This window comes from Oryctolagus cuniculus, chromosome 1 (assembly GCF_964237555.1).
Source record: "Oryctolagus cuniculus chromosome 1, mOryCun1.1, whole genome shotgun sequence".
In the NCBI taxonomy this organism is placed as follows: Eukaryota; Metazoa; Chordata; class Mammalia; order Lagomorpha; family Leporidae; genus Oryctolagus; species Oryctolagus cuniculus.
In genome coordinates, this window is record NC_091432.1 from 216,481,862 (window position 1) to 216,552,457 (window position 70,596).

The 70,596-nt window shown below is 46.7% G+C and overlaps 2 protein-coding genes, 1 long non-coding RNA gene and 1 pseudogene across 10 annotated transcripts; 2 read left to right on the plus strand and 2 right to left on the minus strand.

Moving 5' to 3' along the window:
• The first annotated feature begins 3,454 nt into the window (after nt 1-3,454).
• Nucleotides 3,455-12,022, plus strand: LOC127490345 (uncharacterized). Its single transcript, XR_007918302.2, has 2 exons — nt 3,455-3,617; nt 8,149-12,022. It is a non-coding gene; the product is annotated as an uncharacterized lncRNA (long non-coding RNA).
• Nucleotides 12,023-24,739: 12,717 nt separating this feature from the next.
• LOC138842959 (major urinary protein 4-like) lies at nt 24,740-30,033 on the minus strand. The gene is made up of 7 exons (XM_070063395.1): nt 29,857-30,033; nt 28,742-28,878; nt 27,926-27,999; nt 27,144-27,254; nt 26,692-26,793; nt 26,471-26,516; nt 24,740-24,992 (listed from the first exon to the last, which is right to left on the minus strand). Exons 1-6 carry the CDS (start codon nt 29,941-29,943, stop codon nt 26,479-26,481), a joined length of 549 nt encoding a protein of 182 aa, XP_069919496.1. The 5' UTR covers nt 29,944-30,033; the 3' UTR covers nt 24,740-24,992; nt 26,471-26,478.
• Nucleotides 30,034-53,270: 23,237 nt separating this feature from the next.
• Nucleotides 53,271-66,860, minus strand: ZFP37 (ZFP37 zinc finger protein). Of its 8 annotated transcripts, XM_070066286.1 has the most exons (7): nt 65,314-66,433; nt 61,183-61,304; nt 60,732-60,817; nt 60,580-60,622; nt 60,369-60,495; nt 59,938-60,072; nt 53,271-55,675 (listed from the first exon to the last, which is right to left on the minus strand). In XM_070066286.1, exons 5-7 carry the CDS (start codon nt 60,466-60,468, stop codon nt 54,123-54,125), a joined length of 1,788 nt encoding a protein of 595 aa, XP_069922387.1. In that variant the 5' UTR covers nt 60,469-60,495; nt 60,580-60,622; nt 60,732-60,817; nt 61,183-61,304; nt 65,314-66,433; the 3' UTR covers nt 53,271-54,122. The 8 variants fall into 8 exon arrangements, with proteins under 8 accessions (XP_069922387.1, XP_051698979.2, XP_051698973.2 ...); XM_051843019.2 differs by lacking the exon at nt 61,183-61,304; XM_051843013.2 differs by lacking the exons at nt 60,732-60,817; nt 61,183-61,304 and adding an exon at nt 63,335-63,461.
• LOC138847471 (large ribosomal subunit protein eL33-like) lies at nt 55,873-58,687 on the plus strand (annotated as a pseudogene).
• Nucleotides 66,861-70,596: the final 3,736 nt, after the last annotated feature.

The window sequence follows — 70,596 nt, forward strand, 5'->3', positions numbered from 1 at the left end:
GTCGGTGCCCACTCTGTCATTCTGTTGGCAGTCCCCCTCAGGGATCCGGTCCATCTGACAGATCTCTACACATCTCTTCTCCCCCCCCAGAGAGACCGTCATCAATTGCTGCTATGAAGCCGAACTAGCCTTAGAACAGAGTCTGCATCTGGGAAATAGGTACACCCTCGCCCAAGGCAGAGCTCGGATTCACAGGAATCCTGCCCAAGAGGGTGGCCTGCTGGCGGGGGAGCTTCTGGAATGTGCCACAGGAAGATGCCGGCGGGGGTGCAGAGGATGGAGCCCTGTCTACAGCGTGGAGGTGGCAGTCAGAGGAAGCTTCCAGGGAACCCACACGAGAAGGGGTCGGCGTTCAACCCCCTCCAAGCAGAGAGAGCTCAAAGTGGCCAGATGGGCGCATCAGCCCCGTGGGAACGCGTTTGCTCCTCTCTGTTCTCTCTCTCTGCACGCGTTCCCAGAGAGACCAAAGCTGCTCGCAGGAATCGGAGGGAGGAGCAATGAGAAAAAGAGAAGCCTGCAGTTTGCCTGTGGTGACCTTTAGCTCAGCGAGAAGGGCGAAGCCTTCCTCTTGACCGTGACCATGAACTGCTAACAGTCTCTGGTGGGTGTTCTGATGGGACAGTCCACACTAAGCTGTGACTGGAGGTAACCCCTGGCACAGACAGGTGTGTTTCATGAAAGGATCGACTCTGGATGAGGACAGGATGTACAGACAGGAGAGAGGCAGAGATTTGTTCCTGGCACGCTGATCTCGCCTTCTCTGGCCCGCGGCGACCCCTGTGGCATCGGTGCCTTTGAGGTCTCGGCCCAGTGGGCGCAGCGTGATCAGCCAGGGGCGGCCGCGGAGCCTTGTCTGTTTCCGGCTTGGACGATGTCCAGAGAGAACCGACTTTACCTGGGAGACTGTGGACTTAAGGCACAATGTTGGTATTTGTTAACATTTGTGCTTCCCTCACACACGCTCGTACACAAATTCCTCTGCATTTTCTTGCATCTAGATGTTGTCTAGCTGGGTAAAATGGTATATAATTCAGCCTCTCGTGGTTTATTGCTATTTATCCCAAGTTCTGTTAAATATAAGGGCTCACTTCCCAACCAAGTAATTGTGAAGAACCATTTCTGGATTTATACTTTAAATTCATCTAAAGGCCTTTTTATTTAAAAACCTGATCTGAGGATCACCAGAAAAGTTGCTCATGCTTGGTGCTTCTACCTGAAACTTAGTTCTCTTTCTCATTTGCTTCTCCCTAAGCAAAACGTTTAGGGATTCCGGAATTTGGTAAATGAAGGCCTGGGACAGTTTAATGTAGCTGTTAAATTAATTCATAACATTACAATCTAGTAGTGAAAAATCCTCTTAAAGCGATTATTATTTTTAAAAATGTTATGTATTTGAAAGGCAGAGAGAGAGAGAGAGAGAGAGAGCCCCCATCTGCTGGTTCACTCCCCAGATGCCCACAACAGCTGGGGTCAGGACTGAATTCAGGGGCAGGGAACACCGTCTTGGTCCCCCGTGAGAGTGGCAGGAACCGGATGACCTAAGCCATCACCCCATCACCATGGTCTCCAAAGGTCTACATTGGCGAGAAGGTCGGAGTTGATGCCAGGTGTCTTGTTGCGGGACATGGACTATTTGACCCCTAAGCTAAATGCCAATACTGTTTAGTAGTGTGATAATACCTACCGTGAGATCTAACCTCCTAGCAAACTTCATACTTATAATACATTGTCGTTTATGATAGGTAGAATCGAGGTGGGTACAATGACGCACTATGGTTACAGGTGCGATGGCTACAGGTACAGGAGACGACAGGTAAGCCCCAGAGATCTGAGCTCATCCTTTCTTTCTTTCTTTTTTTTTTTAACATTTATTTATTTATTTGAAATTCAGAGTTACACAGAGAGAGGAGAGGCAGAGAGAGAGAAAGAGAGAGAGAGGTCTTCCATCCGATGGTTCACTCCCCACTCCCCAATTGGCTGCAATGGCCAGAGCTGTGCTGGCCCAAAGCCAGGAGCCAGGAGCTTCTTCCGGGTCTCCCATGTGGGTACAGGGGCCCAACGACCTGGGCCATCCTCCACCACCCTCCCAGGCCACAGCAGAGAGCTGGACTGGAAGTGGAGCAGCTGGGTCTCGAACCAGCACCCACCAATATGACTTATTTTAACCAGAATTTGACTTTCTGTGAATTTTGGTGTTTGTTGCCCACCACCCACCCAAACTGAATGGCCTAGAATTGTTAGGTAGGAAGTCAGAAACAGCCTATGTGAGTGTGAGAAGGGCCTGAAGACCAGCACCCACTGCAGAAGCTCCGGAAGCCCAGCATTTTGCACTTCAAAGTCCTGCTCAGACCCTGACAACCTCCCAGGTGGTCCCAGCCCCCTCCCCCCCAAGGAGAGCTCCCAGAATTCTCTCCTCAGGACCAAAGGGGTTACCTGACCTGATAACAGGGGGTAATAAAACCTTCTCAGACACCCTAAGGGGAAGTCCCTCTGCTCAGCAAATCTGGGGAGGAATTTGCTAATTTCCACCCAACAAACCCTTCTGCCAGGACTCTCCACCCTCTGTCCTGGAGGAGAGGGGGAGGTGGGTAAACAGACTCCCTTAAAAGCCTAGGGAGTGCGCTCAGTCCTCTGCCTCTCTGCCGAGCTGTCTGCCTGTAACTTTGCTCTCTCTCTGTCCCTTCCATTCTGAACCCCACGGCTGCCACAGCCTTTCCTCCAGTGACAGAATCAATAGTGACAGAAGCAATGTTGATATTCAATCTCTCTAATAATTAAATAAATGAAACTTTAAAAAAGTATTCATTTATTTGAAAGGCAGTTCGAGAGAGAGAGAGAACTCTTCTACCCACTGGTTTATTCCCTGAATAGCTAGGGCTAGGCCAGACTGAAGCCAGGAGCCAGGAACTCCATCTTGGTCTCCCATAAGGGTGGCAGGGGCTCAAGCAAGTGGGCCATCATCATTGTCTTCCCAGGTACATCTGCAGGGAGCTCAGATACTTAATTCCCTGCTCCACAACCCTGGCCCCAAGAAATAAACAAGTAACCATGAGAAAATCAGTCCGGCAAAGAATAAAATGATGGCTAGTAACTCATAGTAACTCCTGCAGGCCCCTGAATGAGAGGCCCCGGGGCTCCGGGATGCCCAGGTTCTAAAAAGCAAGTGCACCAGTCTCCCCCTTAGCGGGACAGGCTGCAACCTCACCATCCCAGACAGCTCCCGCAGACTGCCATCCCCTCCACGATCCGCATCTATGAGGCTTCTCAGGTCTGCAGAAAATCCCAGAAACATCTCAGGAAAATCCTTTTTGCCAGAAAGAGGCTTGGGCAATGCGACTCTTGGCTCTCGCCTGGCAATTCCCAGGCTCTGCGGCGGGCGGAGCTTGCAATGCGTGCATTAGGCCACCAGAGGGCGGCAGGCCTCAGGCTGGCGCGCACGAGCGAGGTACAGGGCTCTGGGCCTCAGCGCACCCAGGTGCGCAGCTCGGCAAGGGAGACAGCAACCCGAGCCAGGAGGGTTCCGGAGACCCCGACCAGGGGCTTCTGGAGGGGCGCCGCGGCGGATCTAAAGGGGCCATTCCGGGATCCCCCCGTGGCGCCCGAACAGGGACCTGAAGGTAAGCCCCCTATTTCGGGGAGGGTAGGACTCTACAAGGGTGCTGCAGACCCCCGCTAGTGAATTGTGGTTAAGAAGGTGGATCGTGTAATCAGAACTTAGGGGAGAAGTTACGGGTCATATTGAGTCTAAAGAGAGAGAGGATTCTTTATAGACATGGTGAAGCCTGTGTTAAATAAGAAGGGGACGAGGACATCTAATCAACAGTTATCTACATTTCTTCGCTTTGTACAAACCTGTTGCCCTTGGTTTCCTGAACAGAGAACTCTAGGTTTGGAAACTTGGAACAAGGTGGGGAGAGAGATGAGACTGTGTTACTCCTTACGTGGGCCTGAGAACGTACCGATAAATGCTTTCTCTCTGTGGAATTTGTTGAGGGGTAGGCTCGATCCTGGTCATGAGACAGTTTTGACTAAACAGTTGGAAACTCAACGACATAGATGATCCTCCTGTCCCCTCTGTCCCCTCTGAGGAAGCCCCTCTATTCCAATCCAAAGAGTCAACTCACGTTTACAAAATACACACACGGCCCGGGGGGGGGGGGGGGGGGGGGGGAGGAGCTTACTCCTGAGGAGGGGGATGATTGGAGGAAGGGGCTTTTGGAAACCATCAGGACCAGGGATTTTTTCCAGCTCAGGTCAAAGGATCCAAAAAACAAGCCTGATCGCTCAAAACGCCGCCTGCCTCCCACAATGGGATTTAGGGGAGCTACCGAGGGAATCGAGTTAAGGGATGAAGGGTTAAAAAGTTAGAAGCCGCTTCCCCCCAACCTCCTCTGGTGAACTTTCCTGACCTCGTTAGACTTGCTCTGCATAGCCATTCTCTGTAAAGTTAATTAGTCAGTAAATTACCCCAATGTGAGCGTAACCTTAGTTTCACCTAAGTAAGATAGAAGAAGTCACCGTCACCGTATATCTCTTTGCCTCCTGGAACTCTGACCCCACCATGTGTCCCTTATCGCCATTCAGCTGCATTCCTAGGTACCATCAAGGCAGTTCCTGCAATCTTGTGTGGCCCTCCCTTTTGGCAATAGGAGGCTTTTTGATACTCCCTGTATAGGCCATATGGTTCTTTGAGGTCTAATCAGGCCCTTACTCGGTATCCTATACTCCCTGTATTCATAAATCAACTGATTGTAAAATCACTTAACTTGTATCAATTGTTTACTCTATACCACTGTCTGCTCTATGCAATGATTGATTTTCTTTGTTTAAACGTGTATAAAAACCCCAACCCAAGACTATTCGAGGCCGCTCGCCTGTACTGGGACGGGGGCCCCGACATGTCGGAACATCAATAAACTTTACCCTTTGTTAATTACATGAGAGAAGGTCTCTTGGAGCGTTTTTGGGGTGGCAAGAGCAATTCAACTCTAATTCGACTGTAACAGGGAGAGACCTTAGCTTGTTTCCCTGTAGTTGATGATGAAGAATGGGGGGCTCTCCCTCAGTGGGCGCCCTACTGCATATAAAGTTTTAAAAGAATCGGGAGCCCCTGTTAAGGACTGTGGACCAGCATCACCATGCTCTTCAGCTGGGTGAGGCGTTATCTAACAAGTAGCTGACTCCTTGTGTCTGGTTCTGGACAGCCCCGCTCCTGTTTGCTGGGGGAGGCTTTTTACTATGGAAGGTGAATATGAAGATACAGCTAAAGGAAAAGTCTCCCAAAATAGAAAAACGAATAGGAAAGTAACCATGTCGATGGTGATGGGAGAGGGGGATTGGGTACGAGCTAGTGACCCGCTTCATTTAGGAGCAGAAGGTTTGACCCAGTGTTCTGAAATTGCAGTTAATGCCTGGAGACAACTTCCTTGGCCAGAAGTAAACACTGCAGGTTCAGGATGTTATACAGGGTCCCGAAGAACCTTTTGAGGAGTTTCTCTCTAGGTTAGTTGAGGGTGTGGGTTGAGCAATTCCCGTGGAGGAAGCGGCAGAATGGGTGGTTAAGCAGTTAGCATATGAAAATGCTAATCCTGTGAGTTATTCCGCTCAGTAAGACAGGAAGCCTGAATGACTTTGTTAAGATTTATGCTAATGTTACACCTCCTATCTGCAAGGAATAGCTATAGCCACTGCCCTTAAAGGGCAGAGAAAAGAAGTTCAGTGGCCTACACACACCACTCCCTCTACTCCCGTAGGATTAGGTTCTGCTACCAATGCAGCTAAAAGCTCTCAGATGTTAATGGGGTCAGATGGGGCTCTCAGATGTTAATGGGGTCAGATGGGGCCGGCGCCGCGGCTCACTAGGCTAATCCTCCGCCTTGCGGCGCCGGCACACCGGGTTCTAGTCCCGGTCGGGGCGCTGGATTCTGTCCCGGTTGCCCCTCTTCCAGGCCAGCTCTCTGCTGTGGCCCGGGAGTGCAGTGGAGGATGGCCCAAGTGCTTGGGCCCTGCACCCCATGGGAGACCAGGAGAAGTACCTGGCTCCTGCCATCGGATCAGCGCGGTGCGCCGCCGCAGCATGCCGGCCGCGGCGGCCATTGGAGGGTGAACCAACGGCAAAGGAAGACCTTTCTGTCTGTCTCTCTCTCTAACTGTCCACTCTGCCTGTCAAAAAAAAAAAAAAAAGGGGGGGTCCGATGGCCAAAGATCGGAAACCTTTTGTCCCTATGTGATTCCTGCCCTACCATTTACTTTAGGGGGTAGGGATATCATGTCTCAAATGGGACTGCTCTTATATAGTCCAGATGAGAAAGTCACGGCACAGATGTTACAAATAAATTTCAATCCTCATAAGGGTTTAGGAAAACAGCAAGAGAGGAGGCTGTTGCCAGTCCAGTAAAGGGAAATTCTGACAAAACAGGTTTAGGTTGCAGATCGGATTTACCCTAGGAGCCATTGTTGCGACAACAGCTGACCCCCATTATATGAACAAGAGAGGAGCCTGTATGGGTAGAACAATGGCCATTAACTTTGGGGGAAAAAATACAGGCAATTAATCAAGTAGTTCAAGATCAGTTGTCCTTAGGACATATTGAATTGTCTAATAGTCCTTGGAACACCCCTATATTTGTAAGCAAAAAGAAATCAGGAAAATGGAGATTTCTACAGGATCTTAGAGCTATTAATGCTACTATGGAAGATATGGGGGCTTTACAGCCAGGGCAGCCTCTCCTGTTGCCATTCCAAAGGATTTTCATATTATTATCATAGATTTACAGGATTGCTTTTTTACTATTCCCTTAGCACCACAAGATCCAAAACATTTTGCTTTTAGTGTTCCAACTATGAATTTAAAACAAGCCTTTCAGAGATTTCAATGGAGAGTGCTCCCCCAGGGAATGAAAAATAGCTCCACCTTGTGTCAGAAGTTTGCAGTGCAGCCTGTAAGAGACAGGTATCCTAAAACATACATTATTCGCTATATGGATGATATCCTACTAGCTCACCCAGACTTACATCTGTTATTACAAGTATTAAATGACTTGATGGTTTCATTGCAAAATTATGGTCTGGTGGTAGCCCCCTAAAACATTCAAACTCATCTTCCATTTAATTTTTTTACCTAGGAGGAATATTACATACTCAAACCGTATCTCATCAACACTTGCAATTAAGAATGGACTCCCTTAATACTCTTAATGATTTCCAAAAATTACTGGGTGATATTAACTGGATTCGACCTTTACTTAAAATTACTACACATGAATTAAAACCTCTTTTTGATACCTTGAGGGGAGACCTTAGCCCAACTTCAGAAAGGACGTTTACCTCTGAAGCAAGACAGGCCCTTATTAAAATAGAAATTGCTATTAATAAAGAGCAATTAGTATGGATAGATTACACTTTAGAGTGGAGTTTTATTATTATTGCTATTTCTTATACGCCCACTGGCGTGCTATTGCAAGAAGGACCTTTAGAATGGATTCATTTACCTGTTACAACTAGAAAGGTTGTTTGTCCGTATCCATCATTAGTGGCTTCTTTAATAATAAAAGGAAGATGTAGAAGTAGAGAATTGTTTGGGAGAGAAATGCATACACTTATTATTCCTTATTCTAAGGAACAACTACAAAATTTGTTGGAAAATAGTGATGATTGGCAAATAGCAATCCAATGTTTTACTGGTATAATAAAATATCATCTCCCTCCACATCCTCTATTACATTTTCTAACCTTACATCCAGTAATTTTTTCCTAAATTAACCATGATAGGACCCTTGCCTCCTCCAGCTACTATGGTTTCACAGATGGGTCTTCTAAAGGAAAAGTTGTTGTTATTGATGATCAAACTCATATAGAACAAATTGCTGGAACTTCCTCTCAACCAGCTGAAATATAAGCAATTATAATTGTCTTTAATCTACTTTACGATTGTTCCTTTAATTTGTATACTGATTCATCATACGTGGTCAAATTATTTCCTCACACTGAAACTGCCCACATCCCTTCTAGTAAACCTGCTATGTGCTCCCTTGCCTTGCAAACTGTTACTAGCCAACCCACTCTTTCCTTTCTCACGGGGGGTATTAGAGGCCATCCGGCTTGCCAGGAGCCCTTGGCTGATTCACTGACCAAAAATGTTGTTTTCAGCTCTTCAGGAAGTGGGAGCTAGTCATAGCTTTCATCATCAAAACGCACCTGCCTTGAGAAAACCATCTCAAATTCCCCGGGAGACGGCGAGGGCTATTGTGCGCAGTTGCCCAGCCTGTCCAGCACATATGCCAACTTGACCTATAGGAGTGAATCCCCGAGGACTAAGGCCCAGCGATCTTTGGCAGATGGATGTCACTCACGTGCCCTCTCTTGGTAGACTCCGTGTGTGCACCTTTGTGTTGCTGCATACTCTCATGTTATTAGAGCCAGCTAGGACGGGAGAGGCATGTAAGGATATTATACAACATTTATTTTACTGTTTTGCTTATCTAGGTATGCCTAAAACCTTAAAAACAGACAATGCCCCGGCTTTTACTTCCGCTTCCTTTAAAAACTTTTGTGCAACTTTTCACATCACTCATTCTACAGGCATTCCTTTTAATCCTCAAGGCAAGCTACAGCTGGGAGAGCTCATCAAAGATTAAAATCTCAAATCCGTAAGCTACAGCAAAGAGATTTAAATATAGTTCACCTCATCAGCTACTTAATCATACTTTGTTATTAATCATCTTAGTAATGATGCCAAAGATATTTCACCCATGCTTTGCCATCGGGAACCAGAAACAATTCATACTAGGCCCCTAGTCGTGTGGAAGGGTGTATTAACCGGGAAATGGAGAGGTCCAGATGTTTTATTGACAGATGGGAGAGGCGACGCTTGTGTTTCCCCCAGAACACAGATGCACCTGTGTGGATCCCTGAACGTGTTATTTGATCTTATGGCCCAAACACCACCGCTGTCCTTCACCACCCCCGGACATGACCACGACCGAGGACTGAGGATGACCCTGCTCAATCCTTAACACCGCCTTCTCCATGCGTGCCTGAGCCTTCCGTCGATCAACCTGTCCATCCACTTAACAGCTGGTGGCTTGCTCCACCACCCCGATGAAGAGCACATTCTACTAGACAAGCAACCCCCCCCCCCCCACAGTGGGGACAACTAAAGGCTTTATCTCATTCTGCTCACGCTCTTGTACGAGAGCAGGCATTGCCACTTACCCCAGACAATCTCTTTATTGCAATGCTTGTTAGCATCTCTCTACAGGTAACAACAGTAAATGGAGAAGGAATATATTGGACTTCCGTGCCTGATCCTCCTTTGTTTCATCCTACTGTATGGGGCTCTAGTGATGTAAAGATTTTTACAAACAATACAAAATTGCTGGGGGCTGGGGAAGATAATGGTTTTTTTTTTTTAATTTATTTATTTGAGAGGTAGAGTTACAGGCAATGAGAGGGAGAGACAGAGAGACAGGTCTTCCGTCTGTTGGTTCACTCCCCAGATGGCCACAATGGCCGGAGCTGCGCCAATTAGGAGCCAGGAGCCAGGAGCGTCCTCCCGGCCTCCCATGTGGGTGCAGGGGCCCAAGGACTTGGGTCATCTTCTACTGCTTTCCCAGGCCACAGCAGAGAGCTGGATTGGAAGAGGAGCAGCTGGGACTAGAACTGGAGCCTATATGGGATGCTGGCGCCGCAGGCGGAGGATTAACCTACTGCCCCACAGCACTGGCCCAGATAATGGCCTTTTCCTAAGAAAACAAAGCCCTCACCTTTCATACACTGGTCACGCTGACGGTACCCTGTTGTGTTTTAGTACCAAAAGTGAATTCCTTCAGGCTGCTTTGAAATTAGCTGTCGCACTCTGTTGGCTGACTTCCCACATCCTAACCCACATAAACACAATTTGTGGTCTCTTTCCTTTCTTGTTGTTGGAAAGCCTGACTTTGTAGAGAAATTAAGTTCTCATGTCCCTCCTTTAAATTTAGCTAGTAAGTGCCAGAGACTATTGTCTGGGGAAGAACATGTTTGGGACCTAATTGATAAAAAGGTAGGATTTCCTGCTGGGAGTGATGTGTTTTCTATCATCAAAGTTATGTTTATTATCCAAAGAATTCCTAATTCATACCTCGCAAACAGGTAGAGTGACTATTACCCCTGATAAAGGACATAGCTTCTTTGTTTCCTGTGAGGGTTGTATGAAAACTAGTTGCATAGATTCGACTCTAGGAGCTGCTACTGTCCTTATCACTCATCAACCCGCTTATGTCACGCTTCCTGTTGATTTGAATGTACCATGATCCGGGTTTAAATGCTCTTCACTCTACATCCACTTCTCTCTGGAGACCTAAGCTGCCTTGATTGTAAGCATAATAACGTTAATAGGAATTTTAGCTTCTGTAGCTACTTCTGCTATAGCCTTAACCCAGTAAATTAAAACTGCCCAACGTGTAAACGATCTTTCGCATAATTTGTCAATAGCATTGATTCTGCAGGAACAGACAGATGGAAAGTTAGCGGCTCGCATCAGTGTTCTAGAGGAGGCTGTTCTGTTCATTGGTAACCAGATGTGAAATCTCAAAACCAGGCTTACAGCTCATTGTCGTGCTAATTATAAATGGATTTGTGTGACACCTTATAAATACGATAATGAAGCTCATCCGTAAAAAAAGGTTCAAAAACACTTATAGGACTTTGGAATAATACTGCCGTTGGCCTCGGTATTCAAGACCTAAAGACACGAATAAAAGATACTAGTTTAACTGTGGTTCCTCAGGGACTGCCGCTGAAATCGTGAGGCAGTTCACTTCTCGCGTTTCTCCTGATGTACATTCCCAATCTGTATTTCCTTTGTTAATAAATGTGGGAATAAGCTTGCTAATAGCTTTATCTCTTCTTTTGATATTACCAGTCATCTTCAGATTGCTAGGAAGAGGCATCAAGGAGACTCACCTGGAATTAATGGCTTTAAAATTAAAAAATAACAAAGGGGGAGATGAGGAGGCCAAGGGAACTTTGGCTGTCTGAGGAGGTCACTGCAGGAGGTCTGTCTCCAGGGGAAGTGAGAGCCACAAGCTGCAGGCCTCTCGCTGGTTTTAGATGTATTGATAATTACATTCTATACCAGAAAGCCAGCGTTTCCTGGTGGTCTCGCTGACGATCCCTATCTTCTTAGAAATCTAAAAGAACAACCTCTGCTCAAAATGACCTCACAGACGGTGGAGCTGTTTGATGGGTGAAAGCCTCCTGGAGTAATTCAACCCCTTCTGATGCTGTTATCTATAATAAAGGCCTAGAGGGAATTCTAAGCTGTCAGGTGTATGGTGTGCAGTTAGACCTGATGTAGGTTAGGGATAAGAGGGTCTTTGGGAAGGGTCTTCAGTCTCCTGCTATAATCCACTTGAGAGTGTGTCTTGCCATGGGTGAACAACTTGTAAATAAGTGTTAATAATTTAAGTGGCTGAGAAAAACACAAACAGTGGTAAATGCCTTAGTGCGTGCGGCCTGGTGGAAAGAACATAAAGGAGTTACTGAAATCAGTGAGCGAGTCTTAAATGAGTTACTAAAACTAAATAATAGTGAAGGGTTATGGAAAGGACATGTGTGATGAATGGGTTTGTTTGAGCAGGGTGTTATGGTTAATAGTAAAGTTAAACCAAAAGGTGAATGTTCCAATCTTTGTAATCAATTGTTATAAAACTAGAAGTAGATGTTCCGATTCTTTGCAAAATAACCACTATGTTTTTTTTGTAATTGATTATTCTATAATTCAGTGCCATTTTGAGTCTCTGTTCTATTGTATTTTAAATATCAAGTAAATCTTTAAAATCAAAGAAATTGTTACACAGCTATGGAAGTCGGGGTTAGGGAGGGGTTACACATAGTACAAGGTCAATGGTTTAAAGTGGATGGAAAATAGACTTTGTTATTGTAAGGAAGAATCATTAACTCTGTAAGGATCATTAATGAATGGACATTTGCAAAATTTATGAGAACAGTAGAGAATGTATAAAATGAACAGCAGATGTAACTTAGGATATAAAAATAAAGTCGGGTGCTCTCTCATCAGAGCCATGCCATCAGCCTTGCTGTAAGGGTGTCTCATTTCTTCCTGCGCCGACGCCTCCCACACCTTCAGGAATCCCTGAACCTCCCGTACCCCACCCCCGTCCCCCCATCCCACCTGCCACCCACTCGCACTGACAAGCTCCCGGGAAGGGAAGAAAAGAAGGGGAAATCGAGGAAAAGAAGTGGGGGGAGGGGACAAGGGGAAGGAAGAGGGCAGGGAAGGCGAGAAGTTGAGGCATGGGAGACGCCTCCCCCAGTGGCTAAAAGCAAGGTCACGGCCCTAAGCCTGGCCTGGCATCTAGCGTCCAGCGAGGCGGTGCTGCTCCCCCAGGCCCCCCCCCCCCCCCAGCGCTTTGTGACCTCAGCTGCGCTCCTGGGAATCCCTCGGGAGCTTTCGGAAATCCTCCCGCCCCGAGTGCGAGTCACGGGGTCAGGTCCAGCTTCCGCCGGCCTCAGAGGATCTTCGGTGGACGACACACAGATCACAGTGCAAAAGAGATTCTCCCAGTGCACTGGGAGAAGTCTCTGATGGGAGGTGGTGTGTGGATATAAATTCTCTAATTCGAGTTGAAGTCTCCAAAGTGTGGAACAGCCCAGCATTTGCAGGTAGAGAGCTCCTTTATGTATTTCATGAAGTTAGCATTGCCCTTAAAATAAAAATACAACAAGAGTTACCCGAGAAGGGCACACTATGGTGAATCTAAATTACGAAGACAGATGTAAAAATCACACTTAGGTTATTAGCAAATGGATTCCGGAAGTACATGGCAAGAATAATAGAAAATACTTCAGTGATTGCTGTGTGCCAGGCCAAGTTCTAAGTATGCTGCGATATCAACTGATTCAATCTTTGCAACAGTCCATGGGTTAGGTATTCTCATTATTGCCATTTTACAGATGGGGAAGACACATGGATCCTGTGCAGGCACTAGGCGTAGTGGTTAGAATACCCTGCCGGTATCAGGGTGCCTGGCTCTGAGTCCTGGCTCCGCTCCCAAGTCCAGCTTCCTGCTAATGAGCACCCCGGTACGTGATGACTCAAATACTTGGGTCCTTGTTACCCTGTGGGAGACCTGGAGTGAGTTCTGGACTCCTGGCTGTGTCCTGGCATACCCAGGCTCTTGTGGGTATTTGGGGGCGTGAGCCAGCAGGTGGACAGTCTCTCTCTGTCTGTATCTGTCTCTCTGTAGAGGAAATACAGCCTCAACCAGAGATTAGGAAAAGCAGACCCCTCCTCCCAGCACAGACCTTGAAAAGTGGCTCTTGCAATTAACTAGGGAAGCAGCTGCCCACTGTGATCTTGTCTACAGAGGGAAGAAGTCCTGAGTTCTGCTTCTGTAAACTCTAGTCATAAATTTGGCCTAATAAATCTGCCCCTGGTATCTCTCTTACAAACATACTGGATGTACCGACCATTGGCAGTGTGGTCCTAAGTCACATAGGCTGCAATTTAAACCCACCAGTGCTGTAACAGCTAAGATCTGATGCTGATGAACCTATAAATATTGTAAAAAACTTGGGATTGTCAGCTCAGCCCGCTGGCCTAATAAACGTTTGATGCTCCACTGTCTCTGGTGCCTGTTTGAATGGAGGGAGTTTTCCCACCCCAGGTTTCTGTAACATCTCTACATCTCAAATATATAACAAAAAGTAAATTAAAAAATATTTACAAAGGAAACATATGAGTCATTGCAGGGCTCCTTGGGTTGTGTCCGAATTTCCCAATCAGCGCACAGGGCACAGTCGCAGATGCAAAAGCAGAGGTTTATTTGTTACCAGCCGGCTGGGACCCCCTACCCGCACACAGTCCTTTAGCAGTGCACAGGCAAAAGGCCCTCTCGTTTGCATAAGAGAGGTTTTTATAGCCTCACACTTACAAGGGTGCAGGTCATCTAGGTTACCTTCCTATTCTCTATACGGCAAGGTATTGGGACCTAACATGTCCATTGGTTCATTTAAACATAAAGACTATATATGTTATGTAGTGGGAAGGAGATGGCACGGGGAGGCACTGGCAGGAAGCATCGGGCCATAAATCCCAGGGGAGCTGGTGGGGGGCAGGAGGTCATAAATTCCGGGGGAGCATAGCAGGCAAGCAAGCAGCCAGAGGACAGAAGACTCCAACTCCGACAGAGCTGAGATGAAAGGCCACAGGGGAGGGGCGTGGGACCCAGCAAGCTGGCTTGGTGGGGGTGGGGGTGGGGGACAGTTTTCTGCCCATCTTTTCCTGCCCCCAGCAGAATGTGAAGTACTGGCATAGCTGTCAGCGTGGGGAAGTGGCTCAGCACTTGGGTGTCATTGTCATTCCTTGGTTTGTGTGCACCAGGATCTCAGATCCGCCTGCTGCGGGAGTCTGTAAATTGAGGATCTGCTTGGTGGAAAGGGAACGGGAAAGCCTGCGTGATGCCGCCCCCCCACCCCACCCCAAGCTCCCAGTACACCCAGTCCCAGTTTTTCTGAGCCCTGAGATTCTGCTCTGCCACTAGGATCTGCTTAGAGACCTCTGATGCCCTTGGCCTCGCTGCTCTTACATTGGAGAGAGGCTGGGTATCAGCAAGAGATACACAAAGGGTGGGCACAGAGGGGCTGTGTGAGAGATCTCTGGCCACAGGCATTTCAGCCACAGGGAACAGCAAGGCCAAGGGCCTGGAGGCAGGAGGACAGCTGGGGGAGTGACCAGCTCAGGTCTCGCGGAAACTTGGGCACTGGAGGCTGGAGGGTCAGGTGTGGAAGATGAAGCTGGGGAATGACCCTGGACGCTGCTGGCTCTGGTCACCAGCCCAGCCCTCGCCCTCCACTTCCCTCTCCTTCAGGTGAGCCCGTAGTTGTCTATTAGTCTCCAAATCCAAACCAGATCCATCACAAAGCTTTTTTGAAACCAGTGGAGCAGTGTTTCTGAAATGCTAATTTGTAAGCACAACAGCTGGGCTCTGGATGGACCTGTCTCCAGGAACACAGAATTTGAATTGAAGTTTTGTCCTGGGTAAGAACCTCAAGTGACAAGTCCTCTAAGCCAGGATAGCGCCTGAGGGTGTCCTGGTTTTCGGTTTCCTCTGGAAATTTATTGACATTTATCTAATTGTCTTCCATCCAGTCTTAGGTTGCCCATGATATTTAAAGGAGAACAGCAACAGGACTGTATAAAATAACTTCTTGGGGCTTGGTGCTGTGGCGTAGCAGGTAAAGCCGGCGCCTGCAACGCTGCCTGCATCCCATATGCGCGCCGGTTCGAGTCCTGGCTGCTCCACTTCCGATCCAGCTCCCTGCTGATGCACCTGGGAAAGCAGCAGAAGATGGCCCAAGTACTTGGGCCCCCTGCATCCACATGGGAGACCCAGAAGCTCCTGGCCCCTGGCTTCAGCCTTCCCCAGCCCCAGCCATTTGTGGCCATTTGGGAAGTGAACCAGCAGATGGAAGATTCTCTCTCTCTCTCTCTCTCTCTCTCTCTCTCCCTCCCTATCTCTCTGTAACTCTGCCTTTCAAATAAATAAATCCTTAAAAAAAAAAAAAGTAACTTCTTAATCACACAGTCATATTAGTTTAATGCCCATTTTACTCAAAGCACTCTAAGAGGCTTGATTTGATGGATTTGTTTATTTGGGGGAAACACAGCACAGTCACAGTAAACAGAGTTAGGGGTAAAGCCTGAAACATAGAAAAGAAATCAGCTGCTTCTCTCCAGGGCTGGACAAAGGCAGGCATTTGACACAGAGGTTAGACACCAGCTGGGACACTTGTGTCCCATATCAGAGTGTCTGGCCTCGAGTCCCAGCTCTGCTTTGGAGTCCCACTTCCTGCTAATGTACACCCCAGGAGGCAGCGGTGATGGCCCAAGGACCTGGATCCCTCACCCTTTCATGGGACGCCAAGATTGGGTTTGAGGGCCGGCACCATGGTGCACTAGGTTAATCTTAGGCCTGCGGTGCTGGCATCCCATATGGGCGCCGGGTTCTAGTCCTGGTTGCTCCTTTTCTGGTCCAGCTCTCTGCTGTGGCCAGGGAAGGCAGTGGAGGATGGCCCAAGTGCTTGGGCCCTGCACCCGCCTAGAAGACCAGGAGGAAGCACCTGGCTCCTGGCTTAGGATCGGCACAGCTCCAGCTGTTGTGGCCATTTGGGGGGTGAACCAACAGAAAAGGAAGACCTTTCTCTCTGTCTCTCTCTCTCACTGTCTGTAACTCTACCTGTCAAATAAACAAATTAAAAAAAAATCTTAAAAAAAAAAAAAAAGACTGGGTTTGGGGCTCCTGGCTCTGTCCTGGCCCAGCCATGATGTTGCAGGCATTTGGGGAGAAAACCAGCAGATGGAAGATCTCTCTCTGTCTGACACTCAAAAATAAAAACAGGCCTTTTGACTAAGATCAAGTATAGTAAAAATAGACAATAAAAGAAAACTCAAACATTATTTTAAAAATAAGTAAATATTTTAGACATTGCAGGCCAAGAGGCAAAATCAAGGGTATTATATAGATATGTATACAACAAAAGAGAAAACACATTTCCACATTCATGAAATTCTATTTAAAGTATATCATGTACAGTGTTTTTTGAAATACAGGTCTATTAAGGAAAATAATGGAATTTTAAAGAAAATTTATTTATTTTATTTGAAAGAGTTATAGAGAGAGGAAAGACAGAGAGAGAGAAAAAGAGAGAGAGAGAGAGAGAGAGAGAATCTTCCATCCCCTGGTTTATTCCTCAAATGGCCACAACCAGAGCTGGGCCAGACTGAAACCAGAAGCCAGGAGCTTCTTCTGGGTCTCCCATGTGGGTACAAGGGCCCAAGTACTCGGGCCATCCTCCACTGCTTTCCCAGGCACATTAGCAGGGAGCTGGATTGGAAGTGGAACAGCTGGGACTCCAGCCAGGGCCCATATGGGATGCTGACGTTGCAGACAGCTGCTTAACCAACCTCACTAACTTGATGAGAATTTTCATTAGTTCTTTCTAACACTTCTTGGATTTTCTTGATTTTATGTTTATGGTCATATTTCCTGCAAAAAATATCAGTGTCTCTCCTCCAATCCTAACACTCCTCGCTCACCCTTTCCTTTTCTTTTCTTTCCTTTTCTTTTCTTTTCTTTTCTTTTCTTTTCTTTTCTTTTCTTTTCTTTTCTTTTCTTTTCTTTTCTTTTCTTTTCTTTTCTTTTCTTTTCTTTTCTTTTCTTTTCTTTCTCTTCTTCTGATAGTGCTCTAGGAAGATTTTAGACCCTGAATCCTTATTTTCTATGCCAAGGACTAGCAAACTGTGGCCCATGCACCAAATCCAGTCCACTGCCTGTTTTTATACATCTCATGAGCCACAGATATTTGGTGTCATTGTGATGCTAGGAATGCCAACTTTCAACCCTAACCGAGAAAAATGTCATTTCAAAAAAACTCTTCCAGGGACTGGCGCTGTGGTGTAGCAGGTTAAACTGCCATCTGCAGCGCCAGCCTCCCATATTCTCATCAAGTTGCTAGAGAGATCAGTGTGCAAAACTCAATAGCCTGTTTCTATGCCAGCAAAAAAAATTTTTTTTAAGATTTATTTTATTTATTTGAAAGAGTTACAGAGAGAGGTAGAGACAGAGAGGTCTTCCATCCTCTGATTCACTTCCCAGATGACTGCAATGACCGGAGCTGTGCCAATCCGAAGCCAGGAGCCAGGAGCTTCCTCTGGGTATCCCATGTGGGTGCAGGGGCCCAAGGACTTGGGCCATCTTCTGCTTTCCCAGGCCACAGCACAGAGCTGGATCAGAAGCGGATCCGGGACTAGAACCGGCATCCATATGGGATGCCAGCACTTCAGGGCGGGGCTTTAACCCGTTGCACCAAAGCACTGGCCCCACCAGCAAAACTTTATGGCCATAAATCAACAAGAGAAAATAAAAATCTGTGCAAGTGTGAAAAATTTAACAACCAAGAACACACAAGAAAATCACCAGGGAGAAAATCTGAAAACTTTAAGAAAGGACACAGGAGATGACCTGAATAAATTGAGACTCTGGATGAGTTCATGTTGAAAGATTTCTTTTCTCTTCAGGTAAATGTATTAATAAACTCCCAAGGAAAATTTGGATTGGATTTTTAGAGGAACTTGTTAACTCATTACATAGTTTATAAGGCTGAATAAAATGAAAGCCCCTTTACAGAGGGGTGACAAGGTGGTGCAGTGGTTAAACCACTGCTTGGGGCGCCCACATCTCATACGGTTTCTCCTCCTATCCGGTCTCCTGCTAATGCACACCCTGGGAGGCAGCAGCGATTGCTCAAGTACCTGGGCCCTGCCACCCACACGGAAGCCGAGTGGGGTCCCAGGCTTCCCGTTTCAGCATGTGCAGCTCTGACTATGGAGGGCATCTGGAGAGTGAACCAACAGATGGGAGCCCTGTCTGTCTCTGTCTCTCTGCCTTATAATTAAATTAAAAAAAGGAGGCAACTTGCATGACATCAAGATAAAACCATTAAGCAAAAATAAATCAGCAGGACTGTGATATTGGTGGCCAGTTGATCCAGGGCACAGGGGCTGCCCTGTGTACATACTTTTTTTTTTTTTTTTTTTTTGACAGGCAGAGTGGACAGTGAGAGAGAGAGACAGAGAGAAAGGTCTTCCTTTTCCGTTGGTTCACCCCTCAATGGCCGCAACGGCCGGCCCACCCCGCCAACCCAAAGCCAGGACTGGCGCTGGCCCCTGTTTTATTTTTGCTACACAGTTTACTCTTGCATGTATTAAAACTGTAGACCCTTGGGGCAGGCGCTGTGGCGCAGCAGGTTAACACCTTGGCCTGAAGCACCAGCATCCCATATGGGTGCCGGTTCCAGACCCGGGTGCTCCACTTCCGATCCAGTTCTCTGCTACGGCCTGGGAAAGCAGTGGAAGATGGCTCAAGTCCTTGGGCCCCTGCACTCACGTGGGAGACCTGGAAGAAGCTTTTGGCTCCTGGCTTCGGATTGGCGCAGCTCCGGCCGTTGCAGCCAACTGGGGGAGTGAACCATCAGATGGAAGACTCTCTCTCTCTCTCTCTCTCTGCCTCTCCTCTCTCTGTATAACTGGACTTTCAAATAAATAAATAAATCTTAAAAAAAAAAACCTGCGGACCCATTATTATTAGGATAATTTGTAAAATGTTGTGCCAGATGTTGTGATTTTGGATCACCTGTATTTCCACAGATATTCTTGAGCCTTATTCTGGGATACAGTCACACGAGTTGGAAACAATTTGATCCATTTGAATCTTGTTCTAGTACTTGGGTAGGATAAGAAACAGCGTTAAATCCAGGACTAACGAGTTCTTACTATGGAGGCAAAAGACTTTTTTGAGTTTTGTATCCAATGCACTATGAGTAATGAAATTGTCCACATTTTTCAGAATACACATAAAAATAAGTTCCTTGGGAGTGGACATTTGAAGCAGTGGTGAAGATGCCATTTGGGACACCTGCATCCTGTATCAGAGCGCCTAGGTTTTCGTCCCAGCTCTGTTCGCAAGCCCAGCTTCCTGCTAAGGCACACCTGACAGGCAGCATATGATGGCTCAAGTACTTGGATCCCTATCAGCCATGTAGGAGCACCGGATTGAGTTCCTGAACATGGCTTTGGTCTGGCCCAGCCCTGGCTGTTGCAGCCATATGGGGAGTGAATCAGCAGATGGAAGAGCTCCTTCTCGCTCTGTCTCTCTGTAACTCTTGCCTTTCAAATAAATCCTAAAAAAAAGAAAAAGAAAACGAAAAAAAAAAAAAGGAAACCAGGAAGCAGAAAACAACACCCATATCTCTACCACCCAGAAGCACCAACTCCTAAGATTTTGTCCTGTTTTCCCAGTCTTTTCATCAATGCAAATTCTGTTTTAAACAACTACAGGAATACAAACCACAGATGTAGACAGAGTCCCCTCTGAGTACCACTCCTTGTCTCATTTCCTTCTCTCACTTCTCAGGTGCTAACTGGAGCACGAACTAGGAGATGCCCCATGAGTCCACTTTAATAATTTAATGCCTTGCTCTTTAGGTGTGGACCGCAGAGTAGCCCTGTTGGCACCACATGGGGGCTTGATAGAAAGCAGAATTTCAAGCTCCGCCCATGCCTACTGACTCTGAGCCCAGATTAACAAGATCTCCATACACGCTGCATGCTATGAGAAGCACTGCATTGTCATGTGTGTAGGCACTCATAAAACATGTACTGCATTCTTGTGTGTTACTTTATATATATATATGCTGTCACACACTGTACGTGTCATTCAACAACATCTTTTTGCTCAACAATAGGCTTCTGAGATCTAAAAATACTAACATTAATCTAATAATACTAAAACACTAATACATTCCCTAATAACCTTTTGAAGAAAATCCACATATATGTTGTTGATTAAAAAAAAACTGTTGTCACATTAATATGTTAGTAGTACTGATTTATTTCAAACAGGTGTAACTGGAGATGGCCAGAGACACTTACTAGCCACTACTTAAACAACAACAACAAAAAATAAGCATGCACTGATTTCCTAGAGGCATCACAGTCACAGAGAGTGTATACTTCCTGAAGAAAAGCAATTATTGCTGATGACTATAACACCGATTGTTACACACTTAGGAAAAAATAGGGAGTTTGCAAGTCCAGGAGTCTCAATGGCAATGGAAATGTTCAAAGCAAACTAAAGGAGCAAGGATACGTTTACATGAACAGGGCAGAGGTGGCGAATGAGGAGGGACAGTCAGCCCAACTTGGCTTGAGGTCCGTGGTCTTCACATTGTCAAGGAAACTCGCCAGTAAACATGTCCAGGCTTTTTTTTTTTTTTTTTTTTTGTGAGACATAAAATATTCCATATTTAAGAGGCCCTCTGTTCAAGTAGGTCTTCCCCAGACAGTGCAGTGTCTGACTTTATCATGAGTTTTATTTGCCAGGTGTAGCTCGAAGAATATGAGCTATGGTGGAGACTTAGAAGTTGAAGCAATTGCTGGCGCCGCGGCTCACTAGGCTAATCCTCTGCCTTGTGGCGCCGGCACACCGGGTTCTAGTCCCAGTCGGGGCACCAGATTCTGTCCCGGTTGCCCCTCTTCCAGGCCAGCTCTCTGCTGTGGCCCGGGAGTGCAGTGGAGGATGGCCCAAGTCCTTGGGTCCTGCACCCCATGGGAGACCAGGATAAGTACCTGGCTCCTGCCTTCGGATCAGCGCGGTGCGCTGGCCGCAGCGCGCCGGCCGCGGAGGCCATTGGAGGGTGAACCAACGGCAAAGGAAGACCTTTCTCTCTGTCTCTCTCTCTCACTGTCCACTCTGCATGTAAAAATAAATAAATAAATAAATGAATAAATAGAAGTTGAAGCAATTGACAGAACTTAATAATATGGGAGCAATTTACTAGAAGAAGGAAGACATTTATCTTTCCCCACTGCTCTTCCATAAGACTGAAGCAAACGGTACTTCTACCCTTCCAATTTCTTGTTCCAAAGTCCTTGGGGACTTGGTTCCAGCCCCGCACAGGTACACAACATCAAACCAGGCCTAGCTTGGTGTTTCCCAGAATTTCAGGCTGCACCTGCATAGAGTGGACCCTGGTTCTTGTCCAACAATGTTAATACCCTCTAGCCAAAGACCACCACCAGCATAGCTGCCAATAACGAAGCTGAGTTTACCATTGCAGCTAGGAAGAGCACTGACTACGGGGACCCGAGAGCAGCTCAGTGAGACCGTGACAGAAAGAACCCACTGTAGGGTTTGGGGGATTCTTTTTTTTTTTTAAGATTTATTTATTTATTTATTTGGAAAGCAGAGTTACAGAGAGGCAGAGGCAGAGAGAGGTCTTCCATTCACTGGTTCACTCCCCAGATGGTCGCAACGGCCAGAGCTGGGTTGATTGGAAGCCAGGAGCCAGGAGCTTCTTCCAGGTCTCCCACATGGGTGCATGGACCCAAGCACTTGGGCCATCTTCCACCTGTTTCCCAGGTCATAGCAGAGAGCTGGGTTGGAATTGGAGCGGCCAGGTCTCCAGCCTGCGCTCATATGGGATGCCGGCACTTCAGGCAGTGGCTTTACATGCTACGCCACAGCGCTGGCCCCAGGGTTTGGGGTAATTCTAACGAGACTTTAGATTGGGTGCTGTCAGTGAGCAGGAGAAACTATGATTGATGTCTCGATCAATCTTATCTATAAAGGGTGGAGAAAAACACGAAGATAGATCTGCAATCGGAACGGAAGTAGCTGTCACTCATTTTAGCCAAGAGACAGACATATTTGTTGATTGCACAATAATCTTGTAATTAGGATCTCAGCATGACGCTGTCTAATGCTGATGCTTTATGAGACTGTTTATGTCCAACGGAACAGCCTAGCCTAGCCATGAGCATCAGGCCAGCTTGCGACAGCATCTGAGCCCAGATGTGGGTCAGGCTGGCTCCAGGGTCTGAGAGACTGCTTTTGTTCTTTCTCAAACAGTTATTGGTGACTGCTTTGCTGCCGGCTTGTTTCTGTGACTCTAGGAGGGGGAGAAGCGCTGTCCTCAAACTTATTCAGCCTCTGCTCTGTACATCTTCAGCCTGCGCTCCTGCTTGGCCCTTGGGATGGTTGCCCCAAAACATGTGCGGGAGACTCAGATCTGTCCTCAGATCCCAGGGGGTGGTGCTCTCTGGTCTATTTGTCTTCAAGGCTCCCATCTGGTTTTTCTTTTACTTTTTTTTTTTTTTTAACCGTTTGCCTTCTCTGTAGAAAGGCATTGCTCTGTTCTTATCTACAGACATTTCCATCTTGCCTCTGAGTGTTCTTACTATTCCATGCCCTTGTCTGCAGCTGCAGGGATGGGTTTTACTGTGAGTTCAGGTTGCCATCCTGATCTGGCTGAGAGTCTCGCGTGCCTCCTGCTAGGCTGTCACTTCCTGATGCGTGGCGCAGTCCAGCCTGTGTGTGACAATTTTCTAAGCGTTCTCGAGGACATGCTGGTGCATGTACTTCAGGGCATCCTCCCAGCATGATTGGTTGGCCTCTTCCATAGTTCCGCCCACATTTCAGCAAACCGGATCAAGTACTGGATCTGGGAATAACAACCTCAAACTGAATTCAGTCTTCTGATATAGAGGAAGATCTATACTTAGGGAGCTTCAAAGACTTAGAAAGTTTTCATTCATTGATGGCAAGGACACAAGAACTTGAGCCATCACCTGCTTACCTCCCAGGATGTGTCTGAGCAGGAAGCAGAATTCGAAGTGCAATTGCTGAGACTCGAACCAGGCACTCTGAGATGGGATGCAGGTGTCCCATGCGGGACCACTGCACCGAACACTCACCCCTGGGGCAGCCTTTGTGTACAGCAACCCCCACCTACATCTTGCTCTGGCCCACGACTTCCCTGTAACTGGTACACTGTTTTTATCTACTGGTGTTGGCAAAGGATCATAAACAGGGAAACATCTTTCATTCCCCTCTTACCAAAGCCTTTTATTCCTCACCCCCAGCCAAGAGAAGAGGTTGATAACATTCAGCCCCCTCGGTGTCTCCTAACAGCACCAAGTACAGGTGGCTGAAGACAGGAATTGCTCCCATTTGGTGGCGCCCCATTCAGCATGCTCACAGTTGAGGCAAGGTCTTTCAGGTGTGTGAAAGGACACAGAGCCCATGTCCTGAGATGGACGGTGGGAGGAGCTGGGATATGGACACACATCCTTAACCGCTGTGAGTTGGCATCAGCATCGGCAGCACCTCCTCACCCCTCTCATTGCCTCTGCTGAACATGGGAATTCCAGGGTGGAGAAATGATTGAAGTTAGTCTCACAGTCTTTTTTTTTTTTAATTATTTTATCTGTTTGAAAGGCAGTGTTACAGAGGGATAGAGGGAGGGAGAGACAGAGAAAGAGAGATAGAGATACAGAGGGAGGGGGCTTTCACCCACTGGTTCACTCCCCAAATGGTCGCAATGGGCCAGACTGAAATTAGAAGCCAAGAGCTTCTCACAGGTCTCCCATGTGGATGCAGGGACCCCATTAGTTAGCCATCATTTGTTGCTTTTCCCAGGCCATTAGCAAGGAGCTGGATCAGAGGTGGAACAGCCAGGGCTTGAACTGGTGCCCATAAGGTATGCTGGCATTACAGGTGGTGGGCTAACCTACTATGCCACAATGCCAGCCCCATTATATTCTTTTTTTAAAAAAATATGTATTTATTTATTTATTTATTTGAAAGGCAGAGAGAGAGAGAGAGAGAGATTGATTTTCCATCTGCCAATTCACTACTCAAATGCCCACAATGGCCAAGGCTGGGCCAGGCCAAAGCCAGGAGCCTGGAACTCCATCCGGATCTCCCACATGGATGGCAGGGTCCCAAGGACTTGGGCCATCTTCTGCTGCCTTCCCAAGAACATTAGCAGTGAGTGGATCAGAAGTGGAGCAGCAGCTGGGACTCAAACCGGCGCTCATACAGGACGCTGGCATCACAGGTGGCTGCTTAACCTACTGTGCATAACACCGGCCACGCAGGCCTTCTGTTATGGTGTGTGTGAATCCTGGGTTTATCAGGCCATAAGAAATGGGCAAGTCGCAGGACAAGCCACACTCCCAAGGACCTGGGGTCATGGATGGTTAATCGCTGCAGAGAAGTGAACACCCTGGGACGCAGAGGCGATTTGGAGAAGTCAGAAGGGGATGGCGAATGCACGGCCAAGGGAGTCCCTCCCTCGGGTCTCCCCACATCTCCCAGACACGGAAACACAGCACTCGATGCAAGGCGGCTCATTTATTGAGTGTGCAGAGGGAGAGCTTGTGCATGTAGGCTTCCCCTGGGTGTGGCAGACTCAGAAATCCCGACTCGACCTTTGATTGCTGGTGGATCGATGGCAACCAGGGATGTTCCTTCAGCTGCAGCACGCAGGCCTAGTGACGGGAATCAGACCCCAGCACTTGACACAGGAGGCGTGGGGGCGGGGGAGGGAAGAAGCTGGAGCCCAGGCCGGGACGCATGCACTTAGCCCTAAACAGCAGAGGGGAAAGAGGACACAGATGCCTGCTGAGCCGCACTCGGATTGAACCAAGGGTGAAGCAACATTCTAGTCCAAGGGGCTGACGGACTGGCTCTACGCCTGCACGCTAGCTTAGCCTATTTTCCACAAGACGGGGAGGAGGAGCGCCAAGGAAATGATTTTTTTGTTTTTCCTATTGCTTATTCCATTTCAACCTCAGCCCCAACTGAATCTATAAGAGAGAAAGGAATTCCGGGCTGGTTTCTGCCATCTTCAGCCTTAGAAGTTTGGAAGAGTTTCTGATGGGTTGAGGGATACTGACAGAAGCCTGGCTATTTTGGGTAACTACTTCCTTCATGCAAGTGGCTAGATGTCCGCGTATTTCATCTGAATGAAGCCCTATGATAAATCTGGGGTAGGAGACAGACGAGGAAGCTCGGAGCAGACAGGGCTGTGCTGGGATGTGACCCGAGGGTGTGCCCAGCCTCAGGGAAGACATTTGTGTCCTACACTGGAGAGTGGGATGACAGCCTGGCTTTGGGAACACGGATCCCCAACCCAGAGACACGTGGGCGTTTCGTACTCACACCCTCCTACGTTTTGCATTTTGGGCCTGCAGCCTTGGTTCCGTGTGGCCCAGTACTGGTTCCTGAGCCCTCCTGACCAGCCTGCTGCCCTACAGGACGCTTGTAAGGCAGATCTCCTGTCTTCTCTTCCACTGCTTCCAGGGCTGGGGAACCTTTGCTCCGTCCAGGGCCAGCTGGATGCTTATAGCGTCATTCACCAACCACACAAAATTGTCTGCTTAAAAATCAGCCTGCTGTAGATTGATTGAGTTTCGAGTTGCGCCTGTGATTGCCCCGGCGGGACCAGACCAGACGAGCTCCTGGGCCTTAGATGGCCCTCGGGCCAGAAGGTCCCCACCCTTGGCATTTTGCTCAAAAGCTCATGGAAGGATGGGGTCCTGAGTCCAAATCCCCTAGCTCCAAATGTCAAACTACACACTTCTCCCTCCCGCCACTGCCAGCTTCCTTTCAAATTATTTTTTTTTTAACTTTTTTTTCCCCACAGGTAGAGTGGACAGTGAGAGAGAGAGAGACAGAGAGAAAGGTCTTCCTTTGCCGTTGGTTCACCCTCCAATGGCCGCCGCGGCCAGTGCGCTGCAGCCAGCGCACCGCGTTGATCCGAAGGCAGGAGTCAGGTGCTTATCCTGGTCTCCCATGGGGTGCAGGACCCAAGTACTTGGGCCATCCTCCACTGCACTCCCTGGCCACAGCAGAGAGCTGGCCTGGAAGAGGGGCAACCGGGACAGAATCCGGCGCCCCGACCGGGACTAGAACCCTGTGTGCTGGCACCGCTAGGTGGAGGATTAGCCTATTGAGCTGCGGTCCCGGCCTTCAAATTATTTTTACAGTAATCTGAGCCCAAACCCCTACTGCTCTGCAAGGCGCTGGCCCACCCCCTTCCGCTGGGCTCCGAGATCACCAACCTGAAGGCTTAGGCGGCTCCGCCGTCTCTGGCGTAGAGGCAGCGATCTGCGGAGGTGGAACAGAACGTGTTCAGGCACCAACCCAGTGGGTTCCCCAGGAAGGACCCAGGTGATTCCATAGCAGGAGAACAAGGGGGCGGAATGTGGGTGTTGCCTTCCCTTGGGTGGCTCCTTTGGTCCCACGGGAATGCAGAACGCTACAGCCAGACAGCTGAACTTACCGACTTTGGTTAGGTCCAGTATGTTTTCCTCAACAATTCCACGTTCTTGACACAACTGCACAAACTTTTCCCTGATATCCGATCTCACATCCAGTCCTCGGCCTGCGGGATGAGTGACAGTAGTGCTGTGTCTTGTGTGTGAGTCCCGGAGGTGAATGGGGAGATGGGGCTTCAGACGCAAGGGGAAATGAACGGCACCAACTGGGGCTCAGGCAGAGGTCTCGGGGGTGGGACATAAACGTTATCCTGAATTTGACAACGTTGGGATACATTTTTGGCTCAATGCCAGGTTCCATGGTCTTCCCAACACCAAGCCTACAGGCTTACCAAAGGCGAGCACTTGTCTTTCCAGGGGTTGGGGGGAACATCCATGATGAGACCACTCTAAATTCAGGGTTTCTTCCTTCCCCAATCCCCACCCCAAGAAGAGTGGCAGCATGAAAAAACTCTACCGTAGAGCTCCATCAGCTGGAAACTTTCCCCATTGTTGTGATTTATGAGATGGAAAATAATATAGTCATCAGGGACCATGTCAAGGATGCTAAAGACATTGTGTCCATCATCTGTGGAGGGAAGAACACAGCTCAGAACTTCTTTGGTCCATGGGAAGCTATTGAAATCCTTTACCTGTTCTTTCCCAAAAACAAGTTCAAGTGCGTGTTCCGGAAAGGACAGAGAGGGAGGATGGCTAATGCCTCCTCTGTGCATCTCCTAGGCTACACGAGGTGACTTCTATGAAAAAGGATCTGCTAGGTAGACCTCCAATGGTAGAAAAATTTACCCACAGCAGCTCACCCTTGTCTTTCATGAGACCCTCAGCAGCTTTCTCAGGGATGTGTCTCTGACCTCCCTCTAAGTCCTGCTGGCATCACATACCCAGTGCGGCATCCTGAGAACTTAGCCATGGCAGTGACCACCACAAAGACACAGGGAGTGGGAAGCTGTCCTGCCAGTTGGCTGTTTTTCCTGAGAATTCCCTTGCATGGCAGGTGGTAGATAAGACCAAATCACCTTCTTTAACATCTGATGGTTTTATGTGCTGGGCATTGCCTTGTATAGGCAAGTTTCTTCCATACTGAACACACCAGGAATGCTGGCTCATAGATGCCCTGCATTATATGACCTAAATAAGCATTTATCTGAACTTGATAAAGATCTTGAAGATATAGAGCTATAGTAAATTCCTTGTAAATGAAAGTAGGATTTAGGAAGGAATTTGGGGGGGTATACTTACACTCAACAGTATATACATGGTTGTCTTCTGTTGGGTCACATGTTAAAAAAAGTTCAGTACATTTTCCATTTACACTGGAAAACAGAACAAATGGATGCCCAAGAGATATTAATGAGGCTGGTTCCCTCACCTTCTATTCTCGCTCGACTTTCTTATTCTATTTCTGAACATTTTTGGCACAATTATCAAAGAGCTCAGATTGATATTACTTCACTTGGTCTGACATTTGAAGAACTTACACAACTAGTTGATCATTCTAATAGTCCCCACTTATCACTTTACTATTCCTGTAACGTATCCTCTTGCCTGGATTGCTGACTGAGTGTTCGCCACATGCCAATTTCTCAAATGAGTGCTTTACAAATATTCCCAGACTTGGTCCTCATAAAAACCCAGAGAGAGAATGTCACCGTCTCCTTTTACCCACGGGAAAATGGAAATGGATGGCCTGAATATTCTTGTTCACATGGCTAGCAGGAGATGATTCAAGCTGAGGCCATTGATTCCATGTGTTGATGCTACCAGCATGTTATTGATGACTTTGACATCCCTCTGCCCTCTGCTTGTCCCACTCTCAATAAATTTATTCCTGTCACCAACTCCTGCCTCTGAATCTTTTCAAAAGCCTGGAGCCCATTGAGTCCTGGATCAATGCCCAATGAGGGACTCTGATTTTGAACCCAGACTCAGTATATGTGTGGTTACATGTGCACATACGTGTACCTATGTTCACATGTATATACATACACATGCTTGTGTGTGAGTAATACCCAGGCTTCCATTTTTCCCTTCCCAACTCAAGAAGGCCACACTTACGGTGTATGGAACTTAAAGGATAGAGAAGAGTTCTTCCAGACATGAATGTATTCCACAAAAACCCTCATGCTACCGTTTTCTTCTATCTTTTCCCTGTGGTCAGAGGCCAACAGAACAGAATACCACTCTCCTGAAATCTGCAAAGAGGTGAAATGATTGGGTAAGAGAACAGGAGAGGAGATGCCACATGGACACTTCTGTCCTTGAACCCTGAGCCAGGGCTCATAGTGGTGATGGAAGGGTGGGATTAGAACTGCATCCTGTGAGAAGGGAGGTCCCCAGGCACTGTCATCATTTAGTATGGCACAATTGCTCCTAGTCCAATGTCTGAAACCATGCCTTTAGTTTAACAGGTTAAGGACTCCTTGCCTTCCAGTAGAACCCACCTGACTTTGGAATTCTCCAAACCAGGAGTGGGTGTTTGGCGCAACAGTTAAGATGCTGGCTGGGACACCCACATCCGGCTCCCAATCCTAGCTTTCTGCTAATGTGCATCCTGGGAGACCACAGGAAATGGATCCTGAAGGCAGGTCCCTGTCACCCATGTGGAAAACCTGAACTGGGTTCTGGGCTCCAGGCATTAGGCATTGTGGGTGTTTGGGAAGTGAACCAGCAGGTGGGAGTCCTCTGTCTTTCTCTCTCTCTCTCTCGCTCTCTCTCTCTTTTTTTTTTTTTTTTGGACGGGCAGAGCTGGACAGTGAGAGAGAGAGAGACAGAGAGAAAGGTCTTCCTTCCGTTGGTTCACCCCCCAGATGGCTGCTGTGGCCGGCGCCCTGCGCCGATCCTAAGTCAGGAGCCAGGTGCTTCCTCCTGGTCTCCTATACGGGTGCAGGGCCCAGGCACCTGGGCCATCCTCCACTGCACTCCCAGGCCACAGCAGAGAGCTGGACTGAAAGAGGAGCAACCGGGACAGAATCCGGCGCCTCAACTGGGACTAGAACCCGGGGTACCGGCACCGCAGGTGGAGGATTAGCCAAGTGAGCCACGGCGCCGGCCTGTCTTTCTGTCTCTTAAATAAATAAGGAAAAAAAAAAAAAGAAGAAAATGAAGAAGAAAAAGAAGAATGCTTTGAAGCAGCCCCCACAGGCAAGAGTCGCCATCCTCGCCCACTCTACCTGGGACACTTCCGAGTGGCTGTGCGCATCTCCTTGCTTTGGGGCACAGATCAGAATCAGCCCCAGACACAGCCACAACAGCTTCATGTTGGCGGGGGTGTGTGGCGCGGGATCTTCCTCGGCTGTCAGGAAGGAGTCTGCCCGGCAGTGGCCTCTCTCCCCAGCTCCCCTGAGTTTATACCCTGTGGCCAGGTTATTTGTCTATGGGGCTCCAGCTTCCCTCCTCCCCTCCAGGAAATGGCCTTTCAGTCTCTGGTGGGAGGCCAAGGATTGTTCCTGCCCTTTTGAAACTTGGCAATCCCCTCCCTTTAATATGTATTTAGTGACCTTCAATTCTGAAACACAGTCTCAGGAAAAAGAGTGGATGGCTGGCAGTGCTGTCATGGGGAACCAGATTTTTAACTGTGGGTCTGGCTTGGAATCAGAAAGCTCAGGGTGTGGGCAAGGCGCGCTGTGCAACTGGGAATTGGAGGGTGTGGGGAATCTCTGTTCCCCCAGCTCATCTGGGGAGTGGAATTGGGTGATTTACGGAATTTGCACAGTCTCCAAGCCCAGCAAACTGTCAGAACCAAAGTACCCACCACAGAGCACTGAGCGATATAACGTCTTCAAATCCAGGTGCCTGCTGTTCAGCGCGTTCTCATTTCTTTTCCTTACTCACGGAACTCAATCAGCGCAGCCTTCCCTGACCCCATAATGAATGGGAAATTGTGTTAATCACTCTGTGTGATTCTGCAACATGGGCCCATACGAGCACAGAACTGCAAGATATTAACCCTGGCATAGCAAGTAAAGCCACTGCCTGCATATCGGCATCCTATATGGGCGACACTTCAGGTCCCGGTTGCTCGATCCAGCTCCTTGCTAATGGCCTGGGGAAAGCAGCGGAAGATGGTCCAAGTGATTGGGCCCTGCACCCACATGGGAGACCTGGAAGAAACTCCTGGCTCCTGAGCCTGACCCAGGCTCAGCTGTGGCAGCCATCTGGGGAGTGAACCAGTAGATGGAAGCTCTCTTTGTCCCCCCCCCCCCCCGCCCCAACTCTGACTTTCAAATAAATAAATAATTTTTTTTTCTACTTTGGGGCTGATGCTGTGGTATGGTAGGTTAAGCCACTGCCTGCACTGCCAGCATCCCATATGGGCACCAGTTTGAGTCCTGGCTGCTCCACTTCCAGTCCAGCTCCCTGTTAATGCACCTGGGAAAGCAGTGGAGGATGACCCAAGTGCTTGGGCCCCTGCATCCACATGGGAGACCTAGAAGAAGCTCCTGGATCCTGGCTTCAGACTGGCCCAGCTCCAGTTTTGTTGTGGCCATCTGAGGTGTGAAACAGCAGATAGAAGATCTCTCTGTCTCTCTGCCTCTCCCTCTATCTGTGGAACTCTGTCTTTCAAATAAATAAAAAAAAAGAAAAGATTATATCCTTTCCTTCAAAGAACCTTCCATAGTAAAGAGGGTTATATGGGGAGGGGCATCGTGTAGAAAGTGCTTAAGAGCATAGACTTGGGAGTCATGAAGGCCTGCTCCAATCCTATCTCTGCAATTTTTGAAGCCATGAGAACATATTTTAACCCCCAGGGAGACTTCATTTCCATTTCTGCTTGCAGGGAATAATTACTCCTGCCTAGTAGGATGTAGTAGGGATTCAATGGAATGGTGAGCATAAAACTCTCAGCATGGTATCTAGCATGCATGGAACTGCTGGGGCCACAGACGCTTCCTGGAGAAGGCAGGACTTGGGGTGTGTCTGGAGATGAAGGAGGATCCAGCGGTGTGGCGAGTATGTGCGAAGGACACTCCAGGGGAGAAGAAAATGGAGAGACAGGATCTTGTGCTGCCAGCTGGAATGTTCAAAGTTGAGGTCACTCTCGCCTCATGGCATCTCCCACCCCAAGTCAGAAAGAGGCTGATGCCGTGGGAGGAGCTGGGTATAAGCAATGAGCCTAGGAGCTGCGGCGTTGTGTCTGTGGCCTGCTTACGTAGTCACTCCAGCCCCTGTGTGGTCATCCCCAGTTCGGGCTCAATTGACATCCGGTCACTGGTGGTTCGAAGTCCATGTACCTTCAGCCTCATAGGCAGATGTGGGTTTGGCTGGCCCTGAGATGGAAGAACCACGCTTGACAAATGGTGCCTGTGCGGGGAGCAACTGGGAGCAACTCGGACTAGACTAAGTTACTGGAATTAAGACTTATTCTATGCATCTGCTCTACCACAATATGGTGCTGAGAAGGGAGAAACAGCTTCTACACAGCTGCCTCCAGTTCAACCAATAAACTGTAGGACCTGCTCCTGATTGGAGGAGAGCAGCGTACTCGGCGTGTGGGTAGCAGAGTTGGGATTGGTGGAAGAGGACTATAAAGGAGGAGAGAGACAACATGCACCAGGAACATCTAAGAGGAACACCTGTGCAGCCCCCGAGAGAGCCGGCCGGCGGTGTGCCGCTCCCCCGTGGAAGTGGGGAAAGTGGCAGGGGGAACCGCCCTTCCACGGAGGTGGAAGGGTCGGTAGCCAACCCGGGAAGAACCAGCAGCAAACCCGGGGAGGGCCGAGCAGACAAAAGAACAGCGCAGGGTCCTGTGTCGTTCCTCCACGAAGAGGGGGAGCGACAGCCTGAGGCTGTATACACTGCGTATTTCCTCCACTGCCTCTCTGCAAGAACAGAGGGCAGCCTGCGAACCAGCTAGTGAAGCCCACTCTTCCTAGGTGGTCATGCTGAGCGGACAGTCAGCTGCCACTTGTCCCATCCCACTGCCAGCCCCAACTCCACATTCATCAGGCGGCACATTGTATAACCTTTACTTCTGCTTTTGTTCCCTTTGGGAAAGTTTTCTATCCTAAAAGCAGCAGGGATTCTTAGAAGGAACCTTTTAGAAAACCCTTTTTCATAAATAGGAGGATTGCTTTTGAATAGTGATCTCTTCATTTATATGTTAGGCTGGAGGAGTAGAGAGACAGCACAGGCCCGAAGACTATGAGCAGAAGCCTGTGTTTGGATGATCCTATCTTTTATGAACTAACTTGACTGCTCCCCATTCTGAATATCCGTGTCCATTTCAAATCTACTACATTGTGGTGATTGGCTTCAACATTGCCAGGGCAGCTGTACACAGTGAGATAGCCTGTCAAGGCCTCCAAAAATATCCAAGAGGGGTGACTCAGTCTAGGGGCTTGGTGAAAGAATCCCCGATGAAACCAAAGCTGAACTGACAACCTTCGATCAGGATTGAGGCTTAGCTTTCTAATGGGACTCCCTCCAACACTACTCCAGTGTTGCTTTTACAAGTTTGTCGACGGAACTGTGGATGAGTAATCTCAAAACACTACCACAGTTATAAATGAATAATACATATTACAGTCAAATGAGCTATTGACTTTTCTTTTTTTTAATTTGAGAGGTATAGTTACAGAGAGAGAGAGAGAGAGAGAGAGAGAGAGAGAGAAAGATCTTTCATCCACTGGTTCACTCCCCAAATATGGTGGCAACAGCTGGAGCTGGGTTGATCCAAAGCCAAAAGCTTCCTCTGGGTCTCCCATGGGGGTGCAGGGGCCCAAGCATTTAGGCCATCTCCCACTGCTTTCCCAGGCGATAAACAACCAGATCGCAAGTGGAGCAGCTGGGACTCGAACTGGTGAGGCTTAGCCTACTGTGCCACAGCACTGGCCCCGGCTATTGACTTTTGTACTGGGGAGGAACTGGAAGAGTTGGAGAGATGGGAGATGGGAGTTGAGGAAGGAAAAAAAAAAGTCTCTGATGTTAACATCTCCCAGATGATAATGTAAGTACTTGGAGCAAACACTCAATTTATGAAAGTTCACTTAGCCAATTATCTATAGGCAAGCTACACAGGTATCCACAATATTTGACTGTAGAGTAATTTAGTCTGTGGTATTGCAATTTGTTTCAGGTCTACTACATAGATTTTTTTTAAAAAATATTATTTGAATTAGTTCAACTATAGTTGTGATACGCTTATTCTACACTTGGCTCATAGCAGGCATTTTGTAGGCTGCAGAAATAAATAATATGGTGACTGTGCCCTCAGCAAACTCCTGGCCAGTGTTGAGGGAAATAAAGTAGAAAGTAAAATAAAGAATTGTGTAGAAAAACAGAGGAGTTTATAGTAGCAAAGAAGAGGAATCAAAGGAGAGAGAAGAACATGTAATTTGACCACCTAATTCCAGGTATGGAGCAGGAAGAAGTTTTTCCTAAGGAATGCAAATTCACAGGTGACAGCGGACAGAAGCACGCTCTAACGGCCTCTGGTCCTCTCCTGGCCCGGGGAAGGGCAATGGGGGTCTCCCAGGAGGAAAGTCTGTCCTCTGGCAGGAAGCAGGAGGTGAGTTGACTCGATCTGCCAGCCCATGGGTCCAGGGACGTGGTTCCCTTTCCTGTGGGGAGAACCAGTCCTGTGCTGATGAGGCTCAGTAGGTACAACAGTAACAGGCAAAGTCTGTGTCCACCCTGTCATCTGTCACCACCCTAGACAGCTGGCTGTCAGACCTCTTTTATGGGACCCAGTGAGTATGGCTGACTCTTGTCAAGAGTCATTCCCGGACTGCATTCCACGATGTACACATACAGCAAAACATCATGTCGTACATCTAAATATATACAATTGTTACTTGTCAATTTACAAATTACAAAAGAGAAAGTCATTTCAGGGCAGAGCTGCCCACGGCCTCCAAATCCACCAAAATATCAAGAATATCACATTTATATCTGGATCTGAGCTACTGTATTAATCAGCAAATCGCATCAACTAGTTTTCTACTTGAAGTCTTTAGACATCAATAACCTGTTCATCAGAGACAGACAGCCTTGTTTACAGTCCTATTTATTCAAGGAGTGCCAAGCATAGAATTGTGCCAAAGTCTACTTACTGAGACATAATGAGAACATATTTTTCATCAGTACACACCTCATCTATCCTGGAGCCAGACTGATAAAAATAATATTTTGGTGCTGGAAATTAATAATGCAGTGAGTATTAGATTAATGCTTCACAAATATTGCTTCATTTAATCCTCATAAAAGTTCCTCATAGAGGTACCGTTATCCTGTTTTACAGGGTTATGAACTGAGATTCAGAAAGGTTAAATAATCTTACCAAGATCACACAGCCAGTAAGTGGGAGGACTCATTTTTGAACCCAGGATTGTCTGACTCCAGAGGCCTACTTGTTGACCCAATTACATAGCTCAGGGCTTGATATTTCTAGCATCAGGGGCAGATGGTTGAAGAAAAAAAACAGACTTAAGTAATGCAGTAGACTCACAGAAGTGGCTTCCTGGTAGTTACTGCTAAAGAATTTGCTTGCAGATTTCTTAAAGTGCAGCACTATGTGTGAAGCTGCAAGAGCTGACCAAGCAGAGGGTGAGCACCAGCTCTGTTTTGCTCGATGGATGGATGGTCACAGAGCGGACTGGGGATTGTGTTAGCCAGCTTTCCATCATGTCAGCGGAAAAAGCTGAGAGCAGCTACTCTCTAAAGGCAAAGGTCTATTTGCACTCCTGGTTTTGGAAGTTCATGGTCAAAGGCTGAGCAGCCTTCACTGTACTGGCACCCAGTGAAGGCGGTGGGTGGCAGAGTATCTGCAGAGGAAGGGCCACACGGCAATCAGAGAGCAGAGACACAGACCACACACTCACCCCCCGTGGACATGTGTCTCTCCCTACAAAGCCATTGTAATCAGACCATGGGGCTCTGCCCAGCAACCTAGTCTAATCCAATCACTTCCCAAAGGCCCCACCCATCATAATTGGATCAAGACTCCTTCCTGTTAGCACCATCAATCCATGACTTTAGGACTTAGACATCTATCTGCAGGAGTTGGGAAGCTAAATCCTGTTCAGACCATAGCAGGGATTATTGCTTTTCTAGTAAGGAATTAGAAGATAACTCCATAGCAAAAAGCAAGAGTTGTTCCTTTCCGTTCATGGCTTCAAGCTAAGTACCTGGTCGCCAAAAACTAACCTTACTCTACACCAAATGTAGGGAAGGGCCAGTCAGCCAGGTGGTTGACAAACAGTCTAAGTCAATGTCTGTTGTGTGGGTAAGAGGGTTATGAAACCCATTTATAACCAGGTAACTGGACCAAAGCTTACTCATTGATTGGAAATGAACTTGGTGACCTTGTCCTCAATTACACTTTCAACTAATCGAACAAATCAAATCACTCACTGAGGGAGCCAGTGGGAACATTCAGATCACATTACATAATACCAAGGCGTATTCAGTGCCAGGAAGAATGGGAAGACACACAAGTTGACCTGACGCATGTGCCAGAAGATTCGCTTCATACCAGCAGTGTGGGGATTCTTGGAGAGTTTGGCACGGTGTCTGGCACACAGTAAGTATTCAGCTCATGAAAACTAATTAAATTCTTTCATTTTGATCAACTTACTCATTAAGCAAGTAGCAATTGTACGTGTACTGTGTTAAGTACTGAGAATACAAGTACTCAGCTCAAGAATTCCTCACTGAGTCTCCCAGCACTTAGAAAGCTAAGTCATCCTTTGAATGACCTATTCAATTAAACTAAGGTTGGCCTGAGGCTGCTGCTAAACCATGAGTCCCTGATGAAGGGCAACTTAACGTAAGGTGTAGATGAACTGGAAGCCTGAGTTAGGGATACACTTTGGCAACAGCTGAGTCTCAGCCAATCATAGTAGATGGGCTTTGATCCATCACTGGCAGCCAACTGATCAGACCACATTCAAATAAGGCAAATGGTAATAAGGAAATCAGTCAAGCCATCCTCATACTTCGATTCTGCTTTCCATACCTAGATGCTGCCCGTCTACCTTGCGGGACGGCGGAGCTCGATGAAACTCTTGCTCAGAGGACCGCCCAATTCACAAATTGTCCTTTGCCCATTTAAACTCTGCTGAATCAAATTTACATGAAGTTTTTCATTCAACAGTCCCTGTAGCATGGTGAGTTTATCAAAATATAATTCTGAGAGTGAAAACATAACTCTTATACAACTACATGTATGGTGAGCATGTGCAAAGATTTAATTCATTATTGAAAGAATCAGAAGAATCCAAAGGAAGGCATAAGAAACTGACAGAAACTCATAAGAGAAAAACATTCTGGAATAAAACTGATGTTAGATACGAAGTGGTTAATGTCCTACAGGGCAATAAATCCATAATGTTTATAGTTATCTTCTTGATTGCACAGAGAAATTGATGCGGGATAAATTGGCAGGAAGTTAGTTTAGGATTGTTGAGCTGGAAGTACCTGCAAGCCACTCCCAGCCATGCAATTCTACCCCCCCCCCCCACCCTTGTCAAGGAAAATGCCTCTTCCTGGGATGCATCTACTTCATCCAGGACCTAGGGGACTTGATGAGACTATGGCTGTTGTGCTCCACGTGGAGCTTGTGGAAGTGCCATGTATTTCCCAGGTGTCTTCATGCCTGGAGAGGTGCCACCCCCGACTTTACCAGCCAGACTAACAACTGGAAGGTACTCTTTCTCTTCTGCCACAGGCCCTGGCTGGAGGAACTGCAAGGTATTCTTTTTTTTTAAAAAAACTAGTACATTGTAAACATTTTTTATTAAAAATTTTGCTTATTTATTTGAGAGGTAGAGTTACAGAGAGAGGGAGAATCAGAAAGGTCTTCCATTCGCTAGTTCACTCCCCAAATGGCTGCAATGGCTAGAGTTGCACTGATCTGAAGCCAGGAGCCAGGAGGCTCCTTGGGGTCTCCTAAGCAGGTGCAGGGACCCAAGCACTTGGCCCATCTTCTACTGCTTTCCCAGGTCATAGCAGAGAACTGGATCAGAACAGGAGCAGCTGGGACTTGAACCAGTGCCCATATGGGACTCCGGCGTCTGGCATCTCAGGAGGAGGCTTAGCCCACTACAGCACAGTGTGAGCCCCTTTTTCTTTATTTTTTAATTTAGGTTTATTTCATTTACTTGAAAGACAGAGAGAGAGAAAGAGAGAGAGAGAGAGAGAGAGAGAGAAAGAGAGAGAGAGATTCTGTCTAAATCACTCCCTAAATGACTGCAATGGCTTGGATTGGGCCAGACTAAAGCCAGGAGCCAGGAACTTCTTCTGGGTCTTCTACAGAGGTACAGGGTCCCAAGTACTTGGGCCATCCTCCACTGCTCTCCCAGACACATTAGCAGGAAGCTGATTGGAAGTGGAGCAGCTGGGACTAGAACAGTGCCCACATGTCGCAGGTGGCAGCTTTACCTGCTACACCACAATGCCAGCCCTTGGTAAGTGCTTCTTAACCATGGACAGCAATAGTCCTAGGAGAGGTTTTGAAAGTGGGGCAGGCAAAGCCTTTCTGGTTTTCACAGGAACTGGTGAATACTGCTGAGATTTGGGGCTCAGGGCTGACAGAGCTTCCTCAGTGCACAGGCCAGTCCCCCACAAGGTGGCTCCAGTGTGGCAACAACACTGCCTTTGAGCAAAATCAGTGATTCTCCCTGGGGCTTCCCAAATTTCATCATTTGACAATGAATGGATGCTTCTCTGGTGTTTTCTTCAATGGATGACAGATACACAAATACACTAAAAGGATCTCTTAAAATATTCTAAAATTTATTTTTAAATACTATTTAAAAGAGAATCAGAGAGACAGTAAAAGATAGAGAGAGAGAGAGAGAGCGAGCTTCCATCTGCTGGCTTATTCCTCAAATGCCTTCAACGCCTAGGCCTGGGCCAGGCTGAAGCCGGGAGTCTGGAGCTCACTCTGGGTCTACTGTGGGATGGCAGGAACCCGGTCACTTGGGTCACCACTGCTGCCTCCCATAGAGCGTCTTAGCAAGGAAGCTGGAATCAAAAGTAAGGCTGGGACTTGACCCAGGCACTTTGATGTGGGATGCAGGGTCCCAGGCAGCATGTTAACGGCTACACCAAACACCTGCACCAGAAAGTCCCGTTTTGGTTAAAGAAAGTGTATTTTATTTCCAAAGATCTTAGCAATCCCCCAGGTTATTCTCCTCCTGAAATGCAGCCCCATGTTGTTGTCTCATTCTCGTCTGAAGAATAGCTCTTCTTTTTGCTCTACCAGTCACAGCAAGCAGATCTATTTTATTTTCCCTTTTTTTAAAGATTTATTCTATTTATTCGAAAGACAGAATTACAGAGAGAGGTAGAGACAGAGAGAGAGGTCTTCCATCTGATGGTTCACTCCCCAGATGGCTGCAATGGCTGGAGCTGCGCCAATCCAAAGCCAGGAGCCAGGAGCTTCTTCCAGGTCTCCCACATGGGTGCAGGGCCCAAGGACTTGGGTCATCTTCTACTGCTGACCCAGGCCATAGCAGAGAGCTGGATTGGAAGAGGAGTAGCTGGGACTAGAACCACCGCCCATATGGATGCTGTCGCATCAGGCCAGAGTGTTAACCCGCTGAACCACAGCGCCGGCCCCAGCAGATCTATTTTTTGCAGAGTGTGCCAGTCGGTCTTTGTTGAGTGCCCAGGTCTAGGGCACTGCACAACAGCCTTAAGCTTTTTTTTAAATTCAATATTTATTTATTTATTTGAAAGTTAGGGGGAGAGAGAGAGAGAGAGAGAGAGAGAGAGAGAGAGAGATATCATCCACTAGTTCACTCCCCAAATGGCTGTAACAGCCAGGACTGGGCCAGGTCAAAGCCAGGAGCCAGGAGCTCCTCCAGGTCTCCCATGTGGGTGCAGAGGCCCAAGCACTTGGGCCATCTTCCACTGCTGTCCCAGGTGCGTTAGCAGGGAGCTGGATCAGAAGTGGGGCAGCCGGGACTTGGACTGGTGCTTATGGGATGCCTGGTGCCAGCCCCAGCCTCAGGCTTTCTGCTGGATGGCGTGGTTCCCTGTGATGGTGCTCCAGGCAGTTGAACGCTTGTCTTTTTCCTGCCTGATACTGGGGCTCTTACCGTCCTTGTAATTGTTACCACACCTTTCATTCATTCACTTAGGAATGTTCAAATAGTCACTGAACATTCACTGGGCCAGAGAGTCTGCTTTGGGTGGGAGATGGTTAGAATAAAACAAAGCAGAATTCTTGTCCCCACATAGTGAAGATGGACAGTAAATGAACACATAAATGAGAATAAAATTGGAAAGTGCTGTAAGGTGCTATGAAATACTAAATGCAGTTATTATGACTTATTTATGCAACTGATATTTGCTAAATATCTGTGCTCCTGAATCACCCATTGCTTAGGGAAAATGAACAAGCATATATAATCCTTGCCTTTGTGGAGTTCAGAACATAGAGAAGGACAGAAATGCCCCACCCCCACCCTCACAATACTCACGTCCTAATGCCTGGCGTCTGTGAACGTTCCCTTCTAGGGCAAAGGGGATTCTGCAGATGGGACTGAGTTAAGGACCTTAAAGGGGAGTGGTCATCCTGGATATCCAGGTGGTCCTGAAGGCAATCATCTGTATCCTTATAAGAGGAAGGCAGAGGGAGACTTGACACACACAGAGGGGATGAAAATGTGACGATGGAGCAGAGAGGGTTTAGTAGCTGCTGGCCCTGAAGACTGAAGTGACGTAGCACAATCCAAGGAACGCTGGCAGCCACCAAAGTTGGGGGGCAAGGCATGGACTGATTCTTCCAGAGGGAGGGTAGCCTTGCCTACACCTGGATTTTGGCTCAGTGATACTGATTTTTAGATGTCTGTTCCCCCAAATAGTAAGTGATTAAACGTGTATTTTTTTTTTCTTTTTCTTTCTTTCTTTTTTATTTTTTTGACAGGCAGAGTGGATAGTGAGAGAGAGAGAGACAGAGAGAAAGGTCTTCCTTTTGCCGTTGGTTCACCCTCCAATGGCCGCCACAGCTGGTGCGCTGCGGCCGGTGCACCGCGCTGATCCATCCGATGGCAGGAGCCAGGTACTTATCCTGGTCTCCCATGGGGTGCAGGGCCCAAGGACTTGGGCCATCCTCCACTGCACTCCCTGGCCACAGCAGAGAGCTGGCCTGGAAGAGGGGCAACCAGGACAGAATCCAGCGCCCCGACCGGGACTAGAACCCGGTATGCTGGCACTGCAAGGCGGAGGATTAGCCTATTGAGCCGCGGCGCCAGCTAAACGTGCATTGTTTAAATGCCACTGGGTTTGTGCTTATGCTGCGGAAGCCGCAGGAAGCCGAAGTAGATTCCAGTAGGAGAACTTATAATAGGGGGAGAAAATTCACTACCAATGCGCAAGTGTCACAGGAACACTGAAATACAAGGATCTTCAGCAGAGCATCCCGGCTCAGTTGGGGAGGATGGCAAGCCGAGCGAGAGCAGGGACCATGCTTTGGGTACTGCCACACACTCGGATGTAGTACCTTGCCAGGTGCTGGTTAAATAAATACTAGTTGGCTGGCGCTGCGGCTCACTAGGCTAATCCTCCGCCTGCAGTGCCGGCACACCGGGTTCTAGTGCTGGTCAGGGCGCTGGAGTCTGTCCCGGTTGCCCCTCTTCCGGGCCAGCTCTCTGCTGTGGCCTGGGAAGGCAGTGGAGGATGGCCCAAGTGCTTGGGCCCTGCACCCCATGGGAGACCAGGAGAAGCACCTGGCTCCTGCCTTCGGATCAGCGCGGTGCGCCGGCCGCATTACGCCGGCTGCAGCAGCCATTGGAGGGTGAACCAATGGAAAAGGAAGACCTTTCTCCCTCTCTCTCTCACTGTCCACTCTGCCCGTCAAAAAAAAAAAAAAAAAAAAACGAGTTGAGTGAATGTTAGTTGAATGAATGAATGAGGAAGGGAACCGAGAGCAAAAGGGAAGATTGAGAGTCAGTCAGATGAAGAGGAAATAGGCGAAGAGCTTTTCAGGAAGAGGGAGGAGCGTAGAGGCGAAGGCCTTGCAGTTATCAGGAGTACAGAAAGGTCAGGAACTGGAGGAAGCGCCCTGCTGCTGGCACTCAGGGGCAAAGGGGTTACGGAGTGAGCTGGGGGAGTTATCGGTTTGCTAGGGTGGTCCTAACAGAGGGCCATGGGCTGGAGAAATTAAATTTCATAATTAAATTAAATTAAATTAGCAGAAGTGAATATTGGCACAGTTCCAAAGTTTTCACGGATCTTTCAAGTCCAAGATCCAGGCATCAGCAGGGTTGGTTTCTCCTGAGGTCTCCTGCCTTGGGCTTAAAGGGCCATTTTCTCCCTGTGGCTCCAAGTGGCCTTTGCTCTGTGCCAGCCTAATCCCTTCTTACTAGGATTCCAGTCATGCTGGATGAGAGCTCACCCTAGCGACCTCACTATTACCTTACCTGTATCTTCAAAGACCCTGTCTCCAAACACAGTCAGGTTCTCCAGCACTGGGCGTTAGGGCTTCATGAGCACACATTTGGAGAGGTGGTAGTTCAGCCATGAGAAGGGACGAGGCCAGTTCATGCAGGTCCATGAAGCTCCTGTTAAGGATTTGGGTCCTTCCAATGGTAGGAAGTGGTTGGGGAGTTTTAAAGCAGAGGAGGGGTGTGGTTTGAAACGGGTTTGAGAGTCAGTTTGTAAGGGTGATAGATTTGCTATTGGCAGCTAGATTTCATTACATTAAGAATGCAAACGAAATTGAAATAGTTTTAAAACAGACTACACAGAATGGATTTATTTGAAACATATGCTTTAAAAACATACCAGCTGGTTCCAATACATTATTTATAAACTTACTATCATGCATTTTGCTTATTATAAAACAGATATATAAGCAGTTTTGTACAAGGAAAACAAGTTGTAAGCCATTCCGTGTTCAATGACCGTCACATTCAGCTGCAGGCGGTGTAGCCCGTCCAGGTGCTGGGTTCGAAAAGCATTCGTTTTATTAGTAAGGTTTTCATCTAGTACACGAAAAACTGAAGGAGAGAGGCGAGGGCCACACGCTGCTGACAAATCCAATCAAATCGGGAGTGAAACACGGGTGCCTGAGGCTTGGCCTTGGCCAGTTCCCACACGAGGACAGAGCAGCAGCCTCGCCGAGATCTTGCGCACGCTTGGATCGCTTCCAGCTCATCCGCGGCTGGAAGGGAAGTTTTTGCAACAGCAGCTCGGGACGCTGTTGAACCCGCAAGTTGGCTGAAAAGAGGAAGACGTGGATCTTGTGCCTGGCTGAGAGGGTCGGCCGCGGCCAGCGCTCTGAGGCGCAGGGTCGCCCCCTACTGGCCAGGTAACAAGGGCACAGCGGCAGTTTGGCAGGGCCCTCTCTCCCGGTTTCCTTTCTTCGGTGCGCCGGGAGGTGTCCGGGTCCGGAGAATGGAATGATCATCTTTGCTACAGCCATATAAATAAATGTAATTTGCAATTATTAGCCAGAGAGACTCAGCAGAGTACAGAGCTGGTACACACGGTAGCTTTTAAAAAATGAAAAAAAAATTAATTTTGACAAATTTGAAAACCAGAACAATGGGTATTGGTTCTAACTTTCATTTTGGGGATTTCTGTGCACACAGGGGGTCTTATTTTCTACACAGCTTCCAGAACACGCGAATGTAAATGACAGTGAGTGAGATCCCTTCCCTCCATCGCTCAGAATCCCTAGGGTCTGCCATCACCCCCTGGGGTCCCAGGACACATTGCCCTCTCCAAGGCCAGCCTCAGGTCCTGGCCTGCTCCCACAGTCCCCTGCCTCTGTGCTGTTCTCGGAACATGTCCTTTGTCATCTCCTGATCGCCACTTCCGCCACGTTTCTCCTACGTCTTTGCAAAGCCGCTTCCCCTCAGTCACCAGGTGGCCCCAGTTTTATTTTCCTTCAGAGCACAGAGTCCTTGCGATGTTATTATACACCTGCTTGTTTATTGTCTGTGTCCCCGAATAGAGTGTAAACTCCCAGGACAGGGATTTGCCCACTTGTCCTGCTGTGTCTTTAACAGAACAGTACCCGGCACTGCAGCTAAATGAGCACGTGGTAAATATGCGTTGAGGGCTGGAGGGGCGCTGGCTTTGTGGCATGTCAAGAATCCTGCTTTGGCTGTTCCATGCGGATCATCCAAATTCTTTTTTTTAATTGTTATTATTTCTTTTTCTTTTTTTTGACAAGCAGAGTGGACAGTGAGAGAGAGAGAGAGACAGACAGGCAGAGAGAAAGGTCTTCCTTTTGCTGTTGGTTCACCCTCCAATGGCCGCCGCGGCGCAGCACAGCGCGCCGATCTGAAGGCAGGAGCCAGGAGCTTCTCCTGGTCTCCCATGGGGTACAGGGCCCAAGCACTTGGGCCATCCTCCACTGCACTCCCGGGCCACAGCAGAGAGCTGGCCTGGAAGAGGGGCAACTGGGACAGAATCCGGCGCCCCGACCGGGACTAGAACCCGGTGTGCCGGCGCCGCAAGGCGGAGGATTAGCCTAGTGAGCCATGGCGCCGGCCCTAATTGTTATTATTTCTAAGAACAAGTCAACAGTAGTATGGGAATAAAACAAGATCCACTTCTGCTGTGATTTTCAGAGATACGCAAGTAACCTAGATTACACCAGGGACCAAATAAATCATCTCAGGACACGGGATGCTCGCTGGCTATATTTTCACACATCTTTTCTCTCAATGGAGTCTTTTACCAACTTCTCTAGAACAGCAACATGACCCATCAAAGACCTGGGAAAACGGTGTATGAGAGAACTTCCACTTTGACTATGACCCTGTCGGAATAAGATCGAAATTGGCGAATTCAACAGGCTTCCATAGCCTTGGCAACTCATGACTAGAGCCTAGGGAGATTACTGACGCCATAAACAAGAGTGTCAAGTTGTTAAGTCAACAACAGGAGTCACTGTGTATGTACTTACTCCTCATGTGGGATCTCTGTCCTTAATGTGTTGTCCAATGTGAATTAATGCTATAACTAGTACTGAAACAGTATTTTACACTTTGTGTTTCTCTGTGGGTGCAAACTAATGAAATCTTTACTTAATATATACTAAATCTATCTTCTGTATACAAAGATAATTGAAAATGAATCTTGATGTGAATGGAATGGGAGAGGGAGCGGGAGATGGGAGGGGTGCGAGTGGGAGGGAAGTTATGGGGGAGGGGAAAGCCATTGTAATCCATAAACTGTACTTTGGAAACTTACATTTACTAAATAAAAGTTAAAAAAAAAAAAAAAGAAAATCATCCGTAGAAACCCGTTAATGCACTCTCGCCCTGGTGGTTCCAATGGGGACGTGTCTGGGCGTCCACTCTTCTAGTCCCCCGGATGAAGTCCAGGCGCGTGCTGGGGGCAGCGTGGCTCGGGCTGGGACCATAACCCCGCGCTCCTCTGGGCTCTGCCTCACCCCAGACACATCGCTCCCCGTCATCCTGAGGGCGCAGGCAGCAGCTCCCGACCCCTGTCACCCCGAAACAAAACCGCGCACAGAAGCGTCCTGGAGGTCGCCGCCTTGGTCCTGCTGGAAGCGCCTGGGCTCTGAAGCGGCGGCGGGGGTGTGAGCAGAGCGCTCCCCTGCAGCATGAAGACGGGGGTGTGGGTGTGGGTGGAGGTGGGGGTGGGGGAGTCCTGCGGGGACTTCGGACTGTGAGTCTGTGGGGGCAGTGGGGGTCAGACGGGGACATCTGCTGTGGGGTCACGCGTGGAAGAGACCGAGGGGGTCTGTGGGCTGCAGCAAGCCCCGGGGCTGGGTTCTTTCAGTGGTCGAAGTTGCTGGTGTGCCAGGGTCAGTGTACACTTACAGCAGTGTAAGGCCACATCTAGGGGTACCGGAAACCAGAGGGCCGTCTGAGGAGCGGGTTGAAATCAGGGACAGCTGAGACGCAGGGTGTCCTTGGAGACTTGGGGGTTACATTCAGGGTCCTCTTGAATCAAGTCAGCGTTGGGATGTCTGGGGAGCTGAGACAGATGGCATTCCTGGGGTGCAGACTTGGGGGAAGATCTGAATTGGGGGCTCTTAAATTCGGGGTTCTGAGACTTGGGGGGAGGTAGTTTGGGAGGTGTGGTTCAAGTTCTGAGACGCACAGGCACATTTGGAGGTACTGGCATGGGAGTTCTCAATGGGAGGAGGCTTGGGATTTGGCGGGGAGGAAAAACACCTCTTCCCCCAGCCGACCGGCATTGCACAAAAGACGGGCGTGGGAAGTTGTCGTTGCAGCCTGATGGTCGCTAGGCGGAGCCAAAGCACAAGGGAGTGAGATCATGGTCATCCTTTGATGCCTTCTGAATCCTGGTCGCACAGGACCGCAGCAAGACCAGCGACTGGTTTACCCTTTTTCTGTCCCTCTCTCTGCACCAGGAGCTCACCAAACCCTGGCAGTAGGACAGAGAGGCCAGGCAAATGCCTGCTGGTGCCACGAAGAAAATGGAGACCATGAAATCTAAGTGATGGGTCCACCATGACCAAGCAAATGGAGAGGCAAAGGACAAACCAGCCTCCAGCAGAGCAGGAGAGTGGGAGGCCACTGCAGAATACCTAGGGCCCCTGGATTGGGCTTTGGAGAATGGGAGCGTACGGGTGTCACCGCAGCACTCACTCTGCCTGCTTTTGCAGGATTGAGATGAAGCACACAGCTGTAGGTTCGGGGAAGGTGCGATTTGTCTGAAGGTCTCGTGGGCTGAGATGAAAGCTTCCGAGGCTTGGCACAGATCCCCACTGGAGTGGGCAGCTAGAATGAAGGTCAAAGAAGAAATCACAAAAAAGCGAGAAAATTTTCAGGCCAGTGAAATGCCAAGGAAGACGCTCTATCGAAATGTGTGGGATGCACTAACGCAGTGAGTAGAGGACATGTTATAGTTTTAAAGACTTATAATGTGAAGAAAGTTTAAAATCCGTGATCTAGCATTTTACTGGATAAGGCTTTGGAAAGAAGAGCAACGTAAACTGAAAAAAGTGGAGGAGTCAGGAGCCCAGCAGTACACCCTTGCTCGCTCATGTTCCCCAGCGGCCTCATGCCCTGCACCCACAAAGTCCAGGCTCTGGGAGTCCTTCCTCCACGAATGGGCACCACAGTGCAGGGAGCCCCCTCGCGGTGGGTGGGCACCTGTTTTAAAGCCCATTCTCCACAGGGCGATGGTTTCTACCAACAGGAATCTTTTCAACCCGGACTATTTCTCTCTTGAAAAAAGCAGTAAGGTTGATGCACCTTAACTTACACTAAGCCCCCCTAGCCTGGCCCTTCTTCACCAACATCTCTTGGTTCTGAAGAAGAGAATGACGGAGAGGAGATTAGCAGGGCAATCATCCTTGGTTCAGATAGAACTAAAACCAAACACCACCAAACACCCGAAATAATGTTCCAGAGATTCCAGAGAATGCAAGAAAAGCAAGCATATGATTTTTCAAGAATCAAAGATGACTACAAGCTGGCACCACGGCTCACTAGGCTAATCCTCCGCCTGCGGCGCTGGCACCTCAGGTTCTAGTCCTGATTGGGGCACCGGATTCTGTCCTGGTTGCTCCTCTTCCAGTCTAGCTCTCTGTTGTGGCCCGGGAGTGCAGTGGAGGATGGCCCAAGTCCTTCAGCCCCTGCACCCATGTGGGAGACCCGGAAGTGAATCAGTGGATGGAAGACCTCTCTCTTTCTCTCTCTCTCTCTCTCTCTCTGCCTCTCCTCTCTCTGTGTAACTCTTTCAAATAAATGAATAAGTCTTAAAGAAAAAAGAAATGTAGGGCTGGCGCTGTGGCTCACTTGGCTAATCCTCTGCCTGCGGCGCTGGCACCCAGGGTTCTAGTCCCGGTTGGGGCGCTGGATTCTGTCTTGGTTGCTCTTCTTCCAGTCCGGCTCTCTGCTGTGGCCTGGGAGGGCAGTGGAGAATGGTCCAAGTGCTTGGGCCCTGCACCTGCATGGGAGACCAGGAGGAAGCACCTGGCTCTGGGCTTCGGATCAACAGGGTGAACCAATGGAAGGAAGACCTTTCTCTCTGTCTCTCTCTCTCACTGTCTAACTCTGCCTGTCAAAATAAATAAATAAATAAATAAATAAAAAAAGATGAATACAGTATATTGATTCATCTAATGAAAATTCAAGATAAACACACGATTATTGTTCTAGAAGCATCTTAATATGGATTCCTAAGGCTTTCTACCATCATCAGTAGAAATAATATTTCAGAACTGGAAGATCAGTCAGAATTGGAAGACCCTAACGGTGCTATACTTCAGAACTTGAGAGAAGTTTTCCCTAAGCACTGTAACCCTGAAGGGTGTGGTTCCTAATCGGATGCCTTAACTGAGTCTTAAGCTGTCAAGGTTTGAGCAGCATTTGGCTTCTCAGTTCATGCAGGTGTTTAAGTCCCAAAGTCGAGAACTGGTGATAGTTACAGGGTGGAGGCTTGGACCAACTACGGTGGCAGAAGTAGGTCTTTGGGCAACGGTTGGACGGGATCGGGTTGAGGGGTGGGGCTGCATGACTGAATCATGGCAGCTTTATAAGGAGGGACTGTGCTCCTTGTCACTGGACTTCCTGGCTCACCATGTGACACTCTCTTCACATCAAAAGTCAAGCTAACGGGCCCAATATTGGACTGTGAACCCCCCCAAAACCATGAGCCAAAATAAACCTTCTTCCTTCATAAGTAGCTTCTCTCAGGTATTTGAGCTAAATTAACAAAAAGCTGACTAATACAGAAGCAATCTCAAGATTCTATTAGGGGGATGGCGCTGTGGCACAACAGATTGACGCTCTGGCCTGCAGTGCTGGCATCCCATATAGACGCCGGTTCTAGTCCCGGCTGCTTCACTTCCGATCCAGCTCTCTGCTGTGGCCTGGGGAGGCAGTACAAATGGCTCAAGTCCTTGGGCACCTGCACCCATGTGGGAGACCTGGAAGAAGCTCCTGGCTCCTGGCTTTGGACTGGCGCAGCTCTGGCCAACTGGAGAGTGAACCATCCGATGGGGGACCTCTCTCTCACTCTCTCTCTCTGTCTCTCCTCTCTCTGTGTAACTCTTTTAAATAAATAAATAAATCTTTAAAAAAAGATTATTAGAATGGCAGTTTCTGGGTGATACAGTGTATGGTAGGAGTAGTGGATCTCGCGATCATACATCCCTCACCATACAATGGGTACATTGATCTGAGGTGATGTTTGCAGGTTCTCACATCTGAAAATAAAACATTGAGTAAGCTCCCAATTAGTGATACAGCTAGAATAACCATGGACAATAGAGACAACGTATATCCAAGGTAGTTGCCAATTCTGGTAAGGACAAATCAGTTTCTTCTAGGACGGAAAGCGTCCGTCCAGTCAACTTCACGCTAAGTGGCTCTCTGAGCCCCTTCAAGCCGTTAGCACACAGGGGCATGGGGTTGGTCTCTGCTGCAGTAGCTTTAGGTATCTGATAGTAACAGATCAGATAGCTGATAGTATCTGATAGTAACATTAGCTAGATCAGCCTTAGTAAGGGGACCATGCCGTTGGGTCTATGTAACACGTTTATTCCTGCAATCAAGGTTTCTTAACTCATGAGTCCATTGCACAAGCACTCTGGTAGCAACAGATAGGGTCTGGGTGGCATTTCCTAGGTGAGACGTCTTGGACGACCTAGTTGTTTAGTGCCTTACTTTCAGGGGATTCTTTCTAAAACACAAGACTTTCAGTCTGTGCACTGCTCTTAAATCAAGCTATATGCCTCTTGCCCAGAATTCCTTCTCTACAGTATCCCCATCTTAATCATTCCACGTCCATTCCCAACAAGCCAACCTACTTAATCCATTTCGTGCTACTGTAACAGAAGGCCTGAGACTGGGCAATTCATGGGAGCAGAGATCTGTTAAGGAACTCCAAGAGCAAGGTACCAGCAGGTCTGGGTGCCTGGTAAAAGTCTGGGCTTCCTTTCCAAGATGCTGCATCCTCTGCAGGGGGAAACATAGTTCCTCACGTGTCAGGACAGCAGAACAGAGTGAACCCAATCTGGAAATCCCTTTTAAAACAGCAGTATTAAAGCCTGGTGCTGTGGCCTAGCAGATTAAGCTGCTACCTGCGATGCCAGCATCCCATACGGCGCCGGTTTGAGTCACAGCTGTTCTACTTCCGATCCAGCTCCCTGCTACTGTGCCTGGAAAAGCAGTGGAAGATTGCACAAGTGCTTGGGTCTCTGCACCCGTGTGGGAGAGCCAGATGAAGCTCCTGGCTCCTGACTTCAGCCTGGCCCTGCCCTGTCCATTGTGGTCATTTAGGGGAGTGAACCAGTGGATGGAAGATCTCTCTCTCTGCCTCTGCCTCTCCCCCTCTCTCTGTAACTCTGCCTTTCAAATAAATACATCTTAAAAAAAATAGAAGGAAGCTAGATCCACATTTTTCAAGCGTCTCTTGAAATTAGGGATGGTCAGGTAACTTATTTCTGGTCAATTAGATGTCAGAAAATTGTGCTGGAAGGGGAACTTCGTGAAAAACTTTCACTTTCCTTAATATTGGATCACTCACTTGATGCCCAGGGATGCATCAAACACATTCCTGAGGGTAACACAGAATCAGCATTGGTACCTTCTTAAATACAATTTTAAATCATTAAGTGTCATTGTTTTATGAAGATATCAAACGTTATTTAATCAATTAATTAGCAATGTATGTTATATCCATTTTCTCTCTGTTGTGTGATAAATATAGAACTCTGATTATATATCATAAAATAGAATCCTATATTTAGTATTGCTAGACATCTTAAGGCTTTGTTGTCAAATTTACATTTTAATAGAGAATATAACTGTGACTACCAAAAGCATAGTAAGAGATTGCTTTAACCTCTTACATATGTAATTCTTTTTAAAATCTTGATTTGTAAAAGGTTCCTCTTTTGTTTCTGCTTATGTCAGAGGAGTTGAGCATCTCCCCCTTCCCATACCCTGAGCTACTTGCCTGGAATGCTCTTCCATCACATATATGCATGGTTTGCACTTTCACTCTTTGTAGGTCTCTGCTTTTGTCACCACCTATATGAGCTTCCGTCTCCAACCCCCACCATTTTAAAAACAGCATTCTCCATACTCTGTTTCCCTTGCCTGTTTGTTGTTCCCATCTGACAATGTTATACTCCATGGTTTAATTATCTGCTTAACTGCCTATCTTCCCCTATAGAATCAGGCTCTGTGAGAACAGGGCTTTTCCCTCCTTGTTAACCACACTATTTCTAGCACTTAGAATAGTGCCTACAATATACATGATTAGGCATAGTGGGTTAAGCTGCTGCCTGCAATGCTGGCATTCCATATGGCCACTGGTTCAAGTCCCAGCTGCTCCACTACAGATCCAGTTCCCTGCTAAGACACATGGGAAAGCAGCGGAAGACAGCCCATGTGCTTGGGTCCATGCACCAACATGGGAGATCTGGAAGAAGCTACTGGCTCCTGGCTTTGGATCAGCCCAGCTCTGGCCACTGGTTTACTGAAATAAATGTGTTTCACATCTGTTAATAACTTATTCTCTGCATATATGCCCCTTTGTTTTTTTATATTAAAGAATATCTTAAAACAGTTTAAAAATAATTTGTTAAACTTACTTAAAAAGTGATTTAGATCAGTGATTCTCACAGGTGTGGTCCTCAGGTCAGCAGCATAAACATCCCCTAGGAACCTTATTAAAGTACAAATATTCAAACCCCATCCGCAGAGTTTCTGATTCCCTAAGTCTGTGGTTGGGTTCAGGAATTAAATTTCTACAGTTTGTGTTTTAACAAATTCTTCAGGCAGTTCTGATGCACACTAAGGTTTGTGTATCTGATTTAGACTCATTTTTGGGTGTCTATTTTCTTTCTCTACCTGCCTCTAATTATTTTTAGACACCATTTCCTCAATCATAGATGCTTTTAGTTCATGTTTCACTGTACAAATGGCTTTCAGCATGTATTTCTGCTGTTTAGACACCCCTGTATTTCCGACTCTCTAAAGACTGTCACTGTCATGGGTTGTCTAAGAAGTGTGCAAATTCAGCATAGCCATAATTTGCAGCTGTCTCATCTTTCTAGAAAAGAGCAAATTTTCTACAGCTCTGGACAATAAAGACACATTCTACGCACAGGGCCAGACTTCCACTTGTTAAGAAATGGCGTTCACATTGCATTTTCTTCTCCAGAGAACATACATGTATTTGAAAAATGATGGTATCATATCACGAGTTGAGTTTTCAACACGCACATGTACGTTCATGTGTAGACACATTTCTTCCTCAATATTTACACTTGATATTTCTATGAAAAGAGGAGGTGAGGAAGGTGGGAGCCTCAATGGGAAACATTTGCACATAGTTGCCTAGGGCCCAGCATTATGCTAGACTATTATTTAGGTGAAATGTTTATTGAATAGAACATGACTCAGCAAGTCCAGATTTTAAAGCCATATGTTTGTTCCAAAGAATAAATGAGATAATAGAGTAAATGTGCTGTGAAAAATAGAAAAAGTAACATACATGCCAAATATCATATTTTGTTAATTACATATAATTAATGTTGTGTTTGTAAAACCAGAATCAAAATGGAGTGAGTGTGGCTAAAAGCTAATTACAGATCTCTTGCTTCTGCACATATTAGCTTTGCTTGCTAATGGCTAAGGGTGAATGCTGTGAAACTATGTGGGCCCAAAATTCCAGGAGCTAGGTTGACTGAAATGTGTCCTTCACTGTTACCTTACCACCATATCTTGGATCTGTTATTGGGTTTGTTGTTGTTAACTGTTATCTTACAGCCATATTCTGGTTTTCCTTTTTATTGTTCACTGCATACCAATCTGGTTCGAAATTGTGAGCCCTAGTGGACAGAATTACTATAAAAAGCTGTGTAACCTGCTGTTGGGGGCCACACTCTGGTAAGGAGTGTTGGTCCCGATCGGTGGCCGGTCCCGATTGGATATCTTGCCTCTCATTTGTTTCTCATTTGCTTCTCATTTTCAATAAAATTCCTGTGTGACTGTCACTAGTTTTTGTAACATTTTGTTTTAGCTGACAAGTGGATGCAACAGTATTAAAATACAAGTATAACTAACAAAACCATTTTTATACCTATGTCTCTCTAAAAAAATTTAAAATAGTCAAGTACACTTTTTGTCTGTAACTCAAGGCTAAAAAACAAAATCCAGATTTGCAGTGGCAAACAGGTCTATTGTGCAAATGCAAATTCATAGTATCTTCTGGAATACTTGATGAAGACTGTATGACCAACTATGGGTTCACTCAAAAAGAATCCAATCCATTAACAGTGCCTGCCATTAGGCAAAAACAGGGAGTGGTGGCATTTGTCTAATACATTTGAAATCCTTGGTTAAGGTATTTGTACCTTAGTGTTTTGGATATAAGGAAAAATGAAGTGATTGTTCAGAATATCACTTTCATTCACCTGCAATCACAATTCATCTTTAGTCTTTAAAACATGGGAAATAGAAGAAACACAGTGCTGTCATAGTTGTAATTCATTGTGTGAATGAAAGAACTTGTGTTTGGTAGGAAGTCTTGGTAAATGCAATATCAGGTTTAATGCCACATACCTCAGACTCACCATTATTCATCAATAAGCAGGGAATAAGCATAGAAACATTTGACTTTGTCAAACATTCTTGTGGAGTGGGCTCAGTGACAATCTCAAATGGTATTGAGTTTATGCATATTAAAATATTTTTATTGTGAGGATAATGCATATACATGATATTTTGAATTCTCAGACCCCCATCCTTACTCTTGTCCTCAGTGGCAACAGAATATGAGGACCATGGAGTTCAAAAATCTTTGTGCAAAAATAAACATATCTTTTAATTCTATTTTCCGCCAACTTTTTGAAGTATAGAGACAAAGACACACACACCCTTTTGTACACAAATGGGAGTATACTGTATACACAATTCAGCAATCTGCTTTTTAACACTTAACAATGTATCTTTGAATATCATTCCCTATCAACACATTTGTATCCTCGGCTCTGCTTATTTTCTTTCAATTTTATGTCAGTATTTCTACATAAATAACAACCCTTTTGTAATGTGTTCTGACATACAGGAGGTAACACAGATATTAAGAAAGAGCTGGGTGATAATATCAAAGAGGAGGCTTACACAAATGGCCACAGCCATTTATTCAAGGCAATAAACAGAAATGCAAACTCAATTCAAAATGTGGCACTTAAGCACACAACATCTAAGCAACTCAGGAATTGTCAGAATATGCAACTTGTTCCTTCATTTCTCTCATTATTCAACTTATTTGCAATTTTAAAGCTTTACATGTCAAGTTACAATATGTAACTGACTTAAATGATTATTTTAAAAACAATATTTTCTATGAAAGGTTTGGTATTTCCACCCATTGCTTCTATGTAAATATCCATATTCAAATTCTCTCATGTAACATGAGAAATGACTTCTCAAAGACTCCCCAACATTCCTTACATTCAGAATATTTTTAAGATGAAACAAAACTGTTGGTTCTAACAGTTTTTTTCATATTAATGTCACTCATGAGGTTTCTCTTCCAAATGAGTTTTCACATGTTTGGTAAGTGATGCATTTTGTTTGAAGGCTTTCCCACATTCATTGCATTTGTAGGGTTTCTCTCCGGTATGAGATCTCTGATGTATAACAAGTTGTGACTTTGCATTGAAGGCTTTTCCACATTCGTTACACTCAAAGGGTTTCTCCCCAGTGTGAGTTCTCTGGTGCACAATGAGGTGTGCCTTTTGGCTGAAGGCTTTCCCACACTCAGTACATTCATAGGGTTTCTCCCCAGTATGAACTCTCTGATGTTGAGTAAGGCCTTCGATTTGCTTAAAGGCTTTCCCACACTGGTTACATTCAAAGGGACTTTCACCTGTGTGCGTTCTCGTATGGTAAGTAAGAGATGAGCTATGTCCAAAGGCTTTTCCACATTCATCACATTTGTAGGGCTTCTCCTTAGTGTGAGTCCTTTCATGGATGACTAAGTGTGACTTCTTGCTAAATGCTTTTCCACATTCAGTACATTCAAAGGGTTTCTCACCTGTATGAATTCTCATGTGTTTAGTCAGGGATGAACTATACTTAAAGGCTTTTCCACACTCACTACATTCATATGGTATTTCACCTGTGTGAGTTCTCACATGTTCAGTAAGAGACGAGTTATACCTAAAGCATTTTCCACATTCCTTACATTCATAGGGCTTTTCACCTGTATGAGACCTCACGTGTTGAATGAGGTTTGAACTGTGTCTGAAGGTTTTCCCACATTCAGTACATTTGTAGGGCTTTTCCCCAGTGTGAATCCTTAGATGGTCAGTGAGTGCATGCTTATGACCATGGGCTTTGCCACACTGAGTACACTCATAGGGTTTCTCTCCAGTGTGAGTTCTCTGATGTACAACAAGGTGTGATTTTTGGCTGAAGGCTATGCCACATTCATTACATTCATAAGGTTTCTCCCCAGTATGAATTCTCTGATGGTCAATGAGTCCTTGTTTATGGCTCAGAACCTTTCCACATTGATTACATCCATAGGGTTTCGTGGCAGCCTTGGCTTTGCTATGCTTAGTAGATGAACCATGGCTGGATGATGTAGCATGTTTCTTTCCAGTATGAATTCTGTCTCGCCTAGAATGGGATGAGCTTTGATTGCATAATTTCTCATGCTTCTTCCCACTTTCAGCTTTGTCACATTTTTCAGATGGGCTGTCATTGGGTAATTTCTCAAGTTTTTTTCTGATCTGATTTTTGTTTTTCTTTGTATCAGATGAGCGGTCATTGAATGATTTCCTGTGTTCTTTAGCCTCATCTGGTTTCTTTTTCGTACATTTTATTATATGACCAGGTAAGTCTAAATTCTCTTTCAGATTTTTTCCATGTGAACCAACTTTATGAAGCCTTTTTTTGGAAGGAAGATGTTTTGTACTTGTTTTATTTTTTTTCCCCAATGAACCACACTCACTGCCTTTCTTCTTAATCAGAGTTTTCTTCTTGAATGCAACTTCTCTAATGAGCTCATTCTGGGATTCCTGGTTCTTCTCTAGTTGATCCTTATCTTGCTGGATTTCTTCTAAAATGGAATTCAATGAGACATTCTTATGAATTTTTGTACTTTCATATTTTGGAATAAAACTTAGAAATAAATGTCCTGTAGTGGGGTTGAATCTTTATTCAACCCTAGTATCCCAAAGTAAAAGAAACATCAAGGGCAAATGTCCCTTATACTTTTAGACTTGGGGGGTAAAATGTTATAGTAAAAGAAGAGAAAGAAAATTGACAATAGCTCTTTCCGCCATCTTGGAGCCTGTGGAGGCCTGCTGGCAACAGGACTTCTAGAAGGCAGCTATGTCTAGAAGACTGTGGTGCAAGGCCATTTTTGCTGGCTATAAGAGAGGTCTCTGAAACCAAAGGGAACACATGGCACTTCTTAAAACTGAAGGTGTTTATGCTGGGATGAAACTGAATTCTACTTGGGCAAGAGGTGTGCTTATATGTACAAAGCAAAGAACAATACAGTGACTCCTGGTGGCAAACCTAACAAAACCAGAATAATCTGGGGAAAGGTAACTCGTGCTCACGGAAATAGTGGCATGGTTTGTGCCAAATTCCAAAGCAACCTTCCTGCGAAGGCCATTGGACACAGAATCCATGTGATGCTGTACCCATCAAGGATTTAAACCATTGAAAAGTAAATAAATAAAAGTGGAAAAAAAAGAAAATTGACAATAGTAATTAAAAACAGCTTTGACTGCTTAAAAACATGACCTTTCGGCCTAGGATAGAAGATGAAATAAACACAACAGGCAGTGAATAGGGAATGGGTCAAGTTGAAAGAGCTTGTGATTGCATTTGACAGTTTTTGAGTTCTCCCCTCAGCCCTAGCTGCTCTGATCTGATAACTGTCAACTTATCCAACTGGCTCCAACCGTACTATATTACTCCAGCTCAAACCATGATGTGCAATAAGATTCCTCATCGTAAAAATTCAGACTCTAGTTAATCTCCACTTGGTGCTCACATTTAAAAATTATATAAGGCAGGTCCTAGTGAATTATTTATTTCCCTGTATAAACACAAAGCTTTTATTAATACAAAGAATGAAGCATACACACAGAGAGAAGAGACCGTTGTCATAATTTCAATTCTAATAGTTTCCTCATTCCTTGTCTTAGTCCTTGGTGAGGTCTGGCTATAGTCTATGCCCTTAGGTTATAAGAGATACACATATGTCCTTATCATAAATTCCTCTACTTTGGCTGAAGCAAACTTTTGTTAATGTATCCAAAAGAGACAGAAGAGATATACAGAAGAGCTAATAGATGACTGAAGGAATCAAAAGGAAAGGGTGTACCAACTGCTACGACCCACAACCAATATCATAATGATATTCCTGTAGTTTAGAAAAAAAAGTAGCTTCTTCATGTTCCTTGATACTTTTACCAAATGATAAAATTAACAGTAATTATCTTGGCAAACTAAATTCGCACCATCTGCATTTATAGTAGATGCACATGTTTATTTTCTAACAGTTTGCTATGGAATATATCTTTGTTCTTATCAGGTTATTTTAATTGGCAATGATAAATTTTAAGTTTATTCTTAGTTGCTCACATACTTTCCTCAACACATTACATATTTTTGAAATGTCTTCTCAATACCTCTTTCCCTTTTCTGAGACACCACCCACATTGACAGAAGTAGGCAGCCATGTTTGTACTACATGATTTAACCTCTGACTGGAAACAACTGACTGGACAGTGGTAAACACCAGGCCCCAGCTAGTTCAACATTACTTGGAATTTAGAATTGAAATTCAAAAGACTTTTTTTTAAGGTAGGTATGGATACCACATGTGTACAAACCTATACATTTAAGAGCTGAGTCTGCCAGTTGGTGGTGGCCTGTTTCAGTTACAAAGATGGAAAAGCAGAAAAGGCTTCATATTGAGAATTTAAAAGACAAAAAGGAAAAAAGCAGATGTCAGAGTCCCTATGACCCCATAAAGAAAGAGACAGAAAGTGAACAGCCACCTTGTTGGTAAAAGAACATGACATGGAGAAAGTGAAAACTGGATTCAAACAGGAAGAGTTGTGGCATCTAAACAGACAGCCAGGAAATTGTATTTTATGGAGGATATTGGAGAGACCAGTTCCCATGCACTAAAGGATCAAGTTTTAGAAGTTCAGATATAGTAGGGAGCCTAACAAGTAGAGTTGTTAGCTGCTTTTTCATTTAGGAAAATTTAAGTGATGCAGCACCCTGCAAGAAAGAGTATAGCAGAAACTTCTAGGTAGCATAATAAGGCTGGTCTTCTAATGCCCAAGGAAAGATGGGGGTTGGGTTTTCTTTCTGGGGGACAAAGAGCATTTAGCCTAGCATTTAAGATGTCCATGTCCTACATCAAGGGTCTGCGTTCACTTCACAGCTCCAGCTCCTGGTTGTAGCCTCTTGCCAATGCAGCCACTAAGAGGCAGCAGTGATGGCTCGAGTAACTGGGTTCCTGCCCCCAACATGAGAGACCTGGATTGCGTTCCCAGCTCCTGGACCTGGCTTCCACCCTGTCTCAACCATCGCAGGCATCTGGGGATTGAACCAACAGATGGGAACTCCATGTGTCCCTCTCAAGTAAAACTTTTTAGATGTTAATAAAAAATGCAAACCTTTCCTCTTGATATGTAACCCTCTTTGTAACGATGGATTGGACTGGGTCCCAACTGATATCTGTCCCCAGGAAAAGAAATGGAGCGCTACAAGAGAAATTCACCGTGAGGGAAGGAAGGAGAATATAAAGGCATGAATGGATAAAAGAGAATGACATTACCTTATCATCCTATGGGGGAGAGTTGGGACTGGCAGATCATTTGAATTCAGCTGGAAACAGCGAATTTAAGACAGTAACTGAGGGGCCGGTGGTTGCCACATAGCAGGTAAAGCTGCTGCCTTTGACTTGGGCATCCCATATGGGTGCTGGTTCAAGACCTGGCTGCTCCATGTCTGATCCAGCTCCCTGCTAACGCACCTGGGAAAGCAGTAGAAGATGGCCCAAGTGCTAGAGCCCTTGCACGCATGTGGGAGGCCCGGAAGAAGCTCCTGACTCCTGGCTTCAGATGGGCCTAGCTCTGGCTATTGTAGCCATTTGGGGAGTGAACCAGCAGATGGAAGATCTCTCTGTCTCTCTTTCTCTGTATAACTCTGACTTTCAAATAAAAAAAGACAGTAACTGAAAAGTGGATTTTAGTCTAAAACAACGGCAGCTCCAGGAACTTACATATGGTGCTCGCTAGAACACAGAGAATCACTAGAAGCAATAGAACAGTCCTTCTTGAAGGGCCTCTGAGTACTATACGAGAAGCTGAACAAGAAAAGGTTCACTGTAACAATGACAAAAATGTACTGAACAACTGGGGACTATTTTTCAGCTGTAACAAGTGTCAGCAAGTCAAGTCAAGATAACCCAAACTAGAGCCACTGAGAGTTGGATTCGAAACTCCACAGGGTCTCTTCATTTGTCATTGAAAGGACTGGGCCCTCTGGTCTCAGGAAATTTCTGGGGTCCTGGAGAAGGACAGGTGGCTGTATGGAGGGTGGATTAGGCATCCGGAGAGGCTGTACCAAATGTTCACAGCTCTGGGTTTCATCTTTGTCTTAGTGGTGTGACAGACTGCATTATTGTTCCCTGTGGAAGGATTACACCTCCCAGTCTCTCCCAAGCACATGGGCATTTGAATCGCAGCACCCCTCCCTGTGGAAAGACTACACATTCCTACCCTTCTGAACTCAGTAGTGGCCAGGTGGCTTGCTCCGACCAACAAAAGTTGAACTGAAAAGGTATCTATAACTTCTAAGCAGTGATTTTTTAGAGTTATTAATGGTTCTAATGCCCTCTTTCTCCTCTGCCATCAGACCAGAATCTTCCCAACAAGGAATACTCTTTCAGTGTAGGTCCCCAAATGAAGAGAATGTGGAGTAAGGCCACAGCTCAAGCAAGAAATACATCTTTATTGTCATAAGCATTGATGTTGGAGTCAATCCTTAATGGAACAAAACTTAGTCTAAGCTGATTGCTATACGCAGTCTAACCAAACTCACACAAATAACACTGGCTCACTTCTATACTGAACCTCACATGAGAACCTCTCATGTCGACAGGCTCATGCAAGGAAGAGATATTAGAATCTCCAAGACCAGAGATTCTTTCTCTCAGGAGGTTCTAATCCCATTCACTCCTTTTTCCTGGTTAAGAAAGAAGGGCCTGCAATCTTTAAGAAGAATTTAACAATCAATTATTCTTTGAAAAATTCCAAAGTTGCCATCAAGAAACTAAGAACTTACTTCCATCAGCGCCCATTTTCTTGGGTCTTTCTACTTTGTTCAGACGACTCTGATTGGGTCTTCTCCCCTTTCCTAACCACAGCTCTTCTCCTTTCTCCAACTTGGAGATCATGTCCGGTTTGGAAGCTTCATATCCTGCTCATGAAAAATGGTAGAAAGTGGGTGTTAGAACAATAACCCCAGGAATCAAGCCCCAGTGCCTGCACTCCAGGGCCTTTGAAAGCTAAATAATATATATCTTCTAAAATTTCATAGTACAGATGCCCATGAACCTCAACTGAATAGATCTTCAATTTTGGAGGCATGGTACAAGTATCCTGCCTGGCTGGTACCTCTGACTCATAAAAATCAAGGCCAAACTTATCAAGGACTTCAGAGGACAGGTATCACAGTGGACACAGTTTACATCATGAAGGAACTATCCTCCTTACCCATTGAGGTCAGGTTGCTGTAGTTCTCCAGCATCACATCCTTATAGAGTTTCCTCTGGGCAGGATCCAGTTGCTCCCATTCCTTCTGGGTAAAGGCCATGGTCACATCTTTGAATGTTACTGATCCCTGTAATAGTAAACTCCTGTTCAGTCTCCTGTTTCCCACATTCAGGGAGTGATCTGGACTCACTGAATAATACCTTGTTCTTACCTTGACCACTCACTGTTGGGCACGATGCCTATTCTCTACCCAACTTCGCATTTTTTTAAAAAGAAACAATTCATATTAAGGAATTCTCCTATTGTGAACTTGTTTATTCAAGAGGATAAAATCATACAAATATCATAAAAAAAGACGATTACCTCCAAAAAGAGAAACAAACAAATCCAATCTTTATATTTTCTTCTCTAGCAATGGCCACAACAAGGCTGTGAGGCAGTATAGAATTCTGAGGTAAGAGAATTGAGATTTTGATAATGAGTCCCCAAAATCATTTATGTTTGGAAACCCAAGGGTTTTACTAGTGGGTGGTCAGGTAAGGCTTCTCTGTATATACAAAAATTCCAGGCTCTCACTCTCAGAAGGAAAGCAAGAGTTCAGCATAAATTACACATTTTAGGCTGGCGCTGCGGCTCACTAGGCTAATCCTCCGCCTGCGGTGTCGGCACCCCGGGTTCTAGTCCCGGTCGGGGCGCCAGATTCTGTCCCGGTTGCTCCTCTTCCAGGCCAGCTCTCTGCTGTGGCCAAGGAGTGCAACGCAGGATGGCCCAAGTTCTTGTGTCCTGCACCCGCATGGGAGAACAAGAGAAGCACCTGGCTCCTGGCTTCGGATCAGCGGGGTGCGCCGGCTGCAGCGGCCATTGGAGGGTGAACCAACGGCAAAGGAAGACCTTTCTCTCTGTCTCTCTCTCTCTCTCTCTCACTGTTCACTCTGCCTGTCAAAAAAAAAAAAAAATTATACATTTTAGGGGTAAGCATTGTGGTGAAGCGGGTTGTGCTGCTGTTTGCAATGTTGGCATCCTTATGGGTGCTGGTTCGAGTCCTGGCTGCTCCACTTCCGATCCAGCTACCTGCTAATGGCCTGGGAAAGCAGGGGAAGAAGACCCAAGTCTTTGGGCCCTTGCACGCATGTGGGAGACCCAGGTAGATTTCCAGCTTTGGCTGGCTTTGGCCTGGCCCAGCTACAGCCATTATGGCCATTTGGTGAGTGAACCAGCAGAAGGGAGTGTGTGTGTGTGTGTTTGTGTGTGTAACTCTTTCTTTCAAACAAATAAAGCAATCTTTTTTTAAAAACCCACAATTTTTAGGCAATGGGAGTCACTCTTATCCATTCTGGGAATAGTGGGAACTCTCTTGAATTATAATTTCCCAGATGCTGGCCAAAGGTCAACTTTGAGAGCAGGCCTGTCTAATAATAGCAGTTTCCGGCTTACAGTGTAACTCTTTCTGCAGTTATCCCATCTCATTCACAACTAACTTTAGCGCCGGCTTCCTCTCTGTCAGAGCTCCTGCCATCATTCATTCAGTACCACCTCTGGATCAATGTAGAAAAGCCATTCAACACTAGGCCTTTCTCTTTCATGACTCCAACAATCATCTTCCTCCTAAACTCAGCCACCTACCCATCACCTGCCCAGGACTTACACCCTGCCATCACTACACCATCTCCAACGTCTCTAGAACATTCTATCTTCCGGTCATCATTTCCTAGCCTGCCAGGTTCACTTTCTCTAGTACTTTCACTTCAATAATTCTCTGGACTCATTGAGCTCACTCATCCACTCACCCTAACTACTTTTTTTACAATCTTCCACCCCCACAAAGCCTTTCTCTTTCTTTTTTAGATTCCCTATTCTAGCACCATCAATACACCAGTGAAAACTTTAAAACTTTCACTTCCTTGTCCCTTTTCTCCTCCACTGTACTCATATATAAAAGCTTCATCCCAACTTTCTTCTTCTTTTTTTAAAGATTTATTTTATTTATTTGAAAGGCAGAGTTAGAGAGCAAGGGAGAGAGACACAGAAAGAGATCTTCCATCCGCTGGTTTACTCCCTAAATGGCTGCAAGAGCCGAGGTTAGACCAGGCTGAAGCCAGGGGCCAGGAGCTTCTTCTAGGTCTCCCAGGGGCCCAGGGACTTGGGCCATCTTCCGCTGCTTTCTCAGGTACATTAGCACGGAGTTGGATTGGAAGTGGAGCAGCCGGGACTCAAACCACAGCCCATATGGGACAGGAGCCTCATAGGCAGCAGCTTTTGTCACTATGCCACAATGTCGGCCCTCCGATTTTCTTCTTAATCTCTGCTTGCAACCTTGTAGCTGAACATTCCAAGAGAAAAATCAAATAACTGTGCTACCTCAACTCAGTTCATATTTATTTTTTAAAATATTTATTTATTTGAAAGGCAGAGTTACAGAGAGAAAGAGAGAGATGTTGCATTCACTGGTTCACTCCCCAAATGGCCACAATGGCCGAAGCCAGGAGTCCAGAACTCCATCTATGTCTTCCATGTGGGTGGCAGGGGCCCAAACACTTGGACCATCCTCTGGTGCTTTCCCAGGTGCATTAGCAGGGAGCTGGATTGGAAGTGGAGCAACCAGGACTTGAATGAGTACCATATGAGAAGCCAATGTCACAGGCAGCAGCGTAACCTACTGCACCACAACACCGGCCCCTCACTTCAGATTCATAACATATATCTCAAACGGACATCTAATACTGTCAGCAATCCTACTACTTATCCCTAGAAAACTCATCTTTCCTCCTCCAGGATAATTATTTCAAACCTCCTTTCTCTCTGAACCTTCAACATCTTCTTTCCCATTTGCCTTATGCTTTAAAGAGAAATGTATGCAATGGAGAAGAATTACCTAGCCTTATTACCACCAATTCTACAAATCTGTTTCTAAACCCTTGCATAATATTCGTTTCCTTCTGTTAAAATGGAAGTGTCTCTTCTCTTACCTAAGGCAACTGTTTGCATTGGTGCTCTGGATCCCATCCTTAACTGTCTTGACTAGGCCTTCATTCTGCAATTACTTTTCTCTCTTTTGTACTCTCTATTTCTCCCTTCCTGCTGTATGCATCATTCCTATTGGTATACAAAGTTTCCTTAACCCCACTCATCTGAAGAAAACTTGATCCTGATTTCATGTCCCACCCAATGTCCATTTCTCTGCTTCCTTTACCAGCAAAATTCCCCATAAGCATTCTCTAGACTTGTTCTCACTACATTACCTCCCATTCTTTCAATGTATTCCAACAGGATTTTACTCCCATCATTCCACTGAAAGAGCTCTAATCAATCAAAGCAACCATTGAGCTAGATCTTGATGAATTAAAATTCTCTGTAGTCATACTCTGGGACTCATAAGAGCATATAACATAATTGGTTACTCCCATTGTCATGAAAAGCTTTCTTCCTTTTGCTTCTTTGATACCACACTTGCACAGCTTTCTTCCTGTTTTGGGATCACCCCCTTTTCCCCTTCTGGAGTTTTGTCCACTACCAGACCTCTACATGTCAGAGTGACACAGGCCCCTGCCTTGGCTCTCTTGTCTTTCCCATCTGCCTTCTCTTCCTAGGTGGCCTCGGCCAGTCTAATGGCTATAAATAACATTTATGCTGATGCCTTTCAAATATGGTTTCCTAGCCCAGATTTCTCCTACGTTCCAGATCCATATATCTAAAGGCTAGTCAACAGCTCTAGTTGGATATGTAATGGGCATCTAGGCTTGGACAAAACAGAACCACTGTCATCCACCTTGGATCCCATTTCCATGCAGGAAATTTGATCTCCTCCAATACTACGCTTTCCCCAAAAAGTGGCGTCACCATCCATCTAGCTCCTCAGGTCAAAAGTCTAGATGTAGGAGCCAGCACCATGGCTCACTTGGCTAATCCTCCGCCTGCAGTGCCGGCATCCCATATGGGCACTGGGTTCTAGTCCCGGCTGCTCCTCTTCCAGTCCAGCTCTCTGCTGTGGCCCGGGAGGGCAGTGGAGGATGGCTCGAGTGCTTGGGCACCTGCACCTGCGTGGGAGACCAGGAGGAAACACCTGGCTCCTGGCTTCGGATCGGCATAGCTCCGGCTGTGGCGGCCATTTGGGGGGGTGAACCAACGGAAGGAAGACCTTTCTCTCTGTCTCTCTCTCTCTCTAACTCTGCCTGTCAAAAAAAAAAAAAAAAAAAGTCTAGATGTAAATCTTGCTTGTTCTCCTTCAGATTACATATCAATTCACATCCAGATGTATTCTGAATCTGATTTCATTTTATTTTACTGCTATGACACTTTCATGAATCATCATCTATTTGCCTTCAGTTAGTGCAATAAAATGCCTAACTGATATCCCTGTATCTTGTACCTCTGTACTCCATCTTCCATAGCGTAGCCATGGTGATCATCTTTTAAAAGTATCAATCAGAACAGTCTCCCAGCCTAAACTCAAGGGTTTCTCATTGCAACTAGAATAAAATTCAAATCCTTATCCCAGCCAATGAGGTTCTGCATGATTTGGTCCCTTCCTACCACTTGATTTCACATCTTTCTTTTTTCACTCTGACTATTCTCCAACCACAGCAAACCTCTGGTTTTTTTAAAAAATTATTTAAGGGGGTTTAGGAGAATGAGAGAGAGAGAGAGAGAGAGAGAGAGACAGTCCCATCCACTGGCATGCCTCCCAAATGCCTGAACTAGCCAAGGAGAGGACAGGCTAAACCTGTGAGCCTGGAACTCATTCAAGTCTCCCACATGGCTGGCACGTGGGCATTACTTGGGACATCACTGCTGCCTCCCAGGATGTGCATTAGCAGGGAGCTGGAGAAAGGAGCCCAAGCCGGGCGTTGAGCCCAGGCACTCCAATATGGAACACGGGTATCTTAACCACCAGGCGAACTGCTCACCCCCGAGTTCTGTTTTTTAATCACATCAAGTTCACTCCTACCTCTAGACCTTTGCAGGTGACGTTCCTGCTTCCTGGAATACACTTTCTTCAGATCTCTGTATGATCACCTCCTTGTCATTATTTATGCCTCAACGGTCATTTTCCTATTCAGACTTCCCATGGCTAAATTTCCTTCCCTACCCTCAATAACTCCTTATCCCATTCTTTTACTTTCTCCATAGTGCTCATTAGTGCTGGGAATTGTTCTTTTGTTTATTTATTTACTTTTTTTTTTTTTTTGGCTCTCTCCTATTTCTAAAATTTAAAGATATTGAGGGAGGGACTCTGGCCCTGCTTCCTGGTATATCCTTAGCAATCAAAACACTTTCTGGCATAAAACAGCTACTCATCTTACAGTCTGTTCCTACAAATTTCCAATCACAGATCCCCAAATACTCCTCAGTCATTAACTTTTGCAAGCTTCCCTCAGTTACAGAACTCTACAAGTTCCCAATCGCCATTCTCCACGGACCTCCATTCACTGATTCCTACAGAACCCTCCATTACCAACCCCTGGAATGCCCTCGCAGGCTCCTGGTCAAAGAATCATAGAGGACCTTTAATCGTTAATGCTATGAATCGCCTCATCTTTGAAAACACAGTTATGGCTCCTGGACGCCACCTCATCCCTGACCTACACAAGTCGCCAATCACCTCTTCTCCCCAGACAACATACAAAGCATCCACCATCCCCAGAGACCCCTCCACATTGAACTCCCTCTCCACACTTCAACTGCTACCCCTCCACCGGCCCCCAGACCCCTCAGTGCCCACTAATACCACACTAACTGTTGGCTCCCGAAGATACTGCTAACCAGACTTCCACAAACATCACCATCACTAAGTCCAGGTCGCAATCTCTGAACCTCACAGATTCCCCCAGCCAGCGAACTCCCAATCCCAACACGGCCGCTCTGTGATATCCCAGTGTGTAACCATCACCGGCGGCACCCAACTCCGCAAGCCCCTGTAGGCATCCCAAATCGCCGGTCTCACAGAGCTGCTCAATCCCTGACACATCACAAAAGCCCCCACAGCATTCCAAACTCAGGGACTGCCTCAGACGTCACTCCATCACTGTCTCGGCAGATCTCTCAAACCGCTGATTTCCTACAACTTCATCAGTCACTGAGCCCACAGGCGCCCCCACCCCCACCTCACAGAGCCCTCCGAACACTGACTTGCCCAGAGACCCGCCAGCAGCGACCCCACCAGTTCCCAAGTCATCATTTCACAGACTACGGTAACCCTCCAATCATTAACCCTAATTAGACTCGCTCTGATGCCAGATAGCCCCGCCCCATCATCATTCTTACAGCGGCACAGTCCCCGGGCTCGGACACAGCCATCTCCTGGGGACGCCCGGCCTCTTCGGCCGTTCCCGGACTTCTCTGGTCCACGGTCTTGGGCTTTGTCAGGATCTGCTCACAGCCAGAGGCAGACATGGCGAACACCCGGAGCGCGGCCGCAGCAGGTCCGGCAGCCGCAATGGCTGCGCCCTGGGTCATCGCCCGTGGGCGCGGCCATCTTGGTGGAGGCCCAGCCGTACGGCAGAGGCGCGGGGGTCTCTGGGGCGCGCCAGGGAGGTGGGGCTGGGGGCGGTGCTCGGTTACTTAAGGCAGAAAGGGGCTGTGATTGACACCGCGCCCCTGGAAAGACGGTGGACGGAATTTGGAGGTTTTTGTCGTCCCCCCCTCCCCCCCGCCCCCGAGTAAATCAGTGCGGTCAGCTGAATCGCAATGCCTAAAGCGAACTCTAGAGAGCTGGGGTAATGAGATTGGAGGGGGAAAGGGGAGGAGCCCTATCAGATACAGGATACAGGATAAATCCTTTCGTAGTACAAAGCGAACACACTCCTCCTCCGTGAGAGCCCCGCTTTCACGGAGAGACGAGTACTTCCGTAGAATAATCAAGCAGTTGAAACAAATCATTTCGCGCGTTCACTGCATTCGCCGAACAATAGTTAGTTGAGTTTTATTCAACAAATATGTGCAGACTAGGTGCTGGGGAAACAGTGGAGGCTCAGACCCGGCTCTCTTTCCTGCTGGGACCGACAGTGGGGCAGACAGCGGTGGAGCTCTCTGAAACACATCACTCCTTTTTCTGGAATCAAATGTACCCAGCTTTGCTCCATCCAGTTGCGTGAATGAACCACCAGTTATGTGCTGGTCAGCAATGGCTGTGTGTGTTTGTGTGTGTGTGTGTGTGTGTGTGTTTTAGATTTATTTATTTGAGAGAGAGAGAGAGGCAATTTTCCAGCCATGGGTTCACTCCCCAAATGACTGCAACAGCCCAGGCAGAATCAGATTGAAACTAGGAGCCAGCAACTCCTTCCAGGTCTCCTGCATGGGTGGCAGGGGCCCAAGTACTTTGATCATCTTCCGCTGCTTTCTCAGGTGCATTAGTAGAGAACTGGATTGGAACTGGAGCAGCTGGGACTCAAATTGACACTCAGATATCAGATGCCAGTGTGGCAAGCAGCAGCTTAACCAGCTACCCCACAATGCCAGCCACGTGTGTCTTTTATGTTTGACCTCTCAACACTTTATCTGAATACAGTTTTTACTGAGCTTGTAAGGAAGACTTCTTTAGATTGCCTATCTACAAGACAGTTTGTGCTTAGTATCCTTATCCTATTACTGATTCCTTCTAATCGTGCTTTTTTAGTCCCACAAATATAAATGGTATGTTTCCCAATTATTCTAAAACAATCACAGGCATGCTTTTTCCTAGTCCCTGGCAACCACACCCAGCAAAAATGTTATAAATATTGTAAACAAAGTTCTAATATGGTCCCCATTATCTCTGCCCTATGGTTCTATGCCCATTTGATTTGCCCCCCTCTTTGGGGGATTGGAAGAACCTTAGATTTTTCGATTATCACTTCCATGATTAGGTCCCAAATCACTCAACTTTTTTTTTTTTTTTAGTTGACTTTTAAGTTCATAAAATCGGAGATTTTCCTGGGTGTGAATGACCTAATCAGGTGTTTTTTTTTTTAAGATTTATTTTATTTATTTGAAAGACAGTTTCAAAGAGAGATAGAGCCAGAGAAAGAGAGAGGGGAGGGTCTTCCATCTGCTGGTTCACTCCCCGAATGACCACAATGGCCAGAGCTGAGTTGATCTGAAGCTAGGAGCCAGGAACTTCTTCCAGGTCTTCTACACAGGTACAGGGGCCCAAGGACTTGGGCCATCTTCTACTGCTTTCCCAGGCCATAACAGAGAGCTGGGTCGGAAGAGGAGCAGCTGGGACTAGAACCAGTGCCAATATGTGATGCTGGTGCTGCAGGCTGGGGCTTTAACCTACTGCGCCACAGTGCCAGCCCCATCAGGTGAGCTTTTAAAGGGACTGGACCCGTCCTGAAGTCAGATGCAGAACGTGGGAAGGCCCGTGGAAGAAGCCACGTGGAAAGGGCATAGCAGCAGCCTCTGGGAGCAGACAGCGGTTTTGGTCTACAACTAACAAAGCAACAAGGGCCTGACTTCTACAACTGCAAGGAAATGATTTCTGTCAGCGATCTGAGGGAATCCTGGGAGCCTGTCTAAGCCTCCAGGTTAGGATGCAACCCAACCAACACCTTGATTTCAAATTCATGAGACACTGAACAGAGCACCAAGCTGTTCGAATTGGCATTCTCTAGAGAAGCAGAGCCAACGGGATAAACGAGGGTATATATTACGGGCATTGGTGCACATGACCGTGGAGGGCATGAAGTCCCGGGACCTTCCATCTGCAAGCTGCAGAGCCAGGAGAGCAGGTGGTATCTAGAGTCTGAGTCTGAAGGGGGTGGGAGTGGGGGATGGGGCATGGTGGAGTGCCCGCAGCCATAGTCCCGAAAACCAGAAGCTCCAGTGTCAATGACAGAAGATGAATATTCCAACTCAAGGAGAGAGTGAGTGAGAGAGAGAGAGAGAAACCATGGCTTTCCTATGTCCTTCTGTTCTGTCAGGTTCTTGATGGGTTGGATTATATCTGCTCATGTTGACCAGGGTCAGTTTTTACTGTTTATTATTCAAAGTCTAATCTCTTCCCAGGAACACCATTACAGACACACATGGAGATCATGTTTTACCAGCTAACTGGACGTCCCTTAGCTCAGTCAACTTAACACTAAATCTAAAGTCACTGGTAACTTGTTATGCAGCAATAGACAACCAAGAACTTAGTTGAGACTGAAAAATAATGGACTGGTTGAGATTCCTCACCTACGTGGGATACAGGCCCCCTGCCCGGTACCCTGACAGAATAGCCTTCGATCTCCCTCTTTCCGAGGGTGATCAGTTGCTTCTACTCCTCTTTATATATGTACCTGACATTAGTTGTTCCTGATATCACAGTTCTGATCAAGTTCAAAACACAGATTTTAAATAGCCTCAGGGCCAGAATTGTGGCATATTGCCTAAAGCTACCACCTGCAATGCTGGCATCCCTTATGGGTGCCAGTTTGTGTCCCAGCCATTCCACGTCCAACCCAGCTCCCTGCTAATGGTCTGGGAAGATGGCCCAAGTGTTTGGGCCTCTGCTACCAACATGGGACATCTGGAAGAAGCTCCTGGCTTTGGCCTGACTCAGCCCTGGTTGTTGCGGCCATCTGGGGAGTGATCCAGCAGATGGAAGATCTCTCTGTCTCTTCCTCTCTCTCTGTAACTCTTTCAAGTAAATGAACAAATCTGTTTTTGAAAAAATAGCCTCTGTTCCCACCTCTTCACAGATCAGAAAGGAGAAGGCAGTAGGAAAGATTAAATGGGGAAAAACAGGAGGTGTTGGGAACAGGATATGGAAGGGCGACCAGGAAATTTGTAATTTACTAAAGATGCTCCATCAGCCCCACAAGGAAGGATCAACTGATTTTCCAGTCTAAGAAAACAGGGAGGGGCCAGCACTGTGGTGTAGCGGGTAAAGCCACCCCCTGCAGTGCCAGCATCCCATATGAGTGCCCTTTCCTGTCCTAGTTGCTCCACATCCCGTCCAGCTCCTTGCTATGGCCTGGGAAAGCATAAGAAGGCCCATTTCCTTGGATGTGGCTCCTGGCTTCCGATCCGTGCAGCTCCGGCTGTTGCAGCCATCTGGGTAGTGAACCAGTGCATGGAAGACTTCTCTCTCTCTGTCTCTTCCTCTACCTCCTCTGCCTCTAGAAACTCTGCATTCCAACAAATGAATAAATCTTTAAAAAGAGTTACTATTATTAAGCAGCAGATATACTTACTTCCAACTAAGTGGGAAGACCTTTATCTCTGTCTCTCCCTCTCTGTCTGTTGCTCTACATCTCAAATAAATTAA

Coding starts and splice junctions, on each gene's coding strand:
- LOC138842959 (XM_070063395.1), bottom strand. CDS start 29,943: ATGAAGCTGTTGTGGCTGTGTCTGGGGCTGATTCTGATCTGTGCCCCA. Junction 26,794..27,143: donor CCAGCTGATGGAGCTCTACG/GTAGAGTTTTTT, acceptor CTCATCCCGCAG/GCCGAGGACTGGATGTGAGA. Junction 26,517..26,691: donor ACTGGACCTAACCAAAGTCG/GTAAGTTCAGCT, acceptor CCACCTCCGCAG/ATCGCTGCCTCTACGCCAGA.
- ZFP37 (XM_008269348.4), bottom strand. CDS start 66,821: ATGACCCAGGGCGCAGCCATTGCGGCTGCCGGACCTGCTGCGGCCGCG. Junction 60,073..60,368: donor CAGCAACCTGACCTCAATGG/GTAAGGAGGATA, acceptor TTTCATGAGCAG/GATATGAAGCTTCCAAACCG. Junction 55,676..59,937: donor GAAAATGGGCGCTGATGGAA/GTAAGTTCTTAG, acceptor ATTCCATTTTAG/AAGAAATCCAGCAAGATAAG.